The 72,089-nt window shown below is 39.8% G+C and overlaps 1 protein-coding gene across 2 annotated transcripts; it reads right to left on the bottom strand.

Moving 5' to 3' along the window:
- Positions 1-18,688: 18,688 nt before the first annotated feature.
- Positions 18,689-52,349, bottom strand: LOC126268111 (zinc finger protein on ecdysone puffs-like). 2 transcript variants are annotated; one of them, XM_049973630.1, is made up of 16 exons: positions 52,204-52,349; positions 41,259-41,546; positions 39,029-39,181; positions 37,721-37,929; positions 35,792-35,927; positions 35,634-35,714; positions 35,290-35,391; positions 34,551-34,697; positions 29,886-29,987; positions 29,645-29,732; positions 29,342-29,566; positions 29,120-29,256; positions 28,942-29,028; positions 26,396-26,575; positions 19,536-19,635; positions 18,689-19,454 (listed from the first exon to the last, which is right to left on the bottom strand). In XM_049973630.1, the coding sequence occupies exons 2-16, from the start codon at positions 41,544-41,546 to the stop codon at positions 19,222-19,224; spliced, it is 2,268 nt and encodes a 755-aa protein (XP_049829587.1). In that variant the 5' UTR covers positions 52,204-52,349; the 3' UTR covers positions 18,689-19,221. The 2 variants fall into 2 exon arrangements, with proteins under 2 accessions (XP_049829587.1, XP_049829586.1); XM_049973629.1 differs by having other exon boundaries at positions 18,689-19,635.
- Positions 52,350-72,089: the final 19,740 nt, after the last annotated feature.

Raw genomic sequence — 72,089 nt, 5'->3', positions numbered from 1 at the left:
ATGTTGTATGTCTGACCAAACAAAGTGGTCCATTGCAAGTTTGGTTGTGAGTTGGATGCCCAGGTGACATAAACTGTGAAGGTTATCAACCATTAGTCTTCTCATTTTAGATGAAACCAAAAGTCTAACTTTCCCTGTCGATATGTGACACCAAACTCATTTGTGTGAGTCAGGGAGGTGACAGCACTTAAACGATAGGCTTTTTGAGGTGTCCTGCAAAAGTTTTTTGATTTGGGTATCCATATCCTGTGCTGAAGTGATGCAATTAAAATTAATGTGCACTGAAAGGGCAGTGATTCTTGAGAAAAAGTCTGCCACTGTGTTGTTGCCCCTCAAAAATGTTGCACATTTGTTGTAAATTGATTCACATAGTCCAAACTGCAAAAACTACGAGGTGGGCAGTCTTTCACAGGTTTATGTATGGCCTCTGCTAGTGGTATGTGATCTGTGAAAATACTAAAGGACCCACCTTCACCTCATACACTGCTCACAGTTCTCTGTCAAATACAGACCATTTCTGCTGTGACTCTGTCAGTTTGCAGAAGGGGAGGGGGGGAGGGGGGGGGGGGGAAGACTGTAAGCTGTTAAAGCACTGTGCCAATGGTTATGTACTTTTGTCAGTGATAATACGTGATGGACCATTACTTACAGTGTATACAAACGTCGCAGCTGCTGGAGGGACAGTTTGATGTTATCGAAGGCGTTGAGCATTAGTGAAGTCCATGTCAGCAGTTTCTACAGTGTTTGTTTTTTCCTGTCACTACATCCATTAGTGGTGCTTGGGTAGCTTCAACCTGCACCATGAGACACCTATAGTAGTTGATGTTTCTCAAAAGCAACCTTCATTCTTTGTAAGTTTGCAGCCAGAGAAGAGCCCAAATCAATGTGTTTTCTCTGCAGGTAGGTGGATCCCAGATGCATTAATGTTGTGTCCTAGCAACGTGACGTCTTCTGGGCTTAATAGGAATTTGTCTGTACTGATTTACAAACCATGGTGATGAAGGGTATCTAACACCAAACAAAGGTGTATTTCACGATATGCTGCATTCAGTGAAAACATCAAAATAACAAAAAGGAAACTGTCTTAAAATTTTAACAATGAAATTCTGCCACATCTGTGAGACATTATTGAGGCCCTAAGGCATGAAAAGGTACTCATACAACACAAACAGAGTAAGAATAGCTGTCTTATACACATCGCCTGGTGCCATGGGGATGTGAAGATAAGCATTCTTACCCCTCCTAATACTGTGGGGTCTATAATTACCCCAGGCAGTACTTTTCTGTAAAATATACCTTATTTCCTGTTCCTAAAAATTATGAAAAATTCGGACTTTTCCTGAATTAAGTAATGGGTTTGTAATAATATAACTTTTTGATAATATTGAGTTTTGCAGAAAATCAAGAGAGAACCACTGAATACCACTGGGGTCAGTTGTGACCCCATTTCTCTCTTACGGTATTATTACATAATAATGCTGCAACGAATCCATAACTGTTGCTGTATTTCCTTTGTTTTATTCTTGTAAATATTGTTGTAACATGTGATTGTTGCCAATACTTTATAGGCAGAAAATTATTTGTCCCATACGAGTGGTGACTTCTATTGTGTGTTGCATTTAGTGGAAAATGTGTCATCACCTTTCCGAAGATGAAGTGCTTGAAATATTACTGCAGGATAATCCTCTATCTGGAGAAACAAATAGTGATATCAGCGAAATAGTTTCTGATGTCTCATGCAGCGATGGAGAAACTGATCCTCAGTCAGGCGAAAGTTCTGAAGAAGATGTGGACAGCGCAGGTGTCCAGCCTGAACAGGAAGTAACACATATTTCTGACTATTATATGTATGTACACATTGTATTTTTGTAATGTGCGCCAAGATATACCCTTCGTATTTTTTTATTTTGTGTAGGTCTAAAAACAAAGAAGAATTGTGGCACAAACACGAGTGGAGAAGAGCTTGTGGAGAGAAGAGAGATGGAACATAATGCGAGTAAAGACTGGTCCAACAAAATTCGCAGAGCAAAATGTAATCTCCATAGAATCAGCTTTTCATTTGTTTCTTAGGAGAAACATTGTTGATGTAATTCTAAAGTTGACTAACAAAGAGGGTAGTCTTGTTTATGGTAGGAAATGGAAACCAATAGATGCCATTGAACTGAAGTGATTTATCGGTGTCTTGATCCTAGCAGGTGCTTACAAGGCCCATAATGAAGCAGTTACACGTCTGTGGAACAAAGAGGATGGTAGACCCATTTTTAGTGAAGCAATGGCTAGAAATCGCTTTACGCAAATTTCAAGGTGCATCCAATTTGATGATGCAGATGTGAGATGTCACAACTGTGCTCCTGACAAGCTGGCTCCCATTAGAGAAATATTTGAAATGTGGGTACACACATTTCAAGAAGCATATGTTCCTCACAGCAACATAAAAATTGATGAACAACTTGTGGCGTTTCGTGGTAGATGTCCATTCCAGCAATATATTCCTTCAAAACCGGGAAAATATGCGTTGAAATTATGGGCTGTTTGTGATAGTGCAACGTCTTACATTCTCAATCTCCACGTTTACACTGGAGGACAAGAAAATGAATCTCGTGAATTTGGTCAAGGCAAGAGAGTTACTTTAGATATGGTGAAAGGCTTAGAAAACAGTGGCAGAAATGTAACGACTGACAATTTTTTCACTAGCCTTAGATTGGCGAGAGAACTTCTGAAAATCAGTCTCACACTCTTAGGAACAATTAGAAAAAATAAGGGAGAACTACCACAAGCTTTCACTCAGACCAGATGTCGAGTCAAATATTCATCTATTTTTGGATTCCAAGAGCATGCGTCAATTGTCCGAAAAAGGGAAAAATTTTTACTTTGCTCAGTACAATACATTCAATGAACGATGTGGAAGATCATGAAGAATGCGAGCCAGTAATGATTCTGGATTATAATAAAACAAAATCAGGAGTAGTACCATGGACAAGCTGGTTGAGCATACACTACAAAGAGGATGAGCAGAAGGTGGCCAATGGTATATTTTACAACATGATTGATATCAGTGAACTGAATGCATTTATCAGATGACTACATCTTACACCAGACTGGGCAGAAAGGACCAACTACAAGAGACGGGCATTTCTCATAGAATTCGGAAGGCAGCTCATCGGAAGAAAGCCAGACAAAATAATTTCCCCAGTACCTCAATCAACAGTACAGACACACACACACACACACACACACACACACACACACACACACACAAAAGAGGGAGCTGTCCATTTTGTAAAAGGTCTGAGGATAGAAAATTCGCAGATAAATGTTCAAAATGTGAATGTTCTGTGTATAAAAACCACTCTGCAGTTTATTGCTGTAAGTGTAATCTGTCATAAATGTCAATTCGGAATTTAATCAAAAATGTTTATAGTTTCATAAGAAACATTTGTAAATTTTACCAAAATAAATAATTTAAAAATATGCATTTTAATTTAATGTAATGTCACTGACATCTTGTTTTAGATTGTGGAAAAATAAAGGAATGTGATTTTATTCTACCATTATTAAAACTATCCTTAATAAAAAAAATAAATTCTGTTGGAGTCACATGTTGTGTTGGGCTGGAGTGCAGGTTCAGCTGTGGATCATCAGTGTGTTAGGCATGTTGTTGTCAAATAGGCCGGGCCCCAAGTTCATTTCCCATGCAGCTTTGATTCTGTTTATCGAAACTGTAGTGCACTTGTCATGGATAAATATGTCGTATGTATGTTTGCCCCTCCATAGTACCTTGTAAAGACCAGAGTAAGGCCCTTACAGTGTCATCTTGTAACATTACATACTAGCACATCACCAACACTTTGTGTACAAAAATCTACAGTATTCTGTGGCACTGTGGCATCCGGTGTTCAGAGATATGCTGTCTGACTTGTTGGACCATTCTGGCAGTGAAGTTGTTTTGGGTAAAATCACAAGGCCAACAAATTCTGCTGAAAGTGTCAATTTTTCACCATATAGTATGTTCACCAAGGAAGCTTGCAGATCTTCTTTAAAGGCACTGCAACCACCGAGACGTACTCATGGAAGGGCCTCCATTCATTGTCCACCACAGTGATATACAAGCGATGTTTTTAGTCTGCAGTACCACTGCTTTACCAACCCGTTCCTCTGCAAGTGGTAAGCAGTGGTGCAAAAGCTTTGAATTCTGCAGAGGCTGCACAATTCTTCAGAGAGTATCAAGTATTATGCTGGGGCAACAGAATCATAAGAACCGTAACTGCCTGAGGGGCTTAGATGTCATCTCACCTGTGATGTCTGTAATTGGCATTTCCTCAACCCACTATGAGACTCTGGCAACAGCTGACAGAATGTACTTGTCACCACCAGAATCTGTAAGTGGTCTGACAAAATCTAGATGTACGTGCAGTAATCTACCTATCGGAACATTGTATTGCCCAAGTTCTCGGCTAGCTCGCCTACCTGTCTTGCAGTGCTGGCATGCGTTCAGGTGCTGGTCCAGATCTTACAGTTGCACAGTACAATGAGGTGCCCAAAGAAAGTGGAATAGCATTACCGTGGGAAGGAGCTTGTGCATTTCCGCCACTAGGTGCATATTGGGTAGCTCGTTGATGGTTCATTACCGTCTGTCTTGTCAATCTGGCTTGTTCTTTTCATCTGCAGTGATTGTTTTTGCTAGTGCTGTTTTGTTCTTTTTTCACTTTTTATGATGCCAAGTTTAAGTGAACAACGTGTGCCTATGAAATTTTGACAATTATCCCAGCTTGTTTCATCACAACATGTCAACTGATGACAAAACTTGTTCTGGACGTCCATCAACTGCCTACATTGATGAAAAAAAAAAAAGAGGGCTTGTGCTCACAGACCATTGACAGACAATTGATCAAATGTCAGAGATTGGTGAGTTAACTTGGAGCTAGGTGTTTGTCAAAAAAGACCCGATTTGTGGCAGGCGAGAGACTGGTCCTTCCACTACAACAACTGTTAGACAATTTTTGGCTAAAAATAGCATGGTTCCACAGTCCCACACACTTTACTTGCCTAACCTGAGTCCGTGTTACTTTTTCTTGTTTCCACACAATGAAAGAGTGCATGAAAGGACACTGATTTGACAACACTGAAGAAGTCAAGAAACAAATGAGGGAGGAACTGTCAGTCATTTCTAAACATGATTACAAAAAATGTTTCGAACAGTGGAAGCACCAGTGGTATAAAACTATTAGTTGTAATGGAGAGTATTTTGAAGGGGATAATGTTGTTTTGTGAACAACTGAATTATATGGCTTTTAAAAAATAATTATTCTTCTTCCTTTCCCCACTCACACCCACCCTCCTCGTACCCCCCCCCCCCCCCCCCCCCCCCCAACCCCTCATACATCTTGCCAAACCAAGTAGTCCGTTACAAGTTTGGTCATGGGTGGGGGATGCCTGGACGAGACAAATTGTGAAGGTTATCAAACACAAGTGTTTTCATCTGAGACGCACCCAATGGTCTAACTTTCCCTCTTGATATGTCGCAACAGACTTGTCCAAGTGAGCTGAGCATGTGGCAGCACTCAAATGTTAGGCTTGTCAAGATGTCCTGCAAAAGCTCTTTATTTGACCATCTGTATCCTGAGTTGAAATTATGCAATGTCATTATAATTAATACGCACTGAAAGAGCATTGATTCTCAAGAGAAAGTCTGCCTCTATGTTGTTGGACCCTTGAATAAGTTGCACATCTGCTGTAAATTCACTCACATAGACCAAATTGCAAAAATGGTGTTGTGAGCAGTTTTCCCAGGATTCTCTATGGCCCCTGCTGGTGGTCTGTGATAATAGTGCCTTGTACACTGCTCACAGTTCTCTGTCAAATTTAGACAATTTCCACTGTGACTGTCAGTTTTTGAGTAAGAAAACAATATTTGTTGGACTGCGAGTTTTTGAGAAAGAAAACAGTAACAGTGTTGGAGTGTCAGTTTTTGAGAAAGAAAACAATAACTGTTGTTGTACAGTGACTACTGTTGAAGCACTGCACATGTGGCTACATACTCCTGTCAGCGATAATAGATAATGGTGTGTCACTTACAGGGTGTACTAAAGTCACAGCCTGTTAAACGGACAGTTTGACGTTATAGAAAGAAATGAGCACTTCTGAAGTCCACATTAGAGGTTTCCCATTGTTTTTGTTTTTACTGCTGGTATGTCTGTCAGTGGTGATTGGATAGCTGTGGTCTGTGGCAAGTGTCATCTATAGTAGCTCATAGTTCTCAAAAGCCACCTTAATTCTTCGTACATTTGTGGCCAGAAAAGAGCTTGAAGCAATGTCTTTTCTGCGGTTGAGTGGATCCCATAAGCATTAACTATGTGAAAATGTGATAGGGCCTCTGTCATCTGCTAGCTGTTACCCATGCCTGTGCCTACATAGCAGTAGCTTTGTTGTAATGAGTGGTACTAAGTAAGCAACAGTAGGGCTATGTGCAATATCATCAGCTGCCCTCATGTGTCTGCCTGTTATCCATGTCTGTGCTATCATATCATAATCAAAAGAAGCCCGCATGATGTCTTTCTGTCATACGACATTTAAATGACACTGTCATTGTGAGTTGTCAAGCACCTCAGAAGCTATACTGTAAGAAACTTGTGACTTGGTGGCTAAATTGCGATATGCTTGTGACTGATGAGAGTATGGAAGTATGGGTTAAACATGTTAAGGACTGCATATGCTTGGTATTCATTATGTTGAATCATCTTATGTAGAACATATCAACCAATAAAAGCATTTCCAGAAATATAGTAAACTTCAAAAGTCAAAGAGTACATAGCTTCTTCAAGGAGTATTGTTACATATATTTTATGTTATATTCTTCAAGTTAGTACATAAATGTCTTGCCGCATTGTATAAGGCGCCTTGCCCACGGTTCGCACGACTCCCCCCGTCGGAGGTTCGAGTTCTCCCTTGAGCATGGGTGTGTGTGTTGTCCTTAGCGTAAGTTAGTTTAAGTTAGATTAAGTAGTGTGCAAGCCTAGCGACCGATGACCTCAGCAGTTTGGTCCCATAGAACCACAAATTTACTATAAATTGTCTTATCAAATTTCATCAAAATAAGATATGTGATTTAGTCATGAAAAAATAATAGATGGAGTTACTTTCACATTTATGATATTATTATGGCTATACATAAGTGATCTGGCAGACAGGGTTGATCCATGCGGCTCGATCAGCAATATTCCTGCCACTGTTATGGGTCATCTTTCCGGTGGCGTGCGCAGAACACGCGGTGGCGCCACCTACCAGGCCAATCGGGGAGGGAGGTTTAAGCTCTACCAAGAAGCGAGGATTCTGCTTTGGGACACCTAGCAGTAACATTGTTTGGGAAGTCTGGTGGACAGTACAGGCGCTGTGCGAGGCAGCATGAAGAGCATATCTAAAAGGGGCTGTTTACCCGGGTGACAATGCCGTAGGAAATATCGCTGGCATGAAGCAGTCACATTACTGGGAAGCTCTTGGTGTATTTCACTTCCTGCACCTCTCCTGGCACCGGGATCTGCAGCGGCTGGTTTAATCGAACAAGCAAGGGGGTAAGGTCCAGTACTGCAAATTATGGCTGGAATCTACTACTGGGTTGATTCCATTTTCTTAGCTGGCCATTGCTACTCCTACTGAGTCTGTCCTCAACTGTGTTAATTTTAACTTGCTTAGTACGTAAGTTTCTAGTGAGAGCTGTATGTGATGTGATGATTAACATTTACGAGAGTGCTGGAGTGCTGATACATTCTGTTTGTAGATTGCTACTGTCAGTGTTAACTGCTATTGAAAACCATTTGGCTGGTCCTTGTCTAAGTGCCACCTGGTTATTGTATTTATATCACGTAATGGAGTCAAGTTGGCCAATTGCTACAAATATACACGGATAAAATTTTCCCTGGATATATTTTGCTGCAAACTGCAATAACATTACTGTTACATTTCTATCTGAAGTGATAGTGTGCCTGACAGACACGTGTCTAATTCTAAATGAGTTGTTTCATTAAGTCTTACAAGTTACTGAGAGGCTAGTTGTTATTGTGTGTTTAAATAGTCTGAAACTGATTCTATTAATGAAAGTACAAGAATTCCTTCAATGACAGTGTTGTAACTGCGACCAGGACGATCGCGGGGTATCACTGACGGAAGGCGCTGCAACAACACAACGGAAAAGGACAGACACGACCAACGTAGGACAGAACGAATGAATACAAGACCGAACAACAGTCACAAGGAAACAAACTCTTACATAATCAGGAAGAAAGCAGTCTTAGCGCAAACGAGGTGTAAACCGACGTAAGCGATATTAGATTAACTGGCTGAGCTTTTTTTTTTTCCTCCTTTATTGAGTTTCGATTGCCCCTGAAGGGGGCAGGCTGGCAGCAGCTTATTACGCCGCGCTCTTCAGCCTACAGAATTTGTTTTAAAAAGATGAAGATAATAAAAAATAACAGTGGGCGATAAAATCGGTGACTTAAAGGTAAAATAGCAGAAAATTATGGAACTTAAAACGTAAAACACAGGGTTGATGATGCTAATAAAATACACAGGAAGCAGAAAAATAATAGACAAACAATTAAAAAACACGGCGACAGTCTGGCTTCTGTTCGCAAGAGATATAAAATTCACACCCAGCGACAGCATGATTTCTGTTTGCAACACTGTGGAAAGACGCACAACACTGAACACTCAATTAAACACTGCACTAAAAAGTTGGCACAAATATGACATACCACAGCCGAGAGCAGGAGGGTGGTAACTGGACAGATGATGGGAAAATGAAAAAGGGGGGAAGGAGAGGAAAAGTGAAGGGGGGAAAGGAGCCAATGGAGGATGAGGATCCAGAAGAGGGGTGGGGGGTGCTGAGCAGATGTGCCAGGGAGTGGGGAAGGCAGAGGAGGGGAATACAAAAGGACTCTAGGGGGGGGGGGGGAGAAGTTAGGCGGGGAGAAAACACAGGATGGAGGGGGAGTTGATGGAAGCCACCTTGGGGGGGGGGGGGGGCAGATATCCTAACAGAGGATGGGATGGATTAAGGATTTGTAGGTGTGGAGTATGGTAGAGGGGTGCAACCCCCATGTCCGGCCAGAGAGGAGTTTGAGGAGTCGGAGGTGGTTGTGGGCTCTGGATTGGATGGAGCCGAGATGAGAGATCCAAGTGAGGTGACGGTCAATGGTGAGGCCAAGGTAGGTGAGGGTGGGGGTGAGGCGGACAGGACGGGCGCAGACAGTAAGGGAGAAATCCAGGAGCCGGAAGGAGCGAGTGGTATGACCTATGATGATTGCCTGGGTCTTGGAAGGATTGATTTTCAGAAGCCACTGGTTACACCATGCAGCAAGAAGGTCAAGATGATTCTGGAGAAGGCGTTGGGACCGTTGGAGGGTAGGAGCGAGGGCGAGGAATGCGGTGTCATCAGCATATTGCAAGAGGTGTACTGGATGGGGGGGGGGGGGGGTCGTTTCTTACTGGCTGAGCGAGTGGCCGGCGCTTAAGTATGCTGTCGGGGGCACTGCTATTGGCCGCTGGGACCACCTGTTCCACTGTGGTGCCCTCACACTAAAAGCAGGCCAGGAGGTGAGTGCCGCCACAGCTTGCGGCACGATGGTGTAGAGACCTCTATGGGTCTTCAACGTCCATGATGTCTGGCACGGATTCAAATTCTCAGAGACAGTATGTGTATATTTTATATCCTACATTGAAGGGAGCCTGCAATTTAACACTTTCGCTCCAGCTGACACTTAGAAGCGTCACAACAAGCCATGAGCCAGTGCGGCTGATGCTTATACGTCCGCGCTCACTGTCTGATTACTCAGTCTAGTTGCAGCGTGTAAACTTTTGTTTTGTGTGGTCAGTTATCGAACGTATACTGTTCGTAATGGCGGCTAATGAACCGACACCTGGACCTTCAAATGTGAAAAGGAGCAGGAAAAGTGTTAAATAGACAGAGGAACAATTACTTAGTGTACTAGACGACAGTGATTTTCTGTGTAGTGAGGACGAGGCATACCACGGAGATTGTCATTTAGAGGCTGCATAAGAACTGCAGAGTGATGATAGCGTGGAAGCACAGCTTTCGAATCTGTTTTGTGACAGTTCCGAATCTGACAATACGAATCACGACAATTGTGTGGAAATCTATGATTAAAAAGAGCCTGACCTGTCACACGGAGATAATCCAGTTGAGTCCTGGCATAAAGAACCACTTAATATCCAGTATCACCCATTTACGAAGGAAAAAGTTTTGCAAATTCATCCCACTGGCAATTCTCGTATGGATTTCTTCAGATTATTGGTAACAGACGAATTGTTGCAACTGGTAGTTGATGAAACGAACGATAGCACAATCAACATATTGCTGAGCGAAAATACGAAAGAGGAATCAGGGACCTGTAAATGGAAACCTCTAAGTATATACGAATTACTAGTTTTCCTAGGTGTTTTGTTATATATGGGTAGCGTTAAACATCCGTGGTTACAGAACTGCAGGAAGAAAGAACCACCGAGAATATAGCAATAGCGATGAGTATAAGCAGAGACCAGTATTTGATCATATTACGGTCTCTGCATTTTGCAAAAAATCCACTTCCAGAAAACCCGAAACCAGATGATTGTTTATATAAGATACGACCTATACTGGATTATTTTAACATGAGAATGTCTCAGGTGTATTACCCAAGAAGAGATTAATCAGTAGATGAATCAATGATTCTTTGGAGGGGAAGACTGTCATCTAGAAAATACATAAAAAGGAAACGTAATAAATATGGCATTAAGACAAGTGCGCTGCGTACATGGGAAGTAGTGGAGATATGAGGGAAAGAGGTAACGCTGAGAAGGTAGTTTTGCATTTGACGGCAGAAAAGCTGCATGCTGGTCATCACATTTACTTGGACAATTATTATAACATTTTTCATTTAGCTACAACTCTGTTGAATCTAAAAACACTTTCTACAAGGTACTCTGGAATTAAATAGGAAATATACCACCGAAGATGTATTAGCGAAACTTGTGAGAGGAGAGAGAATTGTGCGGTATTCTAATGGACCTCTGATTGAAAAATGGAAGGATGGACAAGAGGTTTCCTACATTTCCACAGAACATCTAAATTTTATGGAGCAAGTGACGAATGCGTGCCAGCGAAGTCACGAAACCTTTGCCTATTATTAGGTACAATGTGTGTATGTCTGGCCCTGATAAACAAGATCAGATATCGTATTATTTATGTGAACGAAAGACTATCCAATGGCAAAAAAAAAAAACTTTTCTTTTATGTCATTGACATGCTAGTTTTCAATTCTCTATATCTGTACAACAAATACTCAGGAAATAAAATGACATTGTACGGTTACAGAATGAACATTATAAAGGGGTTCCTTCAACCAGTGGACGTTCCACGAAATGTGAGCAAGAATCACCACCCCCCCCCACACACACACACACACACACACACACACACACACACACACACACACACACACACACACACACACACACACTGCCTGGCGGCGTGCTACTGCAGGGAAGAAGCAAGACATGAGGAAGCAGCATAAGTAATACATCGAACTAGTCAAGTGCACTGACACACCATACGAGTGTACAACATGCCCAGACAAACCTGGATACTGCTTGAACTGCTGTATAATTTCCTGTAAGTAGCAAAAACGCAGTATCGGGGAAATTCTGATTATCAACAACTTCTTTTATTCCTTTTAACATTGCATGGCTTCTTTTTATGATGTGGAAGGTTAGAACTTTTTTCCACGAGTACTCAGACAAGGGGGGTTTTCTTTTGTGTTAAAGCCTCCACGTAGGGGTGTGTTTCACTTACTAATTTCTACATATCCGGGTATCTATGATTAAATTTAGACAGCTCATTCTCTCATACCAGGAAAAACATGCTACTAAATTGACAACCTCAGTCAGAGTCAATCTTAAAAATGCATATTGGAAGTAAATATAATTCCAAATGAATCCAGCTTCCTTTTCCCTTAAGAATTTGCATTTTGGAATCCAAATTTTTCCTGAATGCAGTGGATTTGTTGCTTGTTTGAATTGTATTTTTTGGTTACATTATCAACAAACCACAATCATTTGAAGACATCTGTGACCTCTATAGGTGTCAAGACAGCAGACAGACTTGTAAACATGACCACAATACAGTCAAAGTTTATTTTAAGGTGTCATCCTGAAGTCAGTATAGGATATGAACCTACAAGGTCTTGACATCAGCCTGTAGCTCAGGTGTGCTTAGGAGCATCTCCTCTGAGCAGTACCTGCCATTTCAGAGTTACCAGCCCACACTGGAGAGTTGCGCGCTTGCACTGAAAATGTTAAGTAAAGTGATTGTGTGCCATGGTATCCGATTTGTTGTTGCCTGTACTCTGAATTACTTTGGTAATACCAATCACTGTAGTAACAAAAGAATACATTTCCTCGATAATTTTAGTAAATTGTTCTTCAGGTTGATCACAGTTTTTGGGTAATTTTTAACTCATTTCACTAAATGTGTAATAGGCCATAAGTGCCGTGGTTTACGATTGTTCAAATTTTGAAGTAACTTGCTCTCACCTTAACAGTAATTTTTAAAATGTGTTGGTTTTATTTGTTATTTGTCATGTTTAAATGGGCAAAATAAATGTTCAGTGCAACTGTCAATGGTGATTGCCTGATGTGTCACTTGGTCCAGTCCTATTACCCCACAGCCTATTGTACTGAGCTAGTGTTGTGTTGAATTCTATGCTGTGCTGACAAATCAAGGGTAAGCAGCCTGCAACTGTTTGCTGGTAACACTGGTGTATAGGAAGCTGGTATTTTGATTAACTGTCCACCTGAAGTACTTAGTCCGATTCTTGGAGTCCAAACCCTAACTTTGTTTATTGCATAGCTGTTTCTCAGAATCTATTATTTCAAGTATTGCAAGGTATCTTTCCCAGTTTTTCATATGAAAGGAGAGCTCAGCTCCAAGCTTTGCTGAAGTGCTCTCACTGACAGGACCCAAGTGGGAATCCAAAAGACACCAGGAAATGAGAAGAATGATAGTGTCGCCTGTCCCCTCAGCTTTGTGATGTCTGTCAGTATCAGTCGTGGAATAAGCTTCGATTCACCTTTACAAGAATGTATGTCTGGTGTACCATCAAAAATAGTGGCCAAGAGGAAGATCAGCGAAAAGAATAGATTTCTAAGAAAAATGGGAAGAATAACTTTGCTTTATAAGTAGACCCAAACAAGGTACTGCTATCTGCTTTATATGCCTGGTCTCATTCATGTGGCTCAAAAGATACAGTTTATTTCACCACTACACAATAAGCATAGCTCATTTAAAGCAGATTTTTCTTCAGTCAAATCAAAGAAAGGAAAATAACTGTGCATCTAAAACGAACAATTTGTCTTCAAAAGACATGTTATGTCAGTAGCAGTTGGGCAAAATGAGGTTATGAAGGCTTCATTATGAGGTATGCAACACTCCTGGACAGTAGGGGAAAAAACTTCCACTGATGCAACATGTGATAACTCAAACCTTGTTTCAACATTTCTCAAACAGCAAACAATTATTGGCTGAAATAAATAAGCTTACACTTTTGGACCTTTTTTGCCACATAGAAGACATATTTGATTCCAATGCATAAACAACATTGCATCTCAGTTTTCATTACTTGTGCATTACTGCTCAAATGAGGGGACAGTAAAAGAATTATTAGCTATCACAACCAAGACACTAAAAATTGTCAAATGAATTGCTTACCTTTGAGTAATTTTATATCTGAACAGACAGGTGTCAATGAGTGAGTGTGTAAACAGTTGATTACACTGAGAAGGAATTAAATTTACCAAATTTACACTATATTGATGGCACGACATGCCAGATTTCAAATGAATTGAAGATCATGAAAAATGTTTGCTCATGTGAATGTAATTCGCTGAAAATTTGAAGCTCTGAAGAAATTGCAGGCTTGTTATGGTGATGTCCTCCATACTGCTATTAAATGGCTAACCAAAGAAAATGTGCTACAATAGTTTGTTAGTTAAAGTAGAGAAAACTATGCTGAACTTTATGATGACAAATGGTGGCACATGCAGCTTTGCAGTCAGTATTACACAAAAAGTCAAACTTAAGAACGCCAATGACTAAAATAACTGCAAAAGTTGCTAGTAAAATATTTGCATTTTAAGCCAAAAAGCAATTGTATATACATAAGCTTGAGGAAAAGAATTGTCTAATTTTGCAATTACTGTTACAGTCCAGATTACCTTGGCAAAATTACTTACCAAGACATGGTGTCCTATTTGAGAGATTGACTGGGGTAAATAAAATAACTTGCAAATATCAGAAATATTTGAGACTGCTCATACTCTTAGAGAACCCTTGGCATGTTGAACCCAGTGATAAATTATTTTGCTATCTCAAGCTTCGTAAAAGGCATTTGATAAATGAAGTAACTGAACTCCAACGTGACCCACAGTTAATCATGAAAAGCTGAAGTACACTGAATTTTGGAGATCCATGCTTAGCAATAAACTTGTGATACAGTGCACAGCTTATTTTAACCCTATTTCCTTCCTGTAGCTTCTTTTCCAGAAATGAACCACACAAAAAATAAATATTGCAAGTGATTGTCCAGACATGACGCAATGAGGATTGCATGCAGTCCAAACCATGCAAATATAGACTAGAGCCAAAAAGTAATTCTCATATCACATTCATTGACATTCTTTACTTACATTTGCTTTGTCATCACAGTGAATAAAATTCCAGGATCAAGAGCAAACATGTGGTTTTCTTGCATAGCCTTTAGCATGTGAAATTAAGTGGCTCATTGCTACTTCAGTTTCAAAATTTTGACATTAGTGGCATTATAATAAACTGAGCCCACACTTGTTTTTGATAGCTTCTCAAAATGGTAGTTACTAATGCCACTTCTCTGCAACATTCACATGCACCTACCTGTCAAGTCACAACACTAAGACTACCCACAACACAACTTTATTTTCAAAGGGATACTAGTCTCACTTACAATAATGATATGTATTTAATTTATTGAAAACTGCCACCACATTTGTTAGTGTAGAAACTGATCAGTCTATGAAATTATGTCAGAGGCAAGGCTTTAAGCAAGGATTTGAAGTTATGTTGGATATATGAGATGGGCTCACACTGTCAAGAGTTTATAGATGAAGTCATAACTGGCAGAGACCTTCCACCAGGCAGTCAGTAATTGTGATTCACAGCCACAGTGGTGGAACCTTTGAATGCATATCGGGATTTGCTGTGTGGTTGTGTACGACTCTTTTCTGCTGAAAGGTCAATGTTCTGAGTAAGGAACCTAGGGAAGGATGATGAAGTTAAAGTAACAGTAAAGAATTCTTGGAAGGTGACCAGTGTGTGGTTAGGAGGGAAGGGAACATATGGTGGTATAAACTGTGGCAGGATTCAACATTAGGATTAGGTTGGAGTGATTGGTGGCAAAGAGGCATTTCCATTGCAGGGACTGGGACAAGGAGTCTAAGTCCAACAATGAACCCTTTGGACAGAACCTTAACTTCAGTGGGCAGTGTTTGATTAGTATGAGAGGTGGATGAGGATAAACACGGTGGGTAAGTCATGGGTTGGATAGTGGTGCCCTCACACGAAGGTTGGATTATTGACATAGGTTGTGCCTGGAATACTCCCCAGGTGCTGGTGAGCATGGGATTCAATTTCAGAGATGTGATCTACGAAGCAAGTATTGCACAGTAGCAATATATTGCAGTGCTTCTGGGATGCCTGTACCATGGTGTGTTTTTGCGCAACCAGGTTTGTAAGTGCTCGAAATTGATGGAATCTGAAAAGTGAAAGTCGCTGTGAAAAGAGGGATCGGAAAGGAGGGGTGGTTAGGCCACTGGGGAGGAGAGAGGGGGGATTCCCAGGCTTAGGCAGCATTTAAAGAATAGGGAACAAATACATACACACATGAAAACACATACAAATACATTAAATGCACATAAATTTGGAAAAGGAATCCATGAGGTATGGGAGCATGCATGTGTTGGGGTAAGAGAAGAGATATCAGTCAGATTGCGTATCACAAGTTCATGTGTAAGCAAATCCATGGGACAGCCATATGCCCCACACAGCGACGCAAATATGTTTGTGCAATCTAGAACAGAACTTCCTAGCCTTCCAAAACACACATCCCCTAGCTGGTTCAGTGACAATCTATGTCCAATTTAAACCCACCAACCACAAACAGTACCTCCATTTTGACAGCTGTCATCCCTTACACACACACACACACACACACACACACACACACACACACACACACACGAAATCCTTTGCCCCTTCACAACAAATAGTTGTCATCATGGCCTGAAATGAGGGACATCCTACCCAAGATTTTTCCCACCCCTTCTGAAGTGGTGTTCCGTCACTAATCCAACATCCACAACATATTCGTCCATCCCCCATGCCCACTTCCAATCCCTTACCACGAGGATCACACCCCTGTGAAGACCCAAATGCAAAACCTGGCCAGTCCACTCACCCACTACTTCCTATTCCAGTCGTCACAGAGCTGTACCACCTAATCAGAGGCTGGGCCACCTGTAAAAGCAGCCCTGTTGTAAACTAGGGCTGTATTGGTAGTTATCTACTATATGCTGAACACATCCTCCTCTATTTGAAAGATTGCTTCACTACCCGAGCCATCTGGATCCTCCTCTCCACCACAAGCTTTTCTGAACTGCAGACGCAGAAGTTATCCTTTGAACATATTTCTATCAAAATTATTCCATCCTCAACCTACAGTAACTGTCCCAACATCCTCCACTCAACTCCTCTATTCTCATCTTCCACCCTACCTACCACTTTTTCCCCATTCCTGTTTTTCACTCCATCTCCCTCGACACACTGACTGTTGGGAGTGTAGTCCCTCCACATTCCCCCCACCCATACACTGCTATCCCTTCTTCCCCACCCCTCTGGATTGCTGCTTTCATACTATGTGACAGTTGCATTCTGGTCCAAGATGACATGGCAATTGTAAACAAGATGTGCTTGATTATGCGAATGTATGTATGTATGTATGGATGGATGGATGAAGGCTGTGCCCTGTAGCTACTGTGTAAGTCTTTAGTTGTACCTACCCGCAACTTCATGCATCACCTTTACAGTAGGCAGCAATCTGTTTTCCTTGCATTGTAAACAATAACACTGGTATTTTACAAGTAAATACTTCTTACCATGGTGGGAAGAGGCAGCTAACAGCCCTAATGAAGCCAGCTGTGAGTTTCTTGCTAACATTCAGGGCTGGTGTGTACAACTGAATCCGTGACTACTGGCTGTAACCCCCAGTTAAGACAATAGGTGCACTAAAATATCCAGGTCTGCCATTATTACAATGCATTCTCACAAGAAAGAATTCTCTCAAGCTGACAACATGGGCCATGCATTCAAAAATCGAGTGTGCCGAGTTTCCGATGTCCATGCGGAAGAAGTATGTTGCAGAGTCTTTCCGTACATGTAGTACCAATAGCTAGCATGTCTGATAGTGTTACACTTGTGTATGAATGTAAAGCAATGAGATGGAAGACCACCACCTATGTCACATGGTATCGTCTCCTCCGTAGCTGTGACATGCCATACTGGCTAAAATGTAACTCAAATGCTGCTGACAGTCTCTCTAAAAGTTGTTATAATTAATTCAGTTAATATCTACAATTACAGCTTTCAGATGGCAAGTAGTCTTCACTCATTCGCAGTGTAGTGTAACGAGTAGGTGCGGAATTGTAATGTGTTGCCAATTCCCATCTCACTAGAACCAATGTTTTTCCTCCTTGACTTTCACGTTTTCTGATAGGTTCCGATATTTCGTTATTGCAATATAGTCTTTAAATATATACATGCTCTTTCTAATGAATTAATGTTCAAATGGCTTCACATACAAAACAACATGCACTACTTGCAGTGAGATATCTTACTTTTATTACAAGTTTTGTATTCCATGTTTTAAAGATTCTGCTACTGAATAGGAACAGTAGTTAAAAATGAATAGGTAATTTTCATTCTACGAATAAACTACTGTAAATCTGAATCACACAGTTTGTAACGTAACATTCGTTTCCTATCGACTGGACATCACACTATTTTTGCCTTTTAAGATGTTCATGGACATTTAAACTTTTATTTATGTATACTACAGACAAAACATGATTAGCATGTAACAAGGAAGGAAATTGCACTAACAAGAATTTTACACTCATCCATTTCGTAAACTGTGTGCTTTGTGGGCCACATACAGGTCAAACTGTCAATGGACTGGGCTGTAAATGCATGTAGGCAAGGCTACCATAGACGTAGGCAAGTGTACCATAGAAGTCTCGTTTCCTAGTGTTCAGCTGCACACTGAACTCTGCACATTCCACCCTGCACTATGAATTTTAAGAATAATGCACAAGGAAGCTCATATGTCAGCTTCCAACATGCAGCTACTCATGTGCTACACCTCATAGGATCCTTACTCTTTTACTGTACAGCACCAACCAAACTACAACCAGAATTCCTAACAATCTCAGTTTTGTGTCAGTTCACAGAAGCAGCACTTCTGTAGCAGGAACATTAATCTCAGTTTTATGTGACAGTTCTCAAAAGCAGCACTTCCTTAGGAGGAAGACTAAAGGTATACAGTTTTACAAAAAATTATGGTCACAGATGTAGTCTTTTATTTAATAGCCTACATTAACATTACAATAGAAAACTGAAGGAACGACACTTACACAAATGCCACACTTTTTCTTCAATATGGCAAATAAAAAGGGCATTGTTTATGGAATACAAAGCGATAAAAGCCAGAAAGAAAATTTACAACACAGTCTTACAAACTGATTACTACATTCACAAATTTAGTCAAAAGCTCAAGAGTTACATTAATTCTAAAATTGATTCTGGTTTATGTATCAAGAAACAAGCTACACACTACTGACAACTGGGAAATGTATATATGGAAGGCCCCAGTGAAGTAACAGCATTACAACTCTACCTAATGGTCATGTTTTCACATGTCTAAGGCAGAAGGAATGGCCCACACATCACAAATACTTAAACATACATATATCATGAAAAAATCATTAGTCTAATAAGTAACTGTGTTGAAGGTGAATATTGCCGTCTTTGAAAAGATGGTGCAGTCAAGCAAACACATTTGTTTGTATTAGTCAGTGAGGAATTCAGTCTTATTTGGTGCGCTTACGACCACGTCCACCTCTTATGGCAGCCCCACTGCCACGTGTTCCTGCAGCAGGTGACCCAGCTGCACCACCTGTAGCTGTAGCAGTTGCTGGTGACCCACCTGCAGCTGCTTTTCTTGTGCCAGGCTTTCCTTTTGCACCTGCTCCTTCAGCCTTTGATGAAGCAGCTGAATCATCTTCTGTAACCTCTGCTCCACTTTCTCCTTCAGCTTCTCCTTCTACAGTATCAAGAAGTGTACCAATATCATGGTCTACTTCAGCCCAAATATTATCTTCTTCATTTTCTTGCTTAACTTTACCTTCAGCTCCTTCAGCACCCTCATCATCTTCCTCTCCACCTTCAGGGGATCCCTCCGCATCTGCTTCTAGAGGATCATACTTCTCCTCTCCTGGTAACAACTGGAAGAGTTTTCAGAAGTTAATGTTAACACATGAAGTAATCATTTCCAATAAAATGACAAAAGGGGGGGGGGGGGGGGGGACACAGGACAAGACTGACCATCTTTTCTGAAACTATGAATAGAAGCAAGGTAAACATCTTCCAAATTCCTACAGTATCTCATCTAGTAGGCCAGAGGAACAGAGACAACACATTAAAGATTTAACAAGATTGTGAACAGATGAGAGGCAACGAATAAGTCAGTTCTGTAGTGCAGTGGTCAAGCATGCGCACTGTCAATCTGCCACCTTTGGATCGATTCCAGCTCCTATAGTCATTTTCATTTTATGTTACTTCTCACAAACTTAATTATAAAATTTGTCACAATGTTTCTTACAAAATTTGAACTCCCTCTCTCCCCTCCCCCACCACATATGAACTGTATGCATCTCTCTCTCTCTTCTCTCTCTCCCCCACCACATATGAACTGTATGCAGTCTCCTATATGTAATAGGTTCCTTCTTGAAGTACAGATGGAACGACAATTTCAAGCGTAATGAATATTTCTTGTATTTTGGTGTCCTTGTCTGGTACGTAATGGCAACAATTATGCTAATGCTCATCTGAAATAGAAGTTCCCATGATCTTTCCGCGAGATTGGGAATCACGATTTATCTTCAAAACTGGAGGAAGAAGTTGAACAACGTGGCTCTAAAAATAACAATAGCATTCATCAACTCCAGAACATGGGGAATATTTCAGGATGCACAAGGCTTATGAGCAAGCGATGAGCATTAGAACAGGTACCAACAGTGTGAGGAATAATAATAAAATCACAATAGCAGTGATAATCTTACCAACAGGGGAGAATTTACAGTGTGCACCTGACCACTTCCATTATGCCCCTGGCTTGTTATTGCTCGAATATGTCAAAAATATTTAGAGTTACTTCTTTTCCTATGGTATATTTCCATGAGATATTCTATGCACTTTGAAGGGGGGCAACTATCTGCTTCTCCCTTGGGAGTACAATGAAATATTGCAAAAAAGGAACTATCCCAAGCACAACATCAGATCTTACAAATGAATGTCGTTATTTAAGCAGTCAGTCCAGAGACTGGTTTCATGCAGCTCTCCATGCTACCCTATCCTGTGCAAGCCTCCATCTGCAAATAACTACTGCAACCTACATCCTTGTTAATCTGCTTAGTGTATTCATCTCTGCCTCCCTCTACGATTTTTATTGTCCACACCTCCCACCAATGCTAAATTGGTGATCCTTCATGCCTCCGAACATGTCCTACCTATCTCATTAGCTACGTGATCTACCCACCCAATCTTTCATTTTGAAAGCTTATGTTCTCTTCTTGTCCAAACTAGTTATTGTTCATGTTTCACTTCCATACATTGCTATACTCCACACAAATACTTTCAGCAAAGACTTCCTTACACTTAAATCTATACTCAATTTCTGTTCTTCAGAAACACTTTCCTTGAAATAGCCAGTCTACACTTTATATCCTCCCAACTTCGACTCATCACTCATTTTGCTTCCTAGATAGCAAAACTCATCTACTGCTGCAGGTGTCATTTCCTAATCTAATTCCTCAGCATCACCTGATTTAATTTTACTACATTTTACGATACTGATTCTGCTTTTGTTATTTATCTTATACCTTCCTTTCAAGACTGTCGATTCAGTTCAGTTGCTCTTCCAGGTCCTTTGCCGTCTGACATAATTAAAAAGTCAGGAAAGTTTTTATTTCTTGAAGCACTCTTATCTTCTCTATGGCTTTTATTTCCTACTCCAAATTTTTCTTTTGTTTCCTTTACTGCTTGCTCTATATACAGATTGAATTACACTGAGATGGGCTACAACCCTGTCTCACTCCCTTCTCAACCACTGCACCCCTTTCATGCCCCTCAACTCACAACTGCCATCTGGTTTCTGTACAAATAGTAAACAGCCTTTTGCACCCTGTATTTTACCCCTGGCACCTTCAGATTATGAAAGAATATTCCAGGAAACATTGTCAAAAGCTAGGTTTGCCTTTCCTTTATGTATCTTTTAAGTCTTAGGGTCAGTATTGCCTTAAGCGTTCCAACATTTCTACAGAATCCAAACTTATCTTCCTCAAGGTTGGGTTCTACCTGTTTTTCCATTCATCTGTAAAGAATTTGTGTTAGTATTTTGCAGTTGTGACTTATTAAACTGGTAGTTCAGTAATTTTCACATCTGTCAACATCTGCTTTCTTTGGGACTGAAATAATTATATTCTTGAAATCAGTGCTTCACCTGTCTCACAAATCTACCTCAGACAGTTTTGTCATGGCTGGCTCTACTACAGCTACCAATAGTTCTGATGGTATGTCTACTCCTGGGGCCTTATTTCAATTTTGATCTTTGTATAGACCCACTATATACTCCTTCCATATTTTTGCTTCCCCTTCTTTGATTAGGACAGGTTTTCCATCTGAGCTCTTGATATTCATACAGTTGGTTCTCTATTCTCCAAAGGTCTCCAATTTCCCTGTAGGCAATATCTTACCCCTAGTGATACATGCTTCTACATCCTTACATTTGTCCAAGAGCTATCCCTACATAGCCATTTTGCACTTCCTGTCCAACTCATTTGAGACATTTGTATTGCTTTTCACCTGCTTCATTTACTGCTTTTTTTTTACATTTTCTCCTTTCATCAATTAAATTCAACATCTCTTCTGATACCCATGGATTTCTACTTGCCCTCATCTTTTTTACCTATTGATCCTCTGCTGTGTTTTTCACCATATTATCTCTCAAAGCTACCCATTCTTCTGTATTTCTTTCCCTTGTTGTCAATCATTACCTAATACTCGGAAACCCTCTACAACCCCTGGTTCTTTCAATTTACCCAGGTCCCATCTTTATTTCCTACCTTTTTGCATTTTGTTCAGTTTTAATTTACAGCTCATAACGAATAAACTGAGGTGGTCAGAGTACGCATCTGCCCTGGAAATGTCTTCCAATTTAAAACTTAGCTCCTAAATCTGTCTTACCATTATATAATCTAGCGAAAATTTTTCAGTGTCTATGCCTCTTCCTTGCACTCTGCCTCCTTTCATGATTCTTAAACGAAATGTTAGCTACGATTAAGTTACACTGTGCAAAATTCTACCCAGCAGCTTCCTTTTCCATTCCTTACCCCAGTCCATATTCACCTACTTCTCCTTTTCCAGCTATCTAAATGCAGTCCCCCATGAATACTAAATTTTTGATCCCCCTTAACTATAATTTCTTTTATCTCATCATACATTTCTTTGATCTCATTATTGGTACATATTGACCAGCTAGAACATTATACCACCTACACAATAGCCAGTACACTGAAGCAATGCAGCCCTGGTAGGTTGCTCAATGGAGGTGGCATCACACCTGTATACGTCATTCACCTAACTCTCAAATTCCGTCGAGGTAGGGGCGCAGTGAGATTTGACGACACATTGAACCACATCCCAAATGTTTTCAATCTAGTTCATATCTGGCAAGTTAGGGGTTCAGCACAACTGTGGTGGTGGTTGTTGGGATGTTTAAGGGGGACTAAACAGCTAAGGTCATCAGTCCCCCATTCCAAAAACAGGCGAGACGAAAATTTACGGAGCAGGTAAAACCCCAAGGGGGGAGGAGACGCCCCTCCCCCCAGTCACTGAAAGAACACCAACATGGCAGCGAACACTAGAGACCAGAAAAGGACACACGAACACCGGACAGAAAGAAATGGAAGAAAAGAAGAGGGCCGGAGACTGGTTGACTGACAGGCCGGAGACTGGTTGACTGACCATGAGAACAAAAAAAGGGAAAGAGTCAACCATCCGAACACACACTAAAATCTGCAAAATGAGAGACTCGAGGACAAAAGACACAAAGGGAAAGGGGCAGGACCCCCCTAAATGGAACCATAAAAAGGACTACCATGGATAAAATTTAAAACTTCGTCAGCCATGGAGGTATCGTCGCTTGAAACCAAAGGCAACGTGCCCGGGAGATTAAAAGACTGCCGGAGGGTGCGCAGCCGGGGACACTCCAACAAAATGTGGACGACCGTCAACCGGACACGCACTGACACGGAGTGGGGGGGTGGGGATCCTCCTGATGCAAAAGGTATGGCCGATGCAGAACAGACACAGGATGACAGAGTCCCTGCGAGAAGACCGCACGGAGGACCGCCACACATCGGTCGTCTCCGTAACAGCCTGCAGTTTAACTCATCAGTGTTTCTCAAACCACTTCATCACACTCCTGGCCTTATGACATGGCACATTATCTTTTTGAAGAATGTCACTGCACACGACACTAAGGGGATGTACATGGTCTGCAACCAACATACAATACTCCTTGCCCATCACGGTGTCTTCCATGAGCTCCCCTGGACCCATGGATGCACTCTTTAATGTTCCCAGAGCATAAAGGTGCAGCCACTAGTTTGTCTGCCCCTATGTATAGGTGTCAAGGAGCTGTTCCTCTCAGACATTTGTGCTTCCCACTGGTGTGATGGAGAAGGTTTCGGGATTCGTCAAACCATCCAATGCTGTGCCGATGGTCACATGCCCATTTCAGACATTGTTGCATTGTCGAGGTATTAACATTGGTACATGCATATGGGTTGGCTGCTGTGTTCAGTGGACTGTGTGTTCACATTTTTAACCTGTCCAGCTTTTAAATCGGATGTTTGTTCTACCACTGTTTGCCACCTGACCTATTTTACCAGTTTGCCCAGCTTATGAGTCTAACATCTCTAAGGAAGGGCAGCCACCCAACCCCACGACAACTAGATGTAGTTTCACCTCTGTTTTGCCACGTGTTGAGACACCACAGCACTCCTCAAACACAAAACTGGTCATACTGTTTTCAATATGCTGATGCCGAACCTCTGGACCATCACAATCTGCACTCTACCAAAATCAGTTTGCACGCCTTCCCCATTCTAACCAAGAACAGCACACTCACTGATGTTACACACACCCTGTGTGTTTCTCACTAGCAGTCATTCCTCACCAGGTGGTGCTATTACCTGGACAGGTTTATATCAATACTAGGTTGGTGGTAATGTTCTGGCTGATCAGTGTCTAAGAAAATTTTAGGGTATACCTCAATCCAACAACTTAAAACTAGATATGTGTATTGTATCTGTAGAACAAAGGAACAGAGTCAGACACTATGATTGTTTAACAATGACAATGAAAATTACTCTTTTACTGGGCCACAAGGCTGGATTGACTGGGTATTTCGCCCAACCACCACCACTGCTTGTTACATTGTACATAGTGGACCATGGACTAATCAGCGTCTCATTCTACAACTTTCAAAATATGGCTGTAGGTACAAGTGGTCAGATTAGTTTGTCTAAAGATCAGTTAACATTTGAGAGCAAAGGTTTAGCTTCTATCAAGAATACTCCACCAATACAAACCCAAATGTCATGACCAATGTAGTTAATTTAAATTCAGCTAAGAAAATGTATCAATGTTCTGGTCACAAGTCATGTAAGCTTTTCACAACCAGGACAAGAGCAATAGTACACTCAGCAGGAGCAATGGCATCAGTTTATATAATAAATAAAGAAGATTTCTTTCAGACACTGTGACATCAGTACTATGTGACAAAAAAAAAGCACTTGTTTTAATCCAATTACTTGAGAACAGTGTATCTTCTGTAATAATATATCAAATACCATTTGACAATAGGCAAAAAGTTGAATGGTTTGTTTTTAGTTTGTTACAAAATAATGATTGCCACTACACACAACAAAACTACAAATTGTCAATGGCATGTAAGTGATGCAAGCATACTTTTTAAGTTCTATTCTAATTAAAAAATGTGTTAATTCCATAGTTCAGCACTGAATTTAAATATTTCACATTATCAAAAAAGTGACAATGAGCATGTTCCTGTGTAAACTTGGCATTAAAGTACTGTCAACATGGTTACCATCCTTATTTTAATACTTCTGAAACCAGTTAGCGTAAGGTTATCAAAGACACTTGTCAGACCTTCAGGTATTTCTTTACTATACATTATACTCTAAACTAACCAAATAGAGGATTCACTGATTTATAAGCTTCATTCCTTTGTAAACACAAAGCTTTAGTGATAATATAGTAGCAATAAAAAGCAATGAGCTATAGATGTAATGTACCTCAGCCCTATTGCAAGGGATGCTGAGAACTTAAGTACACAGTAATGCATAGTTTAATGCAGCTCAACAGGTGTAGGGAAACAAGCATTGCCTCTCTCACAGGGGAGACAGCACAATGAAATTAACACTGCATTCACAATGCAATGCTATTGTGCATAATAACCAGGATGGCTCCTCAAATTTAGAAAAAATTCCTCCACAATAATGACTTACTCTCATCTGAGCTACATCCTAGCCATAAACAGTAATTTAATTATTTTTAAGCACGGACAATTCAATTCATGAAATGATTTTCATATAATTAACACCCAAATATCTCAATTTTCAAAATTCAGGTTGAAAATGCAGACTTTCCTGAGATTTTACGAAATTCCTGAAATTCACTGATTTTTCAGGTAAAATCTAATTCCCTGAGAATTCTAAGTTTTAGAAAAGAATCACCACCTTCACTGTTTCATAGCACATGTTGGCAACCTGTACTGACCTGAAGTCATCTGACTTCCTAGGGCCTGGTTCCATTGTACATATATCACATTAAGTAGCTCACAAATCAGTATGAATCTTATTTTCAGATTAATTAGAATTTTTTTCACTAGATTGTTACCTTCTTTTCATCAGCTTCAGAAGTATCCATTGATTCTTCTTCATTTTCACCATCTTTTTCCTCTTCTTGCCCATCCCCCTTTCCAGCCTCACCATCTTCATCTTCTTTAATCACTTTACGGCGCTTCACATTCCCTTCTTCATAGGTTGCAGTCTCGTCTTCATTTGTACGTTTGCCTTGCTGCAAATGAATTACGTGAATGAGCAAAGAATTCATCTCACATATGACAAAATGCAGAACTAAAATTAGTTGCTGAAAATTTTCAACAAGCCTTTGATGAAACTTACATTCACTGAGGCCAGCTAACCCTTTTCTTCTTTAAATACACCAAACTAAATCAATACCAACATCTGCCAACTCAGTGAAAAGATAATTTTTGCTGAACAGAAATTCTTTAACTTTTCCTGGCATATATTATGGGGGGGGGGGGGGGGGGGCAGGGGGGGAAGGTCTTAAGCATTCAACCAGAACATTGTGGTAGATATGCCTAGTATTTCAACAGGTCAAGTTACCAGACACAGCAACGGGACTGATTCAAAGTTGCTTGGGATACCTTTCATACCTGTGAACATCCCACACACTGTGCACCTGTCCCACCAGCGAGTATACAGGCATGGGCAGAGGACAACCATAGTAAACAAGAAATTTAATCTCGCTGCATCAGTAATGTAGCACACTTGCTACCTCAGTCCTCATACATCGTGCATGCTTGCCACAACTGTCAGAATGTTGTTCCTACAAGGAACTGCTGTTACATTTTGTGCATTTATAGGGTACCAAAGTAAATATTTTCATTACAGTTTTGATTTATGGCATTGCTCTCATCCACCTTTACAGCCAAGCCAAAGACAGTAGTCAAATAACAGAAAAAAATTGTGTTAAACTTTTGTACACTGGTATGGGGAACACCACACAAATATACCAGCGGGGTGCAAGCAGGGGGGAATGTGGCATTAAAAGATCAAAAAGATCACTATCTTCCTCGAGTAACTCAAGCCACAGCTTTTAGCAAAAACACTTCCCAGCACACAAAACCACACTGAATTCCCTACAAAAAGTCACATTTGTTGTTTCTAGGGCTAGCTTTCTGCATTGCAGAGGGTGGAAAAGTCTGCATCTCAGATTATTAAAAATGGTACAATTATGGTGTGAAGTTATTTTCCCCATAAGAACTCTACAGCTGGCATACAGGATAGCTAAGAATTTCTCTGGCAGCATTGAAAGATTTGCATAGATTCTGTCTGTGTGTGTTTCTTGCATTACATTATCAGTGACTGATTTGCACTCTATGTGGTGCTTGCATACTGCCTTCATAGGGCAACCTGAGAAAGGGTTGATATGACTTTGTGAAACATGCTGTAATTTGTTCTTGTCAAGTAAGGCAGCATAGACTATAAATCACCTGTTCTTCAGTATGTAGACCTATAAATGAGGGACTCATGACCACAATCCAGCAACCTACCTTTCCTTTTTTCCTCTATCCTCCTCCGTGCATCTCCACTGTCACACTCCCTGAACACAATTTGTATCTTAATACAGTTCTACTGCACTTAGACGTGGCACACATATTTAATATTTGCCCTTAACACATCATTTAATGTTATACCATTAAAAATATTTAATAATTTTCAATTTTTTATCCCCTGCAATGCAGAAAATACTAGTCATAGAGAAAAATTAACAAGACTTACCTTGTATGGAATGCAATTCATTTCAATTTTGTACTAGCAAACACTTCATTTCATTGGAAGCTGCATTTTTCACATTACTTAAGAGAAGTGAACTTTAGATTCCATTCCACCCCACCCCACCCCCTGCACTTAATTAGGATTTTTATGTTGTCATGACACTCCCTCCAACCATTGTAAACAAATTTGCAACTATACAAATTTTCCCCATTTAATTTTCCATCACTGACTGGTCTGACAATCTTAAGTTACTTTTCACCACCTCTTCATCTGAAGAATCTGTGCTGCTCCTGCTGCTTCTTATTCACAATTTCTGTACCACCCTTCCCTTAAGATTAGGGGTTTGCACATGTAAAGGGGCTGGAATAAACGATCAAGGAAACTATATGAAAAGGAACTTTTAGACAAAAAATGTACATAGCAGCCCATGTTCATGTCAGCTGCTCCTGTGAAACAAGATCTGGGAGTATGTACAGAACTGAACCAACTCTGCAATAAAGAGCATACCTGCTTACACAATGGTGTAAAACACTTCAACCATGAACGCACAATTGGAAAATCTTTACTGGATCATGTGTCTGCCACTCCATGCCTTGTCTATTCACTGAGTGGGAGCTTTTCGCATAGAAGTCTATTTTCTAAATTACACAAACAGGACATTCACACAAGCACAACTTATACACACATGACCACTGTCTGGCCACAGACTGGACTGCTTGTATCACTATCTTTATTCCATTATTTGGAAACCACCACCTTATTCAGAAGTTTACATAAAAATCTAAAGTCACAACAGAATTCGTCATGTTGACTGACTGCTAGACAATCTCAGTTTGAAATATCTGTCTACCAACCCACCTTTTCTGCTTTTTCCTTAGCTTCTGCCTTCTTCTTGGCCTCTTCTGCCATAGCCTCTCTCCTCTCTCTGGCTTCAACAACTCTTGCCTGTAAATATCAATACATCAACATTGACAATAACTAAGCAAGCAGCAAATAGCAAAGTATGATTCAACAATAAAAATGCATCGTTGCTTACCTTTGTTTTCAACATAGTAACATAATTATTGTAATGAGTCAATGTGCGGCAATGAATTTTTGCATCATCGTCATTCAAGAAGAAACGATAGCAAGCACGACACTTTATTCCTGTTAGTTTCTTGAGTGCACTCTGACCTACAAAAATTAAATGTATTGCATGAATTTTTTATTTTTATTTTACAGAATTTTCTCTGTATTCAGCATTTAATTGAATCCTTACCAATTGGAACATCAGGGTTATATTTTGGTATTCGTGTCCGCAGATTGCTGAAAGACAATTCTGATAATTCATCAATTGGTGTGGGATCTTCTGCACCCTCTTTTTGTTTTCCCTCTCCCTTTTCATCCTTATCACCTTCTTCCTTATTCTTATCAACCTCTTTTATATCCTCTTCCTCCTCTTCACGAGTTCTAACCTTAATATCTTTCCTCTTGAAATCGTCATCTGGAATAATTAAAACCCAATTACTAAATATCCACAAAACTTTTAAATAGTACATCACATATGTTCATCTCAAGTTACCTAAGCTACCAGTGTCAGAGTCAAGCTCCTCTGGCAAAAAGTCATCATCTGAGCCATCTTTACGATGTTTACGAGCTTCTGCAGATTTCTGTAAATGTAATCAGCAATTAGTACCATGGTCAATGATAAAACTGTCATTAAATTTCAATTTATCTCAACAGAAGTTACAACTTTGGTGTTTTGGTTCTGACTATAAACACAGTGTGTGTGACAAGCTTTAAGATGACATTAAAATCTTTACCTTGAGATGTAGTGGCGTCAAGCGGTGATGGTCCCATTCAATCCTAGTAGGAAACTCCTTTTTGCACAGATGACATCGTGGATGGAGAAATTTTTTAAGTTGCTGTAATAAGAGAACACAATTAGCACCAGATAAAGTTTCTCAATGTATATGCAGTCCTTACTGCCCACAACTTTTGTATTTTAATACTTCAATTAACTTCATGTATTTATGATGGAACTGTACTTCGTAAATATCTATGGCAAGACCTCTTCATTGCTCTATAGATGGCTACTGGTTTTGACTAAAGTCATTTGTACCTCAGTCTGTGTGCATACAATATAATTTTGTAGGTACATTAGTGGTATATGTGGAGACTGTCTACAAAATATATTGCTAGGAGTAGCACAGAAGTAATAAATTTAAATGTCATGCACAATGTGGCAGTTTTTCAATTCTAAGTATTTATGATCCTGTTTCCTGGACTGGAAACTAAATGGATGCATTCCTACAGTGAGGTATTTAGTGAGTGAAGCAAATGAAAATTTCAGCACATCAAACAGCTGGCCACATCACTGAACAACAAAAAAGTTCTAACTTCTCTAACCAATAGTTAAGTATAGAACATGAGGCAGCGGACATGTAAAGCTTAAGGATGGAAGAGTATTTTGTCCTGACAAATATGAGCTCAGACATCTTCAATGATTATGAAATTTGTTTATTATAACTGACTTCCATCAAAAAAGTACTGAGTGCATGGGAAAAGTACTGAGTGCATGGGAAAAGTACTGAGTGCATGGGAAAAGTACTGAGTGCATGGGAAAAGTACTGAGTGCATGGGAAAAGTACTGAGTGCATGGGAAAAGTACTGAGTGCATGGGAAAAGTACTGAGTGCATGGGAAAAGTACTGAGTGCATGGGAAAAGTACTGAGTGCATGGGAAAAGTACTGAGTGCATGGGAAAAGTACTGAGTGCATGGGAAAAGTACTGAGTGCATGGGAAAAGTACTGAGTGCATGGGAAAAGTACTGAGTGCATGGGAAAAGTACTGAGTGCATGGGAAAAGTACTGAGTGCATGGGAAAAGTACTGAGTGCATGGGAAAAGTACTGAGTGCATGGGAAAAGTACTGAGTGCATGGGAAAAGTACTGAGTGCATGGGAAAAGTACTGAGTGCATGGGAAAAGTACTGAGTGCATGGGAAAAGTACTGAGTGCATGGGAAAAGTACTGAGTGCATGGGAAAAGTACTGAGTGCATGGGAAAAGTACTGAGTGCATGGGAAAAGTACTGAGTGCATGGGAAAAGTACTGAGTGCATGGGAAAAGTACTGAGTGCATGGGAAAAGTACTGAGTGCATGGGAAAAGTACTGAGTGCATGGGAAAAGTACTGAGTGCATGGGAAAAGTACTGAGTGCATGGGAAAAGTACTGAGTGCATGGGAAAAGTACTGAGTGCATGGGAAAAGTACTGAGTGCATGGGAAAAGTACTGAGTGCATGGGAAAAGTACTGAGTGCATGGGAAAAGTACTGAGTGCATGGGAAAAGTGTCAGAGCATGGAAACCATAAAAGCAATGACAACCCTGCTGTGTTTTGATAGTGGTGCCACCATTAATAATCATAAAATTTATAAATACAACAAAGATTAATCATAATTTCATCAAAGCAAAGTATGATATTACATAGGCCCGACAGTATAGAGGCTGTTTAGTCACAAGAAAGGTAGATGAGAGTCCACTACATCAGAATTTTCAAAACAACAGCAAATACATGATTTTAGCATGTAACTTTACCAAGTTTCTTAAGAAGTTTTGCTGCCGACAGGCACACCAGGCAGAAACATTTGTTTTATTTTTGACAGCTGCCCTGCGCACCCTAAGTTATCATACTACATGAATGTTGATGTGTTTCGTCCTGATAGCTACATGTCACCTGCGAACATGTGTAATTCATCCTGTGAGCTAAATATAGAAAAGCCATCATGCTTAAGTCAATTTCATTCTGCAAAAAAGTCATGGGAATACATTTTTGTGCATGTTTGTTGGTGCTTGCAATGTTGTACAATTTAACAAGTACTGGCTGTGGGTCTCTATCAGTTGCTATTTAAGACTATTCTCCTGTATGCTGCCAGACACCAGAAATATGGCACATCAGGATTTGTCATGACGACAGTTCTGCAGTACAGGTAGGTTTTAGTGAACTGTGTGACAAATTTTGAAAAGCAAAGCAGAGCAGAGCCAGACAATATACTGATGATGATTAACCTACATTACATTTTAAAAGCAGTATCTAAATTTAGACATAGCAAGGATTAATGAAGTTCGGTGGCAGGAGGAACAGGACTTCTGGTCAGGTGGACACTGGATTATAAATATGAAGTCAAATAAGGGCCAGCCAAGAATGGGTTTAATAATGAATACAGAAACAGGAACACAGGTAAGCTATTATGAACACAGTAGTGAGAACATTATCAAGACACAAAGCCCATGCCTACCATAGCAGCACAAGCTCACATGCCAATTAGCTCCACAGGTGAAGATATTGTAGAAATGTATGATGAGGTACAAGAAATTACTCAAAGTAAAAGGAGATGAAAACTTAATTGTTAATGAATATTAAGAGCTCAGATGGAAAACCAGTCCTAAGCAAAGAAGGGTGAGCTGAAAGGTAAGGACTATAAGGGGTCTATACAAAAGAGATGAAGTTGAAGGTAATATTAGAGAGAGCAAAACAGCGTAGACTAAGATGAGAAAAATACTGCGATAAGAATTTGATAGTGCTCTGAAGAATAAGTCGAAACAGGGCCTTTGGGTGGGTAGATGATACTCCATCACAATTACTGATAGTCTTGGGAGAGCCAGTCATGACAAAACCCTTCCGTTTGGCATGTAAACTGTATGAGACACAAAATAACCTCACTTCAAGAAGAATGTAGTGAATTCCACTTCCAAAGAAAGCAGTTACTGAAAGTTGTGAATGTTGCCGAACTATGAGTTTAGTAAGTCATGGCTCTCAAATACTAACTAATTCTTTAAAGAAGAATGGAGAAACTAGTAGAAGCTGACCTCAGAACATCAGTTTGGATTCCAGAGAATGTGGGAACACACAAAACAATACTGACCCTATGGCACAGGAGAAGGTAAGGAAAGAAACTTACATTTGTGGACTGAGAGAAAGCTTTTGACAATGTTGACTGGAATACTCAAATTCTAAAGGTGGTAGGGGTAAAATACTCATATGATGCGATGGGAATTAGATTGGAAACAACACAAAGTAGTAGACTGTTTTGCTTTTTGAGCAGCAAAGGAACTTATGATGGCTCAAGCAGAGGGGATATAATATGTAGATGGCAATTGCAAGGAAAGCAGTTCCAAATAACAGTTGTTTGTTTTAGGAAATCTTTCCTGTAGATACTAGTCTTGAGCGTAGCCACGTATGGAAGTGAAAGATGGGAGGCAACCAGTTTAAACAAAGAAGATTTTTTGAAATGTGGTACTACACAAGAATGTTTTAGATGGGTAGAAAAAAATTGACCAAAAGAATGGATCAGTTGACAAGACACATTCAGAGACATCAAGGAAACTACAATTTAGTACTCTAGGGAAGCTTGGGTAGTAAAAATCAGAGAGAGAGAGAGAGAGAGAGAGAGAGAGAGAGAGAGAGAGAGAGAGAGAGAGAGAGAGAGAGATTGATACAGTAAACAGACTGTGGAGGATGTTGGTTGCAGTAGCTATTCAGAGATGATGCCTGCACACTAACTGTTTTCTGACTGAAGACCACAACATCTACTGGTAATACACAAAGGCAAAAATTTCAAGACAACCGCTAATAGACAAGTGACCTGTCATGACTCTCTCCTACTGATTGCCAGATTTAGCAAGATAAGGATATTTTTCCTCTCCTACCAATCAATTTCCAATGTTCAAATCTTAAGCCCAGTAGAAAATTGCCACATTTCAGTTTTGCTAATGTCTGCAGGGCATAATGAAGACAATAAATCATGAGATGAAAATTGTGGACAGCACTTACTTTCAGCAGGCAAATTCTATAGCAATCACCGAAAGACAACCAGAAGTAAACGTGTCAGTAACATTCGGTTTTATTTGATTCATAAAGTACTTCATATTTCAATGCCTGTGCTTCAATGCACAGTTTCTATAAGAATCTAAATCTGCCGAATCACCACCAATGTAACTCTTATTATTTCAAAGAAGTTGTGATTCTATTCTTTTCCCAATACACAAAGAGAGATTCATCAAAATGTGAGAAGAGACACTGCACATCACAGACAGTGTGAAAAGAATTTCACCACAGTTGGCAACAAGGATTTAGTAAAATAATTTTTGCATTGCATTCTTGTAACTCAACATGAGCACTACTGCCACACCCAGGACACTTAATGTCTCACTTCACAGGTAGAATCACTAACACTTCAATAATCTATCTTCATAACTGCAGCAGCTATTAAAATTTGTGTCGCAGAAGAATAATTACTTCCAAACTTTGGGGCATTCATTTCTCATTAGAAATTTTAATCATGGCCAAGCAAATGCTTTTAAGAGAAATTTTTATTGGTTCAGTGAAGCTTCAAGATCTCCAACCAATGAAAGTGTTGGAAACGGACACTGCATGGATAACAGTAAAGGCTGACCTAATGTTTTGCATACATTTTTAGATATCCACAAACCTGATGTCTCTCATTGCGGCGATGAACCATTAGGTGACCATAGAAATGTAGATCACACATTGTACAATATTCTCTAGTTTTCATGTGAACTTTCTTTCCCTGTCGTTTCATGCGTTCCATTTCTATTTCACGTTGTTGTTCAGCAACCTGTAGAACAATTGACTTGTTAAAAGGCACAACCAGATTTCATTACATCAAAGACTTATAACATTTTCAAAATCACACTTAGCTCTTACGATGGCAACACTTAAGACAATTTACACACATGAAATGTAGTGGAATTATGAGTGAGAAGGGACATTTCAGAACAATGCTTTAATACTATTTTCATTGCTCAGCACCCTCATTTTCATGCAGTTCAGGTAACTAGAGAAACCACCCATTGCACATTTGCAATTAGAATCCAACCATGACAGTCTAAGGCATATGTTCGAACAACTAGGAATACTTATAACAATCATGTAATACAACTGAATCCACTATATAATTCAGTACAACAGAAAGATTTTAAGTAAATATTGCTGGCAATATAGTGAACTAATTTAAAATGAATTGTAGAACAAAGACACTGGTAACCCATTCATGCTAAATGACTAACAAATTTCTACATGATATAATTTACTTCATTGATCCAAAGAAAATAGAACCAACCAAAACACTTAGCATCCATGCCTGTACTGCAGGTTACAGCGTTACCTTTATGAGAAATGTTTGTACAAAGTTTAAATATAGTACTCACTTTTAATTTATGTCTCATTAACTCCACCTTTATTTTATTGCTTTCCTCTAACTTATCCATCATCAGTTGGTGTGTCCTGCCCTTCAAGTGGCTTTCAAAGGACTGAAACAAAATTAATTATCAGTAACCTCAAACTTGCTGTACCTATATCAGTCAACAAATTTAAGCGTAAGGGCAAATACACACTTAAGACTGATCACAACAGAATGTGTGTATACTACTGTCAGGTACTGAATTAAAGTAACTACGAATGTAAAAATTCAACAGTGTCATATGACTACAGAAAGTAAGATTTTATCTTTTGCTCTTCAAAGGCAAGTGAATTAGGACAAATAAGTACTTACATTACCATCCCACATATGCTTCTTGCACACATGACAGAAGAAGAGAGCATTTGGTATACCACTGTATCTATTCCCTTTTTCCTGTTAATAAAAAGGAAACATAATTAATGCACATTCATAACAAAATTAATAATAAAATGAGCACTAATTTTATTTACCTCATCATCATCATCATCTCGTTCCTCTTCAGTTTCACCATCACCTTTGTCTTCTTCTTCCACAATTTCTCCATCTTCTGGTTTCCTTTCCTCTTTCCAATCTCTCTTCTTATCATCACCTCCTTCACCTTCCTCCCTGTTAATGAAATCAGTTACTGTTATGCTACTACCCTCTAAAATTTAAAATTAATGATGATTTTACAGTGTTAAGAAAAATTTCTGAGCACTGAAATAAAGTGTCACTGATCAAAACTTGATAATCAATATGGAACATCAAAATGGCAACACTGACCAACAGGATGGCATTAAAAGCTTTATTTGAAATATTTGTAACACTATCAAGAAAAATTTATTAACTTCCACAACTCTGCACAAGAGCAGTAGGTTTTCATAAGTTTAGAAGTAACCTGTTTAACACCAAAAAGTTTGACTTCTAGTTTCCAGCTTGATTTTTCATTTAAGTGACAATTTGACATTAAAGCAAAATTATTTACAATTATAGCACTTTCTTCAATTTCATTTCGCCACTAATCTCTGCATAGTTATTTCAATGTAATTACATGACAACTTGGTACAAAAGTTATTGCAGTTCACTGTAAAAATAGCATACATGATTTACTATGACTATGCATCAACTGCATCATTCTCAATTCATTTCTTATGTGCAATAAGGAAAAGTGACTGACATAACAGATCCCACATTTGTAAAGCTCTTTATCTACTTTCCCAGCAGCTCAATCCCTGCCTGTAATCTTCCCAATGTTAATAGTAAGAACTGCAACACAAGAACTTTAGTGAGAAGCTGCCCTATTAAGTCTACCCCAATCTTACGTAACAAAGATTCACTGTCCTCCAGATCGCAAAACTACAAAAAAGTAGAGATAATGTTTTAACAACACAAACGGCCATAATTAAAAGTCACCACATATCTACAGGCTTACTTAGCCAATGTTCTTTGATAAATTTGAAGTAGAAACAAGTATTTACCAAAAAGGGGCAAAAAGTGGTAGATGAGAAACTTAAGTCAAACAGAGAGCAATGCAACAGGGTAGCTTCATGAAATATTTGATTCTGAACATTTAACATGTCTAAAAGACACTTTTCCCTTTTACTGTTCAGTTATATAACCTGACGATGCCAGGAACTTTCTATTATAATGGGCCACATTTTTTCCAATTAATGTTTTGAACATTTAACACTAAATTGGTTAACATACATTACTGTCATGGAAGTATGTTTCCACATTACTAGTTCAAAAACCAACTAAAAATAAGCAAATTCAAATTTGCAAGATAATCAAGAAATGGGAAAAAAATCAAACAGCTTTCAGAAGTTATTTACAGAAAATTTTTCTGAAGCTTTCCAGAAATCAGTAACTGCTGAACATCAATTACTTTAAACCAACACTAATTCAGGAATCTGCAGAATGATTAATGGAGGCAAGCATACATCATTTAGCACACTGCTGCTAACCAGAAACAAGTGTAAGACACTATGTGCTTATTATACTTAATTTATTAACAGTTAAAATTACAATTCAAAAATTATGATTTAAAAACTCAAATTTCTTTCAAAGCCTGCATTACTACTGAGTTTTGTTGTTGAACTCTTCTCTCGAACAGAAACAAGTGCTGTCAATTTCTTTTGCAACTTTTACTTAATAAAAATAATATATACGTCTGCACACAATAATACTTAAGGTCAATAGAAGTATGAAGACAAGTGTGCATTCCACCAGATATTTACTTCTACAGGAACACAAAGATACTAACAGAAAGTGGGAAGCCAAGATGCAATAGATTATGTTGCAGAAAGAATGGCAAGCTGCCATTGAAAGGTATCCCAGCAAGATGCTGAGAATTCAGAAGTGAACGGTACAAACTTACAACAGTAAGATAGAACAATGATGAAGCAGTAAGTTCTGCTTACCTTTTCCCATCCTCTTCATCTGCTTTTTGCACATCTCCATTTGTCTTATCCTCCTCCTCTTTATCCTTATGCTCTTTGTCATCAGCTTTACCCCCAAGCTTGCTGCCCGCACCTGGCCGGGACTTCCTTACAGGACTGCGAAACCCTTGAGCTCCCGGCTTGCGCTCGGGGCCACCCTTCGAAGGGGTGGAGCGACGGCCCTGTGCGTTCTGCCACGTCGCAAGGACGGGTTGTAATCACAATTAGCAACAACATCAGCAACAACCACAATTCTTTGGCCAAATTGAGTAAAAAGGATGATCCGGATATTTCTGGATCAATAACTGGGAACAGTTTCAAAGCAATTAAAATGGCCAAATTTCAAGGTGGTTGGTTGTGTGTGTATAGGGAAACAATTCATTGAAGCCTTCACAGAGTGACATAACATGTAAATGTGAAACTAGAAAGTTGACATATAAGTAAAAAAAAGGTTATTTTGCAATGCAAGTACATGATTGCAAACATACAAATTTTATGACAGCATGTCTTGGGTGTGCTGTGCTAACAGCAACTCAAGCTGAAGTATTTAACTGATGCTTTTACTGTGAAGTATTCAGTAGTATTAAATCATAAACATGAGGAAAACAGGCATTAACATATAGAAGTTTTTTACATTAGAACACTGAAACAGTGTATACACATGGCATAAGTGTAATAAAATGAAGATAAGGAATTAAGAATTTGTAATATCAATGCTTCAAAAAATGCAAAAAATGAAAATGTTAAGGAACATCTTAGTTTAATGTTCATATAAGGCTGTTAACAGTACACAGCTGGTAATCTCGAGGCCAGAAATCCAGATGTTCTTAAGCAGGCACTATTACCGAGAATGCCTGCTTCATAGCCAACATTCTCCCAACGGACAGATCTAGAAACCGATCAGAAGTGACCTCAAGTCACATTCAACATCACGGCACTGGCCACTGCCAATGAAGTATGTGAGTTATTTCTGAGTGGTAATGAGCAAATGAGAAAAATGCTCATGCATACTCCATCTTATGAACGAGATGAAATGTCTTAACTACAATGAAGCCACTGAATGCAAAGTTCCAGCAAAGAGGCTGCTAGAGTGACAAGCTTCAGCTTCCTTAAGTAACTCGAGCCTAAAATCCAATTAAAAAGGAGGGCAACTTGTTTAATATCAGTAAGTTAATAGTTGTGACATTATTAAAAACCTGCCACCCCCAGCTGGCGTACTCCCATAGCTGTAGAACTTGTTTGTATATCAATAGCTTGACAGGATATACTTCTATACCACAGTTGACATACCTTATTGTATGGTTCAGTCCTGCGAGAATCAAGCCGCCGTCTTCTGTTGTCCTGAAATCTACCTGGAGCTGAACCAAATTGCTGTTGCTGCCTGAAGCCTTGGCCTATATTACCAAGTTGACCCAAAGTGCCAAGACTTAACAATGGAGGAACCTAGTACATAGAAAAAAGCAATCACAAAATGTAAAATTGTTCAGTATCTGCCTGCAACACCAAAAAGTAAAATTTTATTTGTTCAATCAATTCCAAAAAACTTCACTCACATGAGAATAGTAAGCTTAGTATTTAATGGGAAATTATCTATTTGGGGCATCCCCAGAGTATCTTGGTACTATCTGTTACAATGTTTATTGTGATTGGATGGAAAAATCACCTATTCCAAAAAACACCTGCATGCATTCCCCAGCAACAGCCAGCTCTTCTGTTATGGGTAGTGCACCCCAACCTATTTAGGACTGAATATCACAAAATTGCGTGTGTGTCACAAAAAAGTTATTAGTGGTGCAGAGATTCTGGCTCAGGCCTTCAACAGCTACAAACCAGAGGCCTATAGTCATTTCTAAACAATCCAACAGACTTCTTCAGCAAAGATTTATTTGTTTCAAATTTGTAACACCTGAAGGAACCAAGAACCACCTCAACCCGGATCCCAGGGACTGCACACTGTTATATTACTACACATGGTTCTCCCAACAACGTCCGCAATAGAGGGTACAGTTATTCACTATCTGAACTTTTTACAGGCGAATACAATAAAAACAACAGAAACAGAACCCAATGGAAACACCTCCCAACCACTTTACAACATTGCACTGACATTTGAATCTATACCCTGTTGCTTGCAATTGATGAATTCAGGTTTACCAAAAATCTCATGTTCCAACTTTCCACTAAAAATGCTTTGTGAAATTGTGGACAAACACTGTCCTCTAGTTATTGAACTCTGCAAGTTACTCACAAACCGAAAGAATGAACTGCCTTTTCATCTGATGTTCCTTCTCCCCTGAACTGCAAGCCTGGCAAAATAATATAGAAAGAGTATCACTACTTACACTGTCTCCATAAAGACCTTCAGAAACACTGGTAGCAAGGATATGTATTTCCCACCTAGTGGACTGAATGTCAGAAGTTGGTCTGACATCTTGATCATACAAATGTATATACTGTAGGTTTAACATTTTTACACCACTACCAGTAAAAAGTCTCATCAGTCCACAAGAAGCTTATTTAATGCCACTAATCTTAATCCCCATACAAAAGGATTACATGAAACTGAACAGACTTTTCTGTGAATCAATTCTGTTTAGGTCTTCTGTCGCGATACTAGTCTGATGTAGCTCTCCACTCTTCTTGACGAGACACACCAATGCCAAATAGGTTACAAGAATTAACTTGTCAATAGTGGATCTTTGACATAGTATAATGATACCCCTCCCCCTCACATCCTTCCCCTTCCCCACCAGCCATTACACGTGTACAATGTACATTATACATATGATCCACTTTTGGGTACACTTCTTTATAGTGTTCAATTAGTTTACAATTGAGATTTTTGTTCTATTTAAGTACAGCTCTCATTTCATTATGAAGTTGTTCATTATTTCCATTGGGGAGTGGAGGTGGGGCAACAATCAGTGTCACTGCACCAATATTCTCATCACCAGTAGCAGTATCTGATAGTTTTGTAACACCATCAGCTTTGTATAACATGAGTATTGATGCTGAGGGTTGACTACTTTCTGAATATTCTTTGTAGTATATTTCTTATATTTCCTCTTGACTCATCAGTTAAGCTTGTGCTTGAGGTTGCTAGATGTTATGATGTGCTACAACTGAAACATCAGTATTAAATTTTGCAGTATTACCCTTATCAGCATTGGCAGAAGTCAAGTTCACAGGCCTCTTTGAAACTATTACTTCTTGTGCAACCACTCCACCTGAAATTAGTCTAGTCTGTGCAAGCCTTTTCATCTCTAATTTTCTCACTAACATTAGGTACTTATATTTTTCAAAGCTAAGAATCATGTTCTCACTAATACCAACAAGTACAACATTTGTCAGTTATTTCAATCTCAATATTTAACAGTTCTGCTAACTAAGAACTTTTACATTTTGTAAAAAATATTGACAAGACTTCTAAGCACAGTAATTACAGAGAAAAGCTTGTGAATACATGAAGTTAACCTGAGGTTGTTCATAAAATTCTGGACACTAATAATACATATCATACCTGTGGTTGTGCTGGTTGCTGTGGTCTAAGAAGTGTTGTGAGCAGATTGCTAGCAATAGCAAGCTGAGCTTCTGTTGAAGATAACTGTGAAACAAGGCTCGATTGTTGTGTTGGAGTTGGCAACAGTCCTGCTAAGCCACCACCTCCCCTTGGGTTCCCAGGTACAAGACCACCTTCCCATGGATTTACATTCATTTGGGATGGTCGGTTACCACCAAAGCCACCACCTGGGGCATTCATCTGGTAAGACTGCCTATCATTTCGGCGATAGTTACGATTCTGCGACATCTGGAATTACAAAACCATTGCTTTTGTTCATTTGTATGCTAAACAGACTAACATAGTACACGTAAAATAAGAATCATTTCAGGCTAATTGTGAAACATTTCTATGTGGATAATGGATAATGATTTTTAAAAAGAGAGAGAGAGATTGATTGCCAAGTAGCTACAATGAATGTTCACAGCACTGAACAGTTCGAAATGGAACCTTCCACTGCTAAACTTACGTCTCCTTTGAGGTCACTTTTAGGATTTTTTCTTAACACAGAACTTTAACTGGCAGTGCTAATGATCTTACTATAAAGCATTCTAAGAAGAGAATTCTGTTGTAGCAGGCCAGAATTTTTTTCAAAATAGCATCCTTCATTACTTTATCTATGGTTATCACATACATTTAACTATGCTATTCAACTAAGGATTGTTGATGGAGACTACAACCATTCACAAATAAAGCTTTTTAAAAAGAGCAGCATAAATTCTCTTTTTCCATTTTCTGTGTTTGTTAAACATTAAACAGAACAACAATTTGAAAAGTGGGTAATAGTGCAGTTCCTGCACTGCATGCTGACCTTGGCAATTCATATGCATCAGATGTGCAGCCCATCTGGTGATTGGTGGCAATTACTTTTCCAACAAGCTAAGCCACAGAACAAGCTATCAACATCTGGCTTTTTTCTTTCACATTCAATGTTTTCACCAATTAAGAACCAAACTGAAAGTACAAACTGAAAGATGAGGTCACAGCAGCAACTAACATTGTGTCACTGGCCAAATCCAACAAACTATTATCAAATTCTCCTCTACCCTTAATTTGGTTGTCAGCTGCAAATCCAAAAAATAAGAATGAAAGGAAACTCTGCTGACTGAACTGTCTTCCACAAAGACACTAGATTATCACATGACAAATTCCTTGTGAGTTGGCAAAGCCAACAAATCTAAACATGAAAATACAACCGCCACTGTCCTAAAGGAGCATCCACACAACACCTTTGTTTTCAACTTTGTGCATGTGCATAAATTTCCAACACAGCAACTATGCATCCACATTTGTGCATGCATAATTTCCTGGAAATAGAGGCTGTGCATAAAGGGCACTGCTAGCCACCTTTGGTGGGAATCTCTGCACCTTTTTGCAGACAACAGGCAGCTGGGGCCAATACACATTTAATTGTGTAGTGTGTTGTGGTTATGCTGAAAAGCGATTTACATGCAATAATTATGCTGACTCCAAAGGAAGCAGCACACTTAAGTTTATAGATGATTACAGACAAATCAGTCATATGGAATGCCACTTCTGAAGATTCTTTGCATAATTCTACATGTGTTGCCCTGAGTGTCACATATTACATAAAAGTGATCATACTTCTGTAAAGAATAAGATATTGTAAGTTCCGAAGTAGGTAAACAGTACAATAAGCCAAATATTTATGAAAAGTGTATATAGAAACTGGTCAAATATTCATGCTGTGGCAAATTTAAAAAAGCACGACTGAGGAGCCTGACAACTGAACAAAAGAAGTCATTATGTATGTGCAGCTCCCAACAAACTATCAAAAACAGAAATGAAGCACACTTATGATGCATAACAACTTCCATCCCAGCAGATCCTGGTATCTCTGAAATTATCAAATTTGTTGAGTCTGAGGATGTTATCTTCATATCATATTTCATGATTAAATGACATAGTGAAAGTAAATTAACCTTCACAACAACTAATAACCTACAAGTTGTTCTCAGTTTCAGGAATAATTGCTTATTTTTATTTATTTACTTGTTTGTGTCCCAATTATCTAGTATGCAGGCGAATTGCATGGATATGGAACAAGCCACAATTATACATAAGAACAGTACTTACACACTGAAGTCCCAAAGAAACTGGTATAGGCATGCATATTCAGAGAGATATGTAAACAGGCAGAATACAGCACTGCAGTCGGCAACATCTATATAAGACAAGTGTCTGCTACAGTTATTAGATCGATCGCTGTTGTGTCATTGGCAGGATATCAAGATTTAAATGAGATTGAATGTGGTGTTACAGTCGGCACACGAGCAGTGAAACACAGCATATGGACTCTTGCATGTTAACAGGGGATTGTTCAAGCTGGTGGAGGCTCTGTAATGGTGTGGTCCATGTACAGTGGGAGTGATAAGGGACCCTTGATTTGTCTATATATGACTGACAGGCAATACATACTTAAGCATTCTGCCTGATCACCTGCATTCATCCATATCCATTGTGCATTACAATGGACTTTTGCAATTTCAGCAGGACAATGCGACACCCCACACAGAATTGTTACAGACTGGCTCCACAAACACTCATCCGACAAACATTTCCACTTGAGCATATCTGGGATGCCTTGCAACATGCTTTTCAAAAGAGATCTCCGCCCCGTCTTACTATTGCGGATTTATGAACATCCCTGCAGGATTCATGGTGCCAATTCCCTCTAGCACTATGACATTAGTCCATGACATCATATTGCGGCACTTCTGCGTGCTTGCAAGGGTGCTACAAGATATTAGGTGGGTGTACCAGTTCCTTTAGTTCCTCAGTGTAATGCTAATCCATATAAACTGCAATAATGTATAGGAACAAATTACACTAATAATTACAAGCTTGGGCATTTCTTACACGTATGGAACAATGAAATAATGAACATTATAAGCTACAAATCCAACAATCTAAAATTCTTTTGAAAAGGGGAATAAGTACCAGTTGCCAGTTACTCCCTAACAAAATTTTATTACCAGCCTTATGAATGCAGTTTCCCACACAGAAAATCAAAGAGCTCTTAGTGACCTGAAATTTGCAGACAATGTCATTTTGTATTTATAGTGCCTCTGTTGGTTATATGCTTCTTTAATTAGTCGCTTTCCCGCTTTCTCTTTCTGTCACCTCTTCATCACAACAAACCCAATGCAAGCTCCCAAGCAAAGAAGTGGATTCATAGACTGCTTGTGCAATGAGGAAGCGTGTGGGCACAAGAACACACATGCGTACTTTCCACAAATTTGTGTGCATGCCCTTCCATTCCCACACATCTTCAACTGCACACAACAGAAGAAGCGCCGTGTGAACTGATGTATAGCACAACCCGATGTTCATCACTGCAGTAACCTACTCATGTAGGTATTTCCAATTTTCCTGAAAATTCTACTGACTTGTTTAAAGTCTGACTTCTTTTGTTGTTGCTGTCTTCAGTCCTAAGGCTGGTTTGATGCAGCTCTCCATGCTACTCCATCCCTTGCAAGCTGCTTCATCTCCCAGTACCTACTGCAGCCTACATCCTTCTGAATCTGCTTAGTGTATTCATCTCTGTCTCCCTTTACGATTTTCACCCTCCACGCTGCCCTCCAATACTAAATTGGTGATCCCTTGATGTCTCAGAACATGTCCTACCAACCGATCCCTTCTTCTAGTCAAGTTGTACCACAAACTTCTCTTCTCCCCAATCCTATTCAATACTTCCTCATTAGTTATGTGATCTACCCATCTAATCTTCAGAATTCGTCTGTAGCACCACATTTCGAAAGCTTCTATTCTCTTCTTGTCCAAACTATTTATCGTCCATGTTTCACTTCCATACACGGCTACACTCCACACAAATACTTTCAGAAACGACTTCCTGACACTTAAATCTATACCTGATACAAATTTCTCTTCTTCAGAAACGCTTTCCTTGCCATTCCCAGTCTACATTTTACATCCTCTCTACTTCGACCATCATCAGTTATTTTGCTCCCCAAATAGCAAAACTCCTTTACTACTTTAAGTGTCTCATTCCCTAATCTAATTCCCTCAGCATCACCTGACTTAATTCGACTACATTCCATTATCCACATATTGCTTTTGTTGATGTTCATCTTCACTGCTTGCTGAATATACAGATTGAATAACATTGGGGAGATGCTACAACCCTGTCTCACTCCCTTCCCAACCACTGCTCCCCTTTCATGCCCCTGAACTCTTATAGCTGCCATTTGGTTTCTATACAAATTGTAAATAGCCTTTTGCTCCCTATATTTTACCCCAGCCACCTTCAGAATTTGAAAGAGTATTCCAGTCAACACTGTCAAACGCTTTCTCTAAGTCTACAAATGCTAGAAACGTAGGTTTGCCTTTCCTTAATCTAGCTTCTAAGATAAGTTGTAGGGTCAGTATTGCCTCACGTGTTCAAACATTTCTACGGAATCCAAACTTATCTTCCCCGAGGTCGGCTTCTACCAGTTTTTCCATTCTTCTGTAAAGAATTCGAATTAGTATTTTGCAGCCGTGAATTATTAAACTGATAGTTCGGTAATTTTCACATCTGTCAATACCTACTTTCTTTGGGATTGGAATTATTATATTCTTCTTGAAGTCTGAGGGTATTTCGCCTGTCTCATACATCTTGCTCACCAGATAGAGTTTTGTCAGTACTGGCTCTCCCAAGGCTGTCAGTAGTTCTAATGGAACGTTGTCTACTCCGGGGGCATTGTTTCGACTCAGGTCTTTCAGTGCTCTGTCAAACTCTTCACGCAGTATCGAATCTCCCATTTTGTCTTCATCTACATCCTCTTCCATGTCCATAATATTCTCCTCAAGAACATTGCCCTGTATAGACCCTCTATATACTCCTTCCACCTTTCTGTTTTCCCTTCTTTGGTTAGAACTGGGTTTCCATCAAAGCTCTTGATATTCATGCAAGTGGTTCTCCTGTCTCCAAAGGTCTCTAATAATCCTGTAGGCAGTATCTATCTTACCCCTCATGAGATAAGCCTCTACATCCTTACATTTTGTCCTCTAAGCATCCCTGCTTAACCTTTTTGCACTTCCTGTTGATCTCATTTTTGAGACATTTGTATTCCTTTTTGCTTGCTTCATTTACTGCATTTTTATATTTTCTCCTTTCATCAATAAAATTCAATATTTCTTCTGTTACCCAAGGATTTCTAGCAGCCCTCGTCTTTATACCTATTTGATCCTCTGCTGCCTTCAGTACTTCATCGCTCAAAACTACCTGTTTTTTTCCTGCTGTATTTCTTTCCCCCATTCCTGTCAATTCTTCCCTCATGCTCTCCCTGAAACACTGTACAAACTGCTTCTTTCAGTTTATCCAGGTCCCATCTCCTTAATTTCCCACATTTTTGCAGTTTCTTCAGTTTTAATCTACATTCATAACCAATTGATTGTGGTCAGAGCCCACATCTGTCCATGGAAATGTCTTACATTTCAAAACCTGGTTCCTAAATCTGTCTTACCATTATAAAATCCGATACCTTTTAGTATCTCCAGGGTTCTTCCATGTATACAACCCTCCTTCACGATTCTTGAACCAAGTGTTAGCTATGGTTAAGTTATGCTCTGTGCAAAATTCTACTAGGCAGCTTTCTCTTTCATTTCTTAGCCCTAATACATATTATGTTTCCTTCTCTCTAATTCCAGTCACCCATGACTTAAATTTTCGTCTCCCTTCACTACCTGAATAATTTGTTTTATCTCGTCATACATATTTTTTCATCTGCAGAGCTAGTTGGCATATAAACTTTTACTACGGTAGTAGGCGTGGGCTTCGTGTCTATCTTGGGCACAATAATGCGTTCACTATGCTGTTTGTAGTAGCTTACCCACACTCCTATTTTTTATTCATTATTAAACAGACTCCTGCATTACCCCTATTTGATTTTGTATTTATAACCCTGTATTCACCTGACCAGATGTCTTGTTCCTCCTGCCACCGAACTTCATTAATTCCCATTATATCTAACTTCAACCTAACCAGTTCCCTTTTCAACTTTTCTAACCTACCTGCCCAATTAAGGGATCTGACATTCCACACTCCAATCCGTAGAAAACCAGGTTTCTTTCTCCTGATAACAACGTCCTCTTGAGTAGTCCCCACCCAGAGATCTGAATGGGGGACTATTTTACCTCCGGAATATTTTACTCGAGAGGACGCCGTCATTTAATCATACAGTAAAGCTCCATGCTCTCGGGAAAAATTAGGGCCGTAGTTTCCCCTTGGTTTCAGCCATTCGCAGAACCAGCACTGCAAGGCTGTTTTGGTTAATGTTACAAGGCCAGATCAGTAAATCATCCAGACTGTTGCCCCTGCAACTACTGAAAAGTTGCTGCCCCTCTTCAGGAACCACATGTTTGGCCTCTCAACAGATACACCTCCGTTGTGGTTGCACGTACTGTACAGCTATCTGAATCGTTGAGGCACGCATGCCTCCCCACCAACGGCGAGGTCCATGGCTCATGGGGGGCTGACTTAATAGAGCAATATTCCATGTAACTTTATCTACAAAGGAGATCTCATTGGCTTCCTACACGTGGTTCTGGTTCATTACATCACCCTGCCACAATTTATGGCATGAATCATTACAAGCAACAGCATACAACAGGAAAGCCACAAACACCTTCAGCATGAACTTCTGCAGAGATTCAGTTCACCTATAACTTGGTTGAGTTGCTAGAGCAATTTTTGTAAATACCTTGTTTTAGGAGACTGTAAAGTAACAAAGAAATCAAAGTTTGGTATGCCACGTTTCCTAATCTATTCTTCTGGGCATAGTGATGCAACATTATGGTCTGAACACAAACAAGGAAAATTAAGTTCAGAAGGCAATGCTTTTGGCATAATCTCAGTTGAAAGTGAGCAACAAATCTGTCCCAAGTTTCACAAGCCAGTAGTAAGAAAAGGGCATTATGGACATGGTCTTTCGTCAAACTATAGTCTGACTGGCTGTCATATTTCACAAATTAGGCTAGCACATGTATCTACTTATTAGAAATGTGGAATCCCCATGCCATTTAACGACAGTGCCCTGAAAGGACTGAAAGCTGTCGAGGAACTTTCATTAGAAGAACAATAATTGCTTACGCAACACTGGTTTACACAATACGGAAAACACTGAAGTGTCTTTCCATCATCATCATCATCATCATCATCATCATCATCATCATGAAGCTTTACTCCTACAAAGACAAATTTAAGATCAACCTGCAACCCTCTTGGCAAGAAAAATCATGCTGCTCGAAATTTTTTGCATTCAAGCACATTGAAACAGCTTACCAGCTAAACAGGATAACCACATTTGATAATAAACAAGGCCAAAAATGTGCCCATCCTGTAGAAAAGAATGACAGAATGAAGTATTTACAAATGGACATTTCACCTCAATCAGATGATGGCGGGACTAATGTTTCTCACAATTTAAATGCAAGCTTAATGGCTGTTGGAATAGCACCATTAAAACTTCAAATTTGTGCAAGGGATAAGAAAGGACATGGAAAGCAAAAAAAAAAAAAAAAAAAAAAATGCATCAAGTAGAAGGTACAATTATTAATAAAACTGCAGCAATTGGAGAATCAGATCTCAGTGAGTTGGAGCAACCATGCACAAGCAAACAATGCTCTACTTGTTTACATTACAGCCAGCTGATCCAAGAATTTAAAGACAAATTAAGATATGTATCAAAATCATGAGAAAATTCAGACTTTGACCCCCCCCCCCCAACGTCAGTCTATTAAAAAGACCATGTAAGAATTGCATGTTCCAGAAAGTACAGTAAAAAGGCTAGAAACTTAAAAGCTGAGCAGGGAATAGTAGCACAGCCCAAAGGTAAATATAGGAACATGCTGAGGCTGTGAAAACAAGAGTCACAATATTGTTATGATGAATCTTGCCAGATTTGTCCAGGTAAAAAGGACTGTATTATTAAAATAGATGATTACATGGTTCAAAAACAAATGTGCTTGTTACAACAAATGTCAGCACACAGTGAAATAAAAGATCATAAAATATTACTGAGCAAAATTGTCTAATTTTGAGAAGTACTGCATGCTTCATCACTGTGTATTATGTCCAAGAACAGAAGCTCTAATGGAATATTTGAATGTTTCTGCACACACACTGATCCTGAGGATCCAATTCAATTAAACAATGGATTCACACAAAAACTAAACAAGAGTAATAATAGTTGAGTTCATTGAAGAATTCGTTACAATACTTTTCGCCCTTTCTACTCACCACTACACTGTAAAGCACCAGAGCAAACAATTGCAATTGACTAAAGGAGGTCTCAAACCATGACAATTACATTAATGTATTTTGCTGAAAAGTTTTCCTTTAGTCAAAGATTTCATTGAAAAAATTGCCAAGTTATGTTACATCCATTTGTCATTGACAACAATTATGAACCAAGAAGTATCAGCTACTCCTCACTCAGTGATTCTCTTCGTTATACAATTGCAGCGCACGTTTTTAACTCCCTTGATCAAATCCCTGCAGTGCATTTTCACAGAAATTAAAAATATTGATCTGTACCAGATCGGGTTGACGGAGGAGATAGAAAAGATCCAAAGAACAGCGGCGCGTTTCGTCACAGGGTTATTTGGTAACTGTGATAGCGTTACGGAGATGTTTAACAAACTCAAGTGGCAGCCACTGCAAGAGAGGCACTCTGCATCACGGTGTAGCTTGCTCGCCAGGTTTCGAGAGGGTGCGTTTCTGGATGAGGTATCTAATATATTGCTTCCCCCTACTTATACCTCCCGAGGAGGTCACGAATGTAAACTTAGAGAGATTCGAACATGCACGGAGGCTTTCAGACAGTCGTTCTTCCCAAGAACCACATGCAACGAACAGAAAAGGGAGGTAATGACAGTGGCACGTAAAGTGCCCTCCGCCACACAGCGTTGGGTGGCTTGCGGAGCATAAATGTAAATGCAGATTGTTTTAGTTACAGTTCTGCTGCCCAGAACAAAAATTGTAAGATCTTCCTAAACGTTTGCCATCATCAAAAAGTTTTGGCACGAAGTTCAAGGCAATCACTGGACAAACATGCAAGCAATGCTTCAACGCATTGTTGCTTATTACAAGGACGGGAACAAGCTATCACATGTCTTTTAATCATATCAGAATGCCTCACATGACACTGTTGCTTTGCACCTGTTCCAATCATACTTTTATGGACTTCCTGACTTAAATTCACTAGAGAACCAAGAAAAATATATTATTTCTCTAATGGAGATGCAGCTCATTATAAAAATGTGCCATCATGAAGAAGATTTGCAAACTAAAGCTGAATGGCATTTTTCAGCCACCTCACATGGGAAGGGAGCTAGTGATGGTATTGGTGGAACAGTTAAACAACTTGCAGCTCGTGCGAGTCTGCAACAGCCATACAGTGATCAAATGACACAAACAACTTTATGTGTTTGCCAAGGATAACAAAGAAAGAATGAACTTCAAGTATGCTACTAAAGAAGATCACAAAAATGAAGAAATAAACTTATTGAGAGATTTGAGAAACGCTGCAAAATTGTTGGGACACAAAACTTCACATTTTTATTCCTTTTAGCAAGGACAAAATAATAACAAAAGTGTATTCAAGCTATGATAGAGAAATTGAACTGGTGACAGTTTCTGACAGTGATACCGTTCAAAGACATAAAAGGATATGCTGCTTGTGATTATAATGGACACTGGTGGTTAACCTGTGTACTTGAAAAAAAGTCAGGAGAAGGATGAAATCACGTTTCTTACATCCACCGTCACCATCTTTTACATTTCTGAGTCATCGAAACATTCTTTCCATAAGCAGTAGGGAAGTAGTGGTAACTGTGAACCCTCGAACTGCTAAAGGACAAACATAAGTTATCTAAGCAGAAATGTTGATGTGCAATGATTGGTTCGAAGTATGAAGAACTGCACTAATAGTAATTACTAACTGAATTTAGGTCTGATCTCAGGTATTCATCTTTCTGTGCTTTTTATTTATTTAAAATTTTTTATTTTGTATTTATTAATTACAGAAGCATAAAACGTTCTTTTGTAAATTAGAAATTGCTTTTAATTTCCACATTTTCTTCAGAACGGCCACCGCCCAACTCCTGACCTACACTTAATTTTGATTTGATATATGCCCAAAGTATTGTACCGACAATCCTAATCCACCGACACGACCCCCTACGAATAAGCTTTCCAAACTGAACACACGAAATGTAGTTATGATAAAGTTGCACAAAAAAAAGGGCTAGCAATTTTTCTTTTGGCCTGTGGGACCTAACAATGCAACCGGTACGTCCAATCTACATACTGTTTCTGTGTATGTATGTTTAAACAAACTGCTATCATATAAATAAAAAATCTTACTCCCATACTATAGGCCATTGCAAGGATATATAGTTAACTAGTAACTAGATTAGTTCCCACTGCAACTAAATCTCTCAGAAATCCATTAAAATGTACATATAATCAAGTGTAACAAATTGCTTCGAAACAATTTTTTATGAGATAAGTAGTACATCACGTCGATAATTCCAGCATGAGACACGACATCACAGCGCTACTGAACAAAAATGGCGGCAAAAGTTTAAAAAATTAAAATAGACTATATCTCCATCTAAAAAACTCATCAAAATCTACTTTGAATATACATTTAATAACGCCGATACCCCCCCTAAAACTATTTTTACACAAAATACAACAAACATAATTTTGCGTTATAGATCCAATGAATACCTCCGCCATTCTGGTGGCGTCATTCCCTCGCCTGTTTTCAAAGAACGGAATTGGCCTTTTCCAGAGCTAATTAGTTGAAATTTAAATTTCCCTCACGCTCATTACAAAAATTATAACAATTTAAAATGGTTCAGTTGCAATCTTTACCTTTAAAATACCTCCTCGCTTTTTCAGTATCAGCACCGCAAAGCTAACCTGCCGGGTACGCGATGCTAAAGACCTTTCCAAAGGCAGCAGAACCGAAGACTGACCACTCTAACGTAACAACGAGAATGACTTAAGCAAAGATCAATGGAAAATTCGACGTAACGACGGTTTAATATCTTTGTTAGGTTACTACCATATGAAGTACCAAAATGCTTATTAAATAACTTTTGAAAAGAAGTAACGTAAAATTTATTTTATAATCGTCATAGATCTTTCTCATAATGCGACTCGATCTATATTCTGGTAGTCGCAAAAAGGAACGTAAAAAACATACCACATTCAGTTTCAAATAGTGGCATATACATACTCCTTCAAAAATAGAAAGTCGACATCAAGAGTTGTCGTAAGGAATATTTTGACATGAAATTAGTGAGACGAGATGGCTTTGGTTCTAGTCGATTCATGTTTGACAGATCGTAATGAAACGGAACGCCAAAACATTCCATAATGCATTTCAAGTGGCAGCATTGACACGGGCTGTCAAAGGAACGGAAAATGGACCTCAAACTGTAGGTTCCTCGGGAAGAAAGTTTATGACGTTGATATAAGTGTGTCTGCGAGAGCGGTGCGGGGAGGTAGGAGGGAAGGAGGAATGGTATCATCTGCTAACATCGAAAGTTAATCTACTATTGCTGCACTTTATTATGTTATAGTAGTGATCTCGTCGTTAATTGTTTTCTTAGTCTTCATTTTATTGTTTGTTTTGTTTTAGTGACACATTGCAGATGTTCCATGACGATCTGAGTATTTTCTCCACGAGAGTTTTTCCACAAAAGAAGTCAGATATCTACAACCTACTCATTGCATAAATAACATTTTACTTTGACGTTATTTGATACTTATATGGAATCAAAACGCTGTGGCAAAAAGCTCTATGTGTTGCTTGTAAATAATGTTTGATGTGTTTTTCATGTTTGTTTTGGATAGTGTCTTCGTCGATCTCCCTCAGCGTATCCCATGTTGCTCTCATCCTTGCAAAAGGAACATTTAAATCGGCTGTCATGAACCATTGTTAGATAGAACTTGCAGCACACCGCCATGTAGTGCTACACATGACACCAAAGGACACCGTATTCACACCACCACACTAACTGCAATTGTTACTGATCTGTGTGTCTTTCTAAACTGCTGCACTCAGAGTTTCACCTTAGGTTGTCCTCGGATTATCTTTTTATTATTATTAGACTACTTTCTTATCACACTGAGAGTGCAGACAATAGTGCAGTGATATCTTATGAACACAACACATGCCAGTGAGACTTTGTGAACTTAGTTCGATATCACTGCTATTCCAGCTGCTAGTGAATATTGGTAACCAGGGGCTGTGGAACAGAGTATAAGACTGCAGAGAGACACAAGGAAACAAAGTTATGTGTGCTTGTATCGAATATATTGTAAATAAATACAGTTATGTTTCAATCCTTCTTCTCATATAGTGTTTGATGTGTTCCAGTGTGTTCATCCATCTTATTACTCTAATGGACACAACAGATATTTATAGTGATGAGTTTGTGATCTGTGACTACATAAATCTATGGGAGGTGTTTCAACATATCTGCATGCTAAAATAACCAATATTTTTTTCAGTGTTGGTGGGATGAATTGAAATTTTTCTTTCCTAGAAACAACCATTAGCGGAAAGTGCCTAGTTTTCTTTAGGTTTTCATTATTATAAGAGTGTTCATGAATTTTTTATATCTAATCTTGAAGTGATTAAAATTGCGTACGCATTGGCAACTTCTGGAGACTAAACACTCTTTGCAGTTATATTTAATTCAGAGTCAACAAATTCGAGAGTTATTCTCGAGCATTACTGTACTGTTACATGTGCAGTAAGGACAACAAACTACTACTGAAGCATAGAATTCTGGTGGCCAGGTGGCACCTCTCCCCCTTCTCTTTCTGATGAAAAACAAAAGGAATGAACAGAGTACTGCATCCAGATTGAACAACATTTGCAGCCTACAAAGTCACAGCAGACTCACAACGTTCTTTCTTTTTTCTGCATCCTAAGCTATTCCCCTAAGTAGAGCCCCAAATCCTACCATATGAGGAAGTCGTTAGCACACTTGATGACTTTTTAGAAGTACAGATTCATGTAGCTGCCACTAACTTCAAAGTTATTCATACACAATATCAGTTTTACAAGGAATAGATTGCTGAACCCAAGGACATGACTAGGAACTGTAAATTTAACTGAACTTGTGGACCTTCTTTTCACGAGGAAATGCTTCACGATGTCATTATACAGAATCTTGCAGCCAGCAGAATACAACCTGAGATTTTGAAGCATCACAGTCCTTGTACAATGACGTACTTAAAGTAATCAAAGTTCAGGAAGTACAAGATTTCGCGCAAATTGACTTTCAAGTGCCTGTTGTTGCAGTACTGGCCAAGCTTAGTTCTAAGCACGCTCTACCCCACACAGCTCGTGTTGACAGCACCCACACACCAAAACATAGCAGGGCATAAGGGGGCCTGGCCACTTATACAGCAAGTTCATGAGCTCCAAAGTCCAATGTCAAGTTTTATGTCACACATGGTCGCAAACACTGTTTCTTGCACCAAGTGGAATGCTTACACTGCCACAAATCAGAACACCCTCTATTCCACTTCCATCTAGATTTGAGCAAATCGAGATTAATATAATATCACATTCTGAATCTTTACCTGCTACTCCTGGCAATACACACAGAAACGATAGACATAAGGACATGACTCACAAAGCGACGCACTAGAATGCAAATGTTGGCTAGTTGCAATCGGCTCTCCTTACATGGACAAATAGGAAACGACTCTGTCTCTCACAAAACAGATAAAAGCGGACTTCCAAAAGTTGGAGCTGACAGTATATTCAGAAAAAATAGCAAACTATTCATATTATTACAGATCTGCAATCACTCTGTATCATTTCAAACAGATGCTGATACTTCAGTCTCACTGCTCAGTAAAACTACTTATGGGCAACTGGGACACATCTGTGTCTCACAGACTACAATGGTGAAAGTATCTCTACCAGGATGTGCACTCTGAAATCAAAATATCAAAATTGGACTGTATCTGTGCCATTCGCAGTTGTTCAACCTTACACAAATCTTAATATATTTGGTACAGATGCACTTGATTTGTTTGGATTAGATATTTAGAACAATGTGCATGTTAGTCATATGCAACTTTCCCTTGCTAGCATACATCAACTGAGTGAAAAATATGGACATTTGTTCGATGGTAAATTGGGGTAGCAAAGAATTTTCAAGCTCATATTATACTTAATGACAATGCCCAACTACAGTTTTACTATGCACGTCCAGTGCCTCAAGCCATTCGCAATGAAGTTGCTTCTGAACTCAACAGCTTAACACAAATTGGTATCTTGAAACATTTTTCTGATAGTCAATGGACATCTACTTCTGTCTTCATAAAAAAATCATCAATGGGAATATTAGATTTTTGCCCACCTTTATAACAATATTTGTCCTGAAGTGGTAACACTGGTTCCCACAAGATCACCGAAGATAAGCACTTTTGGGCTCTGCTATCACTTGCGTGGATGGCCATCCAGTCTGTCGAGAGCTGTTGGCAAGCGGTATCCAATCAGCCCTTGTGAGGTAAACTGAGGAGCTACTTGACTGAAGAGCAGCGGCTCTGCTCTCGGAACCTGACATACAGCTGAGAGAGCAGTGTGCTGACCACATGCCCCTCCATATCCGCATCTGGTGACGCCTATGGGCTGAGGATAACACTGCGGCTGGTCTGTACTGCTGGGTCTGCTACGACCTGTGGACAGAGTTTACATTTACAGCAAGACAATAGGTAACAGTCCAATGATTATTGATTCTGTCCCCCTATGGATCACCTAGCAGGTGGACGATTCTTTTCTAACACTGATTTATCTCATGCCTACCTTCAACTTCCTGTGGATGAAGGCATTAAAAATTTTATGGTGATCAGTACAAATGTCAGCTTGTGTCAGTACCAGTGCATTCAAATGGAAGCGCATCTACTCCTGTGTTATTTCAATGGTTTCTTGAAGAAGTGCTGTCGAAAGTTTCGTCATTTTCAGAGTTTTTTGGATGACATCATTATGTCCAGACAAACACATAAACACTATCTCAGAAATTGAGAATCTCTTTCCAAAGCTGTAAATGACGCAGGCTTAAGTGTAATTTGCGCAAGTGTTCAATTTTTAGTGCTGAAACTGAGTATTTGGGATATCTCATTGAGCCCAAGGCACCTGCCCATCAACTAAGCACATTTGAGGCCATCTGGAGATTACCTCCTCCTCAAGATGCATAAGAACTACAGGCAGTTCTGGGTAAACTGACCTACTACACTGATCAGCCACAACAGTGTCACCACCTGCGTAGTAGCTTGTTTGTTCATCTCTGGATCAGACTACATGGCTGATTATGTGTATCAGGGATCCGACAATTTCTTGGTAGGTTTGTGGAGGTATGTGGCATTAGATGTCTACACATAGATAATTCACGTATATAATGGGCCATTGATTTACGTTCTCAGTGATGGAGCCCAACAACGACCCAGATGGGTTCCATAGGATTTACATGAGGCGAATCTGGTCGCCAAGCATCAATGTGAGTTCACTATACTGCTCCTCAAACCATTGTAGCTACACTGTTGAAAGATGACATCGCCATCGATAAAGACATTCAACACAAAGGGATGCACATGTTCACAACTGTCAGCGTTTCTTTGATTACTACTGTAAGCGCAGGGTAATGTCTCTCACAGCACAATACTGCTCCCACCGTGGAGCACTGAGCGTTTCTAGCCGCCATCCACCTCGATGACGGCGTTTGTGGAGACAAACATCGACCTAGTGAAGCAAAAACATGTTTCACCTGAAGAGCCGACACGTTTCCACTGGTCGACAGTTGAATCCCGATGGTCTCTTGCACAGTGCAATCGAAACTGACGACGTCGTTGGACCAACATGTCAACAAATAGGGATGATCTGCTGTGGAGCTCCTTGTTCAACAATTTATCATGAACGGCGTGATCCAAAACACTTGTGCATGCACCAGCATTGCTCTCTTCACAGATCATCATCTATCCTATTTTAAGAGTAGACAAGCCTCCAAACCCCACATTCTGAAAAGTGTCGTGGACACCCTACCATTTAGCGCCTAATGGTAGTTTCATTCTCCTTCTGCCTGTTTCCATAGATGTTCACAACAGCAACATGTTAATATTCGACCATCTTCGCCGCTATCTCGGTCCCAGGCTCTATGTAATAATAATCTGCCCTTTGTCAAAGTCGCTTATCTTCATGGATTTCCCCACTTGCAGCCTACATCTTCACTAGGGAGATCCTCCATCCATGTCTGCTCTGCTTACATACTTTTGTCACCATGTCATATGCTCACAACACCTCCAGGCAGCATCCAGTATCGCAGTGGGCAGTGGTTACAATGTTTTGGCTTATCAGTGTATATCATATTTACTCTGAATGCAGCGCAAGTTGTTGCTCTTATGCTTCGCCTTCAATGTAAAAATGTTCCATTCCAAAGGGTTGGATAATACAAGCAATCATTACAAAAGCTGAAAAATGTATTGCTTGGTCGTCCATGGCTTATTCATTTTGACCTCCAAAAACCAGTATTGCTTTTAGTTGATGCGTCAGCATATTGAACAGGGGATGTTTTATCTCACAAAGTTGACAACTCTGAAAGCCCCGTTAGCGTTCACATCTTAGACATTGAAAAAGGTCCAAGCCAACTGCAGTCTGCCAGAAAAGAAAGTCTTAACCATCGTCTATGGTGTCACGAAATCAATATCTGCATGGTAGAACATTTTCTCTCCTGACAGATCACAAGCTGTAGACTGATCTTTTCCATCTCACAAAAGATGTGCCTTCCTTGACTTCAGATTGATCAATCTGATTTGCATATGCTGCAACCCATTCCCGTTTATTACAAGCTACTGAACAGGATCAGTCACTACGATTCCTAAAGAGTTCCATTCGGATAGTTTGACCTCATAATACGAAATCAGTTTCAGATATATTAGTCTGCAAATACTGTGGGAAACACAGCAGCCTTTCTCTTAAAATGGTGTAATTTTACTGCATACTCCTAATCAACAAATGCGAGTCATTTCTTGTATCATTGCACAAATACGTTTTTAAACTATTATGTAAAGGACATTGGGGAATTATTAGAAATAAGTAGCTAGTGATGTAGCGTTGTACACATCTCGGGCTTGACAAGTAGATTGAATAGATGACTGCCCACTGTCACACATGCTGAGATGTCAGGCAGTGCTGTGCCAGGAATTTTTCAATTGGCCTCGATCTTACAGTCCTTGGCAACGCATTTACATCGATTTGCTGTCCTTTATGGAACACATGGGGGATAATTATTATCGATGCATACAGTAGATATCCATTTGTCTTTTCAATGAATTCGACAACTAGCACTACCACTATAAAAGCACTGGCTTCTGTCTGTTGTTTAGAAGGCTTTCCATAAACTATCATTTTGGCCAATGGTTCACAGTTTTCTTCAATGGATTTTCAAGTCTGCGACAAAATGGGATTTATCATATCTAAAAAGCACCGTTCTCTCCTCACTCGAACGGTGAAGCCAAATGTTTCATCAGCACTTTCAAGGCTCAGATGCCCAAACTTCGTGCTCCATACTCGTGGGAAAATGTTTATCTGTTGTTTGTCAGCATCTGTCACATTTTGCCTTTTCACGTCGCTTCATCGGCGCAATTATTACATGTTCGTCATCATTGCACTCTGCTGCATCTATTTCACCCTTAACAGCCTGCTTCAGATGCCAACTTCATAATGAAGTACTGCACAAAGGACAAAATTTTCCACCATGTCCTTAACAAGCGCCACAAATGAGGATCACGCAGATGACTGCCCATTCGTGGCAAATAGGGTAACTATTGACAGCACCAACATCAGTTACGTTTTCGTGATTATTGGGAACCTGCCATAGAGTTCCATGATACAGAAACGCTGCCTGCGTCCTAGACTGTTGCCCCTGAGCAGCCCTTGCCATTTGAGAGCAAGGAACGTCATGCCATGGAGGTTGATCCTTGCCCACATACGCAGCCGCTGCTACCTTCTGAACCACAGCGTCTGCTGCTGTTCACAGCGACGTCAGTCACAGGCATCGAGACTGCATCAGCTGTACAGTCTGTGGCGTCCACAGCAGCGTCAATGCTGCACTCTTCTCTGCTGTTGTGTGGACGTCCTACTTCAGGTTTTTTGGCACATGTTATCGGTGCTTTGCTTGGTGCATCCTGCACCACTCTCCTCTCTGCAGAAAACACATTTGAATCGGCCACCAAGAGCTGCTGCTGCTAGAGAGGATTCACCAGCCAGAGCCCAGTCGCGCTACCTACGCCGCCAGAGGACGTTGTATTCACACCACTTCACTGCTTCAACTCCAACTGGTCCACACGTCTTTTTAAGTCACTGCACTCAGAACTCCGTGTCAGATTTCCTCAGTTTATCTTCAGATTGTCATCGGACTACTCTCCAAGTACACTACAGACAACAGTGCAGTGAGATCTTACGAAAGTAAGATGATGCCAGTGAGACTTTACGAACCTAGTTCGACGCCTTTGCTACTCCGACTTATAATGAATATTGATAACCAGGACTAGTGGAATAGAGAAAGAGGAAGCAGAGAGACTCAAGGATAGAAAGTTACACATGACTATAAGGAATATATTGTAAATAAATACATTTATGTTGTAATCGTTTTTCTGTACAGTATTTAATGTGTCCCTAACTGTTCATTCATCTCGTAACACGACGGTCACAACTATTTGCATGCACATTTTTTCTGTCAATTGTATGTTGGTGTTTTGAAGGTGTTTGGACAGTACTTCATCTATTGTTTCCTTCTAAGTACTTAATCATATAAACTGTGTGAAGGACATGCGTTATAACGCTTGATTTATCACAAACAATCTTCCTCAGCGCTAGTTTCCTTTTTTCTGATATTATTCGAGCCATTCAAAAAGACACAAACAGGAAGCTGTAAAATGACAACTGCTGAAGGGAACGTAATACTATTGCCTACGGAAGTAGATGTTGACCCTCTAAGAGCGCTGAGCCCCAAACTCGCCGCTAGAGGGACATAGGGACACACTTGAGTGGCGACAGAGAGAGTATGTGCTTGTGTCTATCGACCACTGCACTCAGCGGTGCTGAAAACAGAGAAATGGACGTCAGGAAAAGAGCAAAGGCGTGTAGTGCCGGAAGAAGTGTAGGCGCCGGCCGCGGTAGTCTAGCGGTTCTAGGCGCTCAGTCCGGAACTGCGCGACTGCTACGGTCACAGGTTCGAATCCTGCCTCGGGCATGGATGTGTGTGATGTCCTTAGGTTAGTTAGGTTTAAGTAGTTCTAAGTTCTAGGGGACTTATGACCACAGCAGTTGAGTCCCATAGTTCTCAGAGCCATTTGAACCATTTTTTTGAAGTGTAGGGAACGGAAATTCATGAAAAAATGGCACATGTGTTCGGAGAGTGCTGCATATCCATTGTAATTCCGACGCTCGTGGTGTCAGTAACGTCGTGTGATGTTGCAAATCGGGCATCATCGGCCAACGACGGTCGTCTTTCCTTGAATCGCTTGTGCCATGCCTTGACTCTTGCAATGGACATGCAATGCTCTTCATATACTTCTGATATCATCACGACACCCACCAAAACTGATTGTTCTTCTTTCGAAGCCGCTATTTCTCTGTTTTCAGCACGAGTGAATGCAGTGGAGATTGACTGGTTGACTTGTGCACATGCCCACTATGCCGTCTTGTGGATGTCCGCCCATGTCGGTCTACAGGCGATTTCGTTGCCTCATCGCTCTTATAGGGACCACACCTTCATTCATAAGCAATGACACCTTTAAAAACCCTCCCAGGGGACACCGCCTTATAGCAGGCACCTTCAGTGCCGGGCCGGAGGGTTTGCATGCTTCAGTGAAGTCGAGAGCTATGCCGGTGGTAGCATAGCTACTGGCAGGGTCTCCCAAGCTGGACTGGTCTCGACAGAGGAGCCAGACAAAGTGTGTCCCGCAACATAGGGCAGGGAGGGCTCTAGAGGCGTAGTGAAGCCAGCTTCCCTAGAGGAGTAAACGTCATACAAATACTGGTCCTCCAGGTTGGAGTTGGGCATGGGGCTAATAACCCCATACTGTAAAAAAAAAGAATATTGCAGAAATTTAACAGAAGCCTCCGAAACTGGATGGGAAGCATGTATCACGACCCTGGCAAAGGAAACGGATAAAGGATCTAACAGTAGCATCATGGAATGTGAGGACAATGCTTCAGCCTGGAAAAATGAAAGAAATAGCCAATCAAATTTTAAAATTCAAATATGATATTGTAGGGCTACAGGAAAGAAGATGGCAGGGGAATGGGCAGATAGATAAACCTGAGTACTCATTGGTATATAGTGGACTAGAAGAAAGAACAGGCCAACTTGGAACAGGGTATATAATAACTAGGGAAGTTAGGAAAAGCTTTTAGAATTTGAACCCATAAATGAAAGGATGTGCAGACTCAGACTAAAAGGTAAATTTAGGAATATATCAATAGTTAATGCACATGCACCAACAGAGGAAAAAGAGGACATAATTAAAGAACAGTTCTACAAAGACTTGGAAAAAGTACCTAAATATGACCTGATGCTTTAGGAATATATCAATAGTTAATGCACATGCACCAACAGAGGAAAAAGAGGACATAATTAAAGAACAGTTCCACGAAGACTTGGAAAAAGTACCTAAATATGACCTGATGCTAGTAATAGGAGATTTTAATGCAGAAATAGGGAGGAATGAACATCCGTATGGACTTTCTGGAAAATATTCACTACATGAAGAAAACAATGTGAATGGAGACTTACTATGCCAATTCACAGCAAGGAATAATATGATAATTAAAAATACCTGCTTTCCACATAAAAGGATCCATCTGGGTACTTGGAAGTCTGCAGCCAACGGAGTAGTCAATCAGATTGACCATATTTTAGTGATTGCACGCCACTCCACGTCAGTTACGGATGTACGGAGCTGCAGAGGACCAAACTGTGATTCAGACCACATTTTGATAAAATCAGTCTTGAGAGAGAAACTGTCACTAACAAATGGCAACAGAATGGCAAAGATGATGAAATGGAATACAGACAAACTGAATATCCCTGACGAAGTAAAAAAATACCAAGTCACACTAAGCAGAAAGTTGAGCAATGAAGAGACCACAGTAGGAGTAGATGAAAGGTGGGACAGGTTTGAAAAAGCCATTAAGGATGCTGCAGAGGAAATAATAGGCATAAGAAGGAACAGAAGAACCCAGGAGTGGTTTGATGAAGATTGCAGGTCAGCAATAGAGGAAAAGAACAGGGCAAGAACAAAAGTGCTACAGAGAGAAACCAGAAATAATGAGGAACAATATAGAGAATTAAGGAGAAGAGATAACAGACTGTGCAAGAGAAAGAAAAGAGAGTTGAATAAGAAGAAATTTCAAGAACTAGAAGAACTAAAGGGACAGAGTGAAATAAGAAAGTTCTATCATGCCATAGGCATGATAAAACAATGACCTGTTCCAGTAAAGATGGGAAAATGATAAGGGAGGAAGAACAGATAGTGGGAAGGTGGGCGGAGTATTTCAATGATACACTAAGCACCAGCCTAGAAGATGAAGAGACAACTGCACAGGAGGGAAGAGCGAAGCTGGAAGTAGACAATGAAACCAATGAGGCAAGAAAGCCAACACTACAAGAGGTCTCCCAGGCGGTGCACAAGTCAAAAAACAATCGAGCCCCTGGGGAAGACAGCATAATTGCTGAATTAATAAAAACTGGTGGTGAGGCTGTAATAAAGTAACTGCACACATTAATATCAGATATATGGGAAACAGAAACTATTCCAGATAATTGGAAAATTGGAATAATAGACCCCATTTATAAGAAAGGGAACAGGACAGCACGTGAAAACTATAGAGGTGTAACACTCCTAAGTACAGCTTATAAGATCTTCACAAGTATATTAAACTAAAGGATACAGAAGTGTGCAGAAGGCATACTAGGGGAATATCAGTGTGGCTTTCGACCAGGCAGAGGAACAACTGATCAAATATTTGTGATAAGGCAAATGGTGATAAAGTTCTATGAATATGATATAGATCTGCATTTCTTATTGATCGATTTCAGACAAGCCTTTGACAGCATAAATCGGCAAGAACTATACAGAGTACTGAAAGAAGTTGGTATATGTGCTAAATTAATAAGACTAATCAGAATGACAATGACAGAGACAAGAGCAAAAGTAAAGGTCCTTAGCAGAACAAGTGAAAGCTTTGACTTTAATAAAGGTGTGAAGCAAGGGGATAGTCTCTCCACTGTCCCATTCAACATAGTCCTGCATAGTGCAGTAAAGAAAATCAACAAAAGAGGCACCATATTTATGAAAACTAGCGAGATATGTACATACGCTGATGACATTGCTATAGTAGGAAGAAATACCAATACACTCCTAGAAACATACCGGGCAATGGAAACAGAAGCCTTAAAAACTGGCCTCATAGTAAATGAAAACAAAACAAAATATATGGTAATGTCACAATCTGAGGCCAGAAGAACCCCTAAAAACCAAAACATCAATGGGAAATGCTTCAATGGAGTGTCCTCTTTTAACTACTTGGGAGCCCTAATAACAAATGATAACAGTATTGGAAAGGCTATAAGGGAAAGAATACAAGCAGGAAACAGAGCTTACTTTGCAAATATGCAGCTTTTCAAAAATAGCCTTGTTCCAAGAAAAACTAAACTGCTAACATATAATTCCCTAGTCCACCCAGTTATCACATATGGCTCAGAGGCATGGACGTTGACAGAACATGCTCTAAGAAGCATTGAGCGGAAAATACTACGCAAAATCTATGGGCCAATAAGGGAGGAAGAAGGCTGGAGAATACGCTACAATGCTGAATTACAAGAGTTAATACAAGGCAGGGACATAGAAAAATTTGTGAAATCACAGCGAATACGATGGCTAGGACACTTGGAGAGAATGGCAGAGGATAGAATTCCAAAGAAAATGATGAAAGGTATGATCCATTCAGTTAGGCGAAAAGGGATACCTAAAAGATGATGGATCGATGAGGTAATAATGGATATCAGCTATATGGGAGTCCAGGGCTGGAAATGAGCAGCAAATAACCGAGAAGTGTGGAGGAAGATTGTTGAAGAAGCCAAGGCTCACCAAGGGCTGTAGAGCTACTGAAGAGAGAAGATATTAACAAATAGTTTTTAACATTGGATAAGACAACTCATAAAGTTTTGTTTCCTCATTCATACACATCAATGTGGGCGCCCGTGGCGGCATGGACAATGTCTAGTCGGAATCCCATTTGTCTCCACATATGATTCATGATCTCCATAATGACACAGAAAGCATAATTTCAAGTCCTGTAGGTCTCTAACACTGGTTCGGTAAACATACTGTTTACAAAACCTCACAGGTAGAAGTCTAGTGGTCTGAGGTCAAGGTATCATGGTGGCCACCGAACTGGATCATCTCGTCCAATCCATCTATCTGGATATTTTTCATTTAGAAAGGGGTGGGCATTTAGGGTGGGGAATGGGACAATTTGGACCAACAGTGCCTTGATGAACTTGTGGATAGTATGCTACGACAAATACAGGTATGCATCAATGCAAGACGACGTGCTACTGGGTATTAGAGGTACCAGTGTGTACAGCAATCTGGACCACCACCTCTGAAGGTCTCGCTGTAAGGTGGTGCAACATGCAATCTGTGGTTTTCGTGAGCAATAAAAAGGGCAGAAATGATGTTTATGTCGATCTCTATTCTTATTTTCTGTGCAGGTTCCGGAACTCTTGGAACCAAGGTATTGCAAAACTTTTTTATGTGTGTATATAATTGCTCTGGACATCTATGATGCTTTATCAAAAGAATTAGGAGGAGAGAAATATGTTTCTATGCATTTGAAATTATGCACTACAGTGAATGCAGTCAGTATTGTGATAATAAAACAGGACATAAGGGACTATTTCATGGATGTTGGGTAACCATATGCTATATTATCAGACAATGAGGGTCAATTTACCTGTGGTCGAAGGCAAATTTTCAGTCAGATTCAGATGTTTTAAAAAATCTTATTTCTAACTTTCATCTGAAACCAGCTCCAGTGAAGACACTCTTAGGGGGAAGATTATACTGTTCTAAAACGCAAGGAAGATGATTTGACTAATTGTGCCACTCTGAGAAAATTACTACTCATTTGCTTCATTGATATATTGACTAAACACCATACAAATTAACGTTATGGTATGAGGAGTAGAAAGCATAAACAATGCCCTTTCTAAAATATACCTGTGATTAACTAGCACTCAAATAAAAAGTGAGAAATCGTGTGTTCACACTGATTAACGAGCATAGGAGATGAGAAATATTTTGACAGAAATAATGTACGCAAAAATGACTATAAAGTTGGAGATCAAATTCTTCTATCAAATCACAGAAAGTCATCACTCATAGCGATATATATAAGACAATGGGAATTGTTGTATACAAGACCATATAATTGCTCACAAAGCGCATGCAGTAGCATAGTTACTAAGTTATTTAACTTTGGAATGTACTAAAAATACATATTTACTCTGCAAGCCACCTACAGAGCATAGCAGCGGTACTTTGTACTACTGCTAGCCATTGTCTTTCCAGTTACAGTGCTACAGACAATGTTTACAAAAAAATCTCAGTACACACTGATACATTCCACTAAACGATGCCAGACAAATATAAACAGGTGTTATAACTTTCTATTATAAATGTTATCTGAATTGCTTTACTAAAAAATCCTTTATTCCAGGCTCTGTGATAGAGTCAAGACAAGATGTTTCAGTGCTGTCCAGAAATGGGTATACTGGGCTCTGCTGGAGTCCAGCTGATGGCTAGTGGGCGGTGCACTACCAGGAAGGCAATTTTGAGGCTGATTTTGACTATTGAAACGTGCTATTAAATAAATGAAATGATGAAATTGAATTGTCTTACAGGAATACTAAAAAGTGGCGTTCTTCTAGACATAGGTCTGTTGGTGTTTCAGTGTACATAAGAATTCCTCAAAAGAGGTATAGTGGTATCTCTAGCAACAGAGATGCAAAATAGATAAGAGAAGATAATCTTCTTAGTCAAAATCTCTAACAGTAACCTTTATTTTCGAAAACTGGCTTCTACAATCAATGTTACCACCTCTATATCCCGACAGATAGGTAACTTTATATTCATTAAAATAATAGTAATAGTACTTTTTCTCATGAAGTGGCAGGTATGTGACAGATTAGAAGGCACATCAGCACGTCAGAAGTAAAACGATTATATACACAGTTATTTGCCACATACATATGTCTTATGCCACTCACAATAAGCACATCATTGCAGCCAGATCATCGCTAGACACCACAATGATTCAATTCTCCTCTGTCTAATACGAAACAAAGGATGTCAGTGAGAAAGAGTCCTGTATTAATCTATTAGGCACCATTCATCTGGGTAGTGAGTACAATTGGTGTCCAAGAAGTTTCCAACTTAGGGCACTTACTCTTTCTTTTCTGTATCAATGATCTTTCATCAAAAACTTTAACAGATGCCAAATTTGTTTTGTTGATAGATGATACAAATATTGTAATTAGTAGAAAGTAAAGTATATTTTGGTAAGACTGGCTAATGAAATTTTCATGGACGTTAATAATGGATTCCTAGACAATTATTTGTCACTAAATTTAGAAAAAGCGAGCTATATGCAATTCAGAGTGGTTGGTGGGTCATGTCATGCATAAACATCCCTATTCAATCGATCCCAAGCATATTCGATAGGGACCATGCTGGCCATTCTAGTCGAGCGATGTCATTATCCTGAAGGAAGTCATTCAGACGATGTGCACGATGGGGGCATGAGTTGTCGTCCATGAAGACGAATGCCTATCCAATATGCTGCCAATATGGGTGTCCTATTGGTCGGAGCATGTCATTCACGTATCGAACAGCCATTACGTCGCCTTCCATGACCACCAGCGGCGTATGTTGGCCCCAGATAATGCCACCCTAAACCAGCAAGGAACCTCCACCTTGTTGCACTCGCTGGACAGTGTGTCTAAGGCGTACAGACTGACTGAGTTGCCTCCAAACAAATCTCCAACTATTGTCTGGTTGAAGGCACATGTGACACTCATCGGTGAAGAGAACGTGATGCCAATCCTGAGCGGTCCATTCGGCATGTTGCTGGGCCCATCTGTATCTGGTGTCGTGGTTGCAAAGATTGCCCTCGCCATGGACGCCGGGAGTGAAGTTGCGCATCATGCAGCCTATTGCAGTCGTAACACGACGTCCTGTGGCTGCATGAAAAGCATTATTCAACACGGTGGCGTTGCTGTCAGGGTTCCCCCGAGCCATAATCCATAGGTAGCTGTCATCCATTGCAGTAGTAGCCCTTTTGCGGCCTGAGCGAGGTATGTCATCGACAGTTCCTGTCTCTCTGTATTTTCTCCATGTCCTAACAATATCGTTCTGGTTCACTCTGAGACACCTGCACACTTCTCTTGTTGCGAGCCCTTCGTGGCACAAAGTAACAATGAGGACGCGATCGAACAGCGGTACTGACCGTCTAGGCATGGTTGAACTACAGACAACACTAGCAGTGTACCTCCTTTCCGGTGGAATAACTAGAATTGATCAGCTGTCGGACCCCGTCCTTCTAATAGGCGCTGCTCATACATGGTTGTTTACACCTTTAGGCAGGTTTAGTGACATCTCTGAACTGACAAAGGTGGTGGTGGGTTTGGGGAAGGAGACCAGACAGCGAGGTCATCGGTCTCATAGGATTAGGGAAGGACGGGGAAGGAAGATGGCCGTGTCCTTTGAAAGGAACCATCCCGGCATTTGCCTGGAGCGATTTAGGGAAATCATGGAAGACCTAAATCAGGATGGCCGGAAGCGGGATTGAACCGTCGTCCTCCCGAATGCGAGTCCAGTGTCTAACCACTGCGCCACCTCGCTCGGTGAACTGACAAAGGGATTGTGTCTGTGATACAATATCCACAATAAACGTCTATCTTCAGGAGATCTGGGAACTTTTTTTTATGTGTGTATAGTTGAGTAGGGACATAAGAATTTAGTCCCCTTTCCTACATTTATTGTTCTTTGTCACAGTAAACAAGATTTTAAGACATTCTGCACTTTGTAAGCACATTATGGAAGTAGCAGTTATCGTTAAGTGTTATAGTGCATTTAACAACAGAGGGTGACAATTATTGAACTATATGAAGAAAAACGTAAATTAGTTACAAACTACAGCATGCACGCACTTTATTCAATATGTAAACGTCACTACAGATATTCGGATTTAGGTTCTGATATGTTCGATATGCCTGCCATCATTGGTGATGAGGTGGCACAGTCGAATAGCGAAATTCTGCATGACTCGCTTAAGTGTTGGAACATCACTGTTGTCGATGACTTCCTGAATGACTGTTTTAAGCTCAGCAATGCTTTTAGGCTTATTGCAGTATCAGAATACGGTCCAAGTGTTTCTTCAGGATATCACTCTCCTGCTTCAATGAGCCTGAACTCAATCTTGCATGAACCACATCTTGTCCAAATCAGGATCACTTTGTATAGTTGGGATCAAATCATCTGCCAAAACCTTCACAAACCATTCGGTAGTCTCCTAGCCATCAAGTAATATCACACCAATTATTCTGTGACTAGATGTTGCACACCATGCAGTCACCTGTTCAGGGTGAAGAGACTTCTCGGTCGCGAAATGCGGACTCTCAGTCCCCCAAATCCACCAGTTTTGCTTACTGACTTCGTTGCTGAACCAAACTATACAGAGCATACTAATTCCCATCATGCCCCTCGATCAACCATGCAGTTTGAACATCCTAACACAAACCGTTATGACGATTTCATATAGCTCAATAATTGTCACCCTACACTAAAGAGTCCCTGTGTATAATTGAAGACTTTTAACAACAAAGACTTTGTTGTTGTTGTGCTCTTCAGTCCTGAGACTGGTTTTATGCACCTCTCCATGCTACTCTATCCAGTGCAAGCTTCGTCATCTCCCAGTACATACTGCAACCTACATCCATCTGAATCTGGTTAGTGTATTCATCTCTTGTTCTCCCTCTATGATTTTTACCCTCCATACTGCCCTCCAATACTAAATTGGTGTTCCTTTGATGCCTCAGAACATGTCCTATCAACCGATCCCTTCTTCTAGTCAAGTTTTGCCACAAACTTCTATTCACTCCAATCCTATTCAATACCTCCTCATTAGTTATGTGATCTACCCATTTAATCTTCAGCATTCTTCTGTAGCACCACATTTCGAAAGCTTCTATTCTCTTCTTGTCTAAACTATTTATCGTCCATGTTTCACTTCCATAAATGGTTACACTCCAGACAAATACTTTCTGAAACAGATTCCTGACACTTAAATCTATACTCGATGTTAACAAATTTCTCTTCTTCAGAAACGCTTCCCTTACCATTGACAGTCTACATTTTATATCCTCTCTACTTCAACCATCATCAGTTATTTTACTTCCTAAATAGCAAAACTCCTTTACTACTTCAAGTGTCTCATTTCCTAATCTAATTCCCTCAGCATCACCCGATTTAATTTGACTACATTCCATTATCCTCGTTTTGCTTTTGTTAATGTTCATCTTATATCCTTCTTTCAAGACACTGTCCATTCCGTTCAACTGCTCTTCCGAGTCCTTTGCTGTCTCTTGAAGATTTACAATGTCATTGGCGAACCTCAAAGTTTTTATTTCTTCTCCATGGATTTTAATACCTACTCCGAATTTTTTTTGTTTCCTTCACTGCTTGCTAAATATACACATTGAATAACAACCCTGTCTCACTCTCTTCCCAACCACTGCACCCCTTTCATGCCCCTCAACTCTTATAGCTGCCATTTGGTTTCTATACAAATTGTAAATAGCCTTTTGCTCCCTATATTTTACCCCAGCCACCTTCAGAATTTGAAAGAGAGTATTCCAGTCAACATTGCCAAAAGCTTTCTCTAAGTCTACAAATGCTAGAAACGTAGGTTTGCCTTTCCTTAATCTTTATTCTAAGATAAGCAGTAGGGTCAGTATTGCCTCACGTCTTCCAATATTTCTACGGAATCCAAACTGATCTTCCCCGAGGTCGGCTTCTACTAGTTTTTCCGTTCGTCTGTAAAGAATTCTCGTTAGTATTTTGCAGCTGTGACTTATTAAACTGATAGTTCGGTAATTTTCACATCTGTCAACACCTGCTTTCTTTGGGATTAGAATTATTATATTCTTCTTGACGTCTGAGGGTATTTCGCCTGTCTCATACATCTTGCTCACCAGATGGTAGAGTTTTGTCAGTACTGGCTCTCCCAAGGCTGTCAGTAGTTCTAATGGAATGTTGTCTACTCCCGGAGCCTTGTTTTGGCTCAGGTCTTTCAGTGCTCTGTTAAACTCTTCACGCAGTATCATATCTCCCATTTCATCTTCAACTACATCCTCTTCCATTTCCGTAATATTGTCCTCAAGTACATCGCCTTTGTATAGACCCTCTATATACTCCACCCACCTTTCTGCTTTCCCTTCTTTGCTTAGAACTGGGTTTCCATCTGAGCTCTTGATGTTCATACAAGTGGTTCTCTTATCTCCAAAGGTCTCTTTAATTTTTCGCTAGGCAGTATCTATCTTACCCCTAGTGAGATAAGTCTCTACATCCTCACATTTGTCCTCTAGCCATCCTTGCTTAGCCATTTTGCACTTCCTGTCGATCTCATTTTTGAGACGTTTGTGTTCCTTTTTGCCTGCTTCATTTACTGCATTTTTATATTTTCTCCTTTCATCAGTTAAATTCAATATTTCTTCTGTTACCCAAGGATTTCTACTAGCTCTTGTCTTTTTACCCACTTGACGAAAATGTAACACCAAATACAATCAAGAGACAGTATGCAGTTTAACAGCTGCTGCTGTTAACATGTGAAAGGGTCTGCGTTCCATGCATTTACTCCTCATCATTAGATAAAATGGCGGAGGTAGCTGGTTTTTGCAACAGTCTGAGTCGAAAGAAGCGTCGAACTAAAGGAGAAGGTAATGTGGCAGGAAGAAGGCAAAAGCTGAAAAATTGAGGGAATGAAGGCATAAGATCCTGAAAAAGCTCATCAAGCACAGAACGTAAGTCTCATTATTGATCTCTAACCTACACAGTAACTGGACAGAATGTTAATTCTTTAATTGTCAAAGGTATTGCTCCAGAAGGAGTATAGGACATGATACAACATTAAAGACAAAGTCATTTATCGTATCTGAGTTCTTATATTTTAAGAAAGCAGCAAATAGTAATATAAACTCAGCAAATCTGAAGATATCCAACATGTAGCAGCTATGGTTGGACAAACATGGGGCTCATTAAGACCACGAGAAGCTAAATGTAATTGTGGCCTTGGAAGGTACCCCTGTTCTGAGAAAAGGTGTTTAACGATGTTACGAGTCACATCTGTGAAGAAAATAATAAAAGTATGGTTGAAATGACGCAGTACCTGACAAATAGTGACCACATACAGTTTTACAAAACCAGAATGAACTTTTACTATCTTTTTGCTGAATACTGAACTATGGCACTTAGAGCTTTTTATTGCATTTCAACTTTCAGTCAGTTTTTCATTCATGGTATTGCGGTAGCTTTCTCGCCTCCCGCGCATGGGGTCCCGGGTTTGAATCCCGCCAGGGTCAGAGATTTTCTCTGCCTCGTGAAGGAAT

This window comes from Schistocerca gregaria, chromosome 4 (genome assembly GCF_023897955.1).
Source record: "Schistocerca gregaria isolate iqSchGreg1 chromosome 4, iqSchGreg1.2, whole genome shotgun sequence".
Taxonomy (NCBI): domain Eukaryota; kingdom Metazoa; phylum Arthropoda; class Insecta; order Orthoptera; family Acrididae; genus Schistocerca; species Schistocerca gregaria.
This window is presented reverse-complemented; position numbering and strand designations above follow the sequence as displayed.

Excerpts from the sequence above, each read along its gene's own strand:
- LOC126268111 (XM_049973629.1), bottom strand. The coding sequence starts at position 41,546 with ATGTCGCAGAATCGTAACTATCGCCGAAATGATAGGCAGTCTTACCAG. Across the intron at positions 29,029-29,119 it reads TTACTATGTTGAAAACAAAG|GCAAGAGTTGTTGAAGCCAG; the intron begins GTAAGCAACGAT and ends TGATATTTACAG. Across the intron at positions 19,636-26,395 it reads CTGAAGCTGATGAAAAGAAG|TTGTTACCAGGAGAGGAGAA; the intron begins GTAACAATCTAG and ends AAACTCTTCCAG.